General features: G+C 33.9%; 2 protein-coding genes and 2 long non-coding RNA genes across 4 annotated transcripts; all 4 read right to left on the bottom strand.

Annotated features, from left to right (window-relative positions):
* Positions 1 to 4,109: 4,109 nt before the first annotated feature.
* Positions 4,110 to 6,120, bottom strand: LOC136270060 (uncharacterized). Its single transcript, XR_010707701.1, has 2 exons — positions 5,569 to 6,120; positions 4,110 to 5,429 (listed from the first exon to the last, which is right to left on the bottom strand). It is a non-coding gene; the product is annotated as an uncharacterized lncRNA (long non-coding RNA).
* A 17,423-nt stretch (positions 6,121 to 23,543) lies between these two features.
* LOC105323967 (uncharacterized) lies at positions 23,544 to 27,714 on the bottom strand. The gene is made up of 2 exons (XM_066066374.1): positions 25,765 to 27,714; positions 23,544 to 25,563 (listed from the first exon to the last, which is right to left on the bottom strand). Exons 1-2 carry the CDS (start codon positions 26,062 to 26,064, stop codon positions 24,811 to 24,813), a joined length of 1,053 nt encoding a protein of 350 aa, XP_065922446.1. The 5' UTR covers positions 26,065 to 27,714; the 3' UTR covers positions 23,544 to 24,810.
* Positions 27,715 to 27,799: 85 nt separating this feature from the next.
* Positions 27,800 to 31,608, bottom strand: LOC105324258 (uncharacterized). Its single transcript, XR_010707698.1, has 6 exons — positions 30,873 to 31,608; positions 30,325 to 30,402; positions 29,859 to 29,921; positions 29,430 to 29,525; positions 29,111 to 29,174; positions 27,800 to 28,179 (listed from the first exon to the last, which is right to left on the bottom strand). It is a non-coding gene; the product is annotated as an uncharacterized lncRNA (long non-coding RNA).
* On the bottom strand, positions 31,414 to 65,136 carry LOC136275849 (uncharacterized). Its single transcript, XM_066085952.1, has 4 exons — positions 64,320 to 65,136; positions 62,157 to 62,345; positions 57,409 to 61,541; positions 31,414 to 31,470 (listed from the first exon to the last, which is right to left on the bottom strand). Exons 1-4 carry the CDS (start codon positions 65,134 to 65,136, stop codon positions 31,414 to 31,416), a joined length of 5,196 nt encoding a protein of 1,731 aa, XP_065942024.1.
* Positions 65,137 to 72,089: the final 6,953 nt, after the last annotated feature.

Genomic DNA, 72,089 nt, shown 5'->3' with positions numbered 1-72,089 from the left:
TGAATAGACAAGTTATATTAATGTATAGATGTTGTGTTGCTCGCAGAAGACTACCAATTGCCTTAGGTACCACTATTGATGTTAAGTTTCTCTCAGTGACATTATCAATAGACAAAAAATACTAATATGTTTTATTTCACTCAATAGACCGATTTATGGGTAAGTGTACTGAATAATACCAGGTAAATAGGTGCTAAGTTGTTGGGTTGCTCTCAGTAGAAAGTTTGAATTGTGTCGGGTACGAATGTATGACTGTTTTGTTGTTCTTAGTAGACCGTACCATTAGCATTGGAACTTGGTATCAACAGCATCATCATTTGCCTTGAGTACTGTTATAAAACTGGATTGTACAACTGTTCTGTTGCTTTTAGTATAGCTACCAATTGGTTTGGTTCTTTAGAATAATGTGTTGCTCTCAGTTGACCATATCGATGGCTTAGGGTACTGATGTATTACTATTATGTTGCTCTCAAAGGACAGTGTGAATCGTATTGTGTAACATATGTGTATCTTACGTGTTGCTCTGATTAGACGGTATCAATTGCCTGAGTTACTATTGTACAATTCGTAGCTCTTCCAATGACATTTGATCAAAAGGCTAGATTACTTATTGAAAACTGTTGTGTTAATCCTAGTGAACTGTATCATTGCCTAAGATGTTATTATGAAATGCCATGTTGGTCTCATTGGATGATAGGAATTTGTTCTTAGTGATTCACATCAATAGCCTAGTGTACTATTGTACAATTATTATGTTTCTCTCAGAGGACCTTATCAATAAGCTAGGGTATCATGCATAACATAATATGGTTTTCTTAGGTGAACATATGTTTTGCCTATTGTACTAAGGTGCAGTGGTTATGTTCTTACCAGAAGGTTTATGAATAGACAAGTTATATTAATGTATAGATGTTGTGTTGCTCGCAGAAGACTACCAATTGCCTTAGGTACCACTATTGATGTTAAGTTTCTCTCAGTGACATTATCAATAGACAAAAAATACTAATATGTTTTATTTCACTCAATAGACCGATTTATGGGTAAGTGTACTGAATAATACCAGGTAAATAGGTGCTAAGTTGTTGGGTTGCTCTCAGTAGAAAGTTTGAATTGTGTCGGGTACGAATGTATGACTGTTTTGTTATTCTTAGTAGACCGTACCATTAGCATTGGAACTTGGTATCAACAGCATCATCATTTGCCTTGAGTACTGTTATAAAACTGGATTGTACAACTGTTCAGTTGCTTTCAGTATAGCTACCAATTGGTTTGGTTCTTTAGAATAATGTGTTGCTCTCAGTTGACCATATCGATGGCTTAGGGTACTGATGTATTACTATTATGTTGCTCTCAAAGGACAGTGTGAATCGTATTGTGTATCATATGTGTATCTTACGTGTTGCTCTGATTAGGCGGTATCAATTGCCTGAGTTACTATTGTACAATTGGTAGCTCTTCCAATGACATTTGATCAAAAGGCTAGATTACTTATTGAAAACTGTTGTGTTAATCCTAGTGAACTGTATCATTGCCTAAGATGTTATTATGAAATGCCATGTTGGTCTCATTGGATGATTGGAATTTGTTCTTAGTGATTCACATCAATAGCCTAGTGTACTATTGTACAATTATTATGTTTCTCTCAGAGGACCTTATCAATAAGCTAGGGTATCATGCATAACATAATATTGTTTTCTTAGGTGAACATATGTTTAGCCTATTGTACTAAGGTGCAATGGTTATGTTCTTACCAGAAGGTTTATGAATAGACAAGTTATATTAATGTATAGATGTTGTGTTGCTCGCAGAAGACTACCAATTGCCTTAGGTACCACTATTGATGTTAAGTTTCTCTCAGTGACATTATCAATAGACAAAAAATACTAATGTGTAGCTGTTTTATTTCACTCAATAGACCGTATTCATAGGTCAGTGTTCTGATTAATACCAGGTAAATAGGTGCTAAGTTGTTGGGTTGCTCTCAGTAGAATGTTTGAATTGTGTCGGGTACGAATGTATGACTGTTTTGTTGTTCTTAGTAGACCGTACCAATAGCATTGGATACTTGGTATCAACTGCATCATCATTTGCCTTGAGAACTGTTATGAAACTGGATTGTACAACTGTTCAGTTGCTTTCAGTATACATGTTGCTACTAATTGGTTTGGTTCTTTAGAATAATGTTGTGTTGCTCTCAGTTGACCATATCGATGGCTTAGGGTTCTGATGTATTACTATTATGTTGCTCTCAAAGGACAGTGTGAATCGTATTGTGTAACATATGTGTAACTTACGTGTTGCTCTGATTAGATGGTATCAATTGCCTGAGGTACTGTTGTACAATTGGTAGCTCTTCCAATGACATTTGATCAAAAGGCTAGATTACTTATTGAAAACTGTTGTGTTAATTCTAGTGAACTGTATCATTGCCTAAGATGTTATTATGAGATGCCATGTTGGTCTCATTGGATGATAGGAATTTGTTCTTAGTGATTCACACCAATAGCCTAGTGTACTATTGTACAATTATTAAGTTTCTCTCAGAAGACCTTATCAATAAGCTAGGGTATTATGCATAACATAATATGGTTTTCTTAGGTGAACATATGTATAGCCCACTGTACTAAGGTGCAATTGTTATGTTCTTACCAGAAGTTTATGAATAGACAAGTTATATTAATGTGTAGATGTTGTGTTGCTCTCAGAAGACTACCAATTGCCTTAGGTACCACTATTGATTTTAAGTTTCTCTCAGTGACATTATCAATAGACAAAAAATACTAATGTGTAGCTGTTTTATTTCACTCAATAGACCGTATTCATAGCTCAGGGTACTCATTAATACCAGGTAAATAGGTGCTAAGTTGTTGGGTTGCTCTCATACGATATTGACGTATAATATGATATTGGTTTATATGATATATTATCATATCGCATAAAATTGTATTATATTTAATTGTGATATATATTATTGTATCATGATACAATATGTATAATATATATTGTATTATATAACTTTTTACTTTTTCACATGACATTGTATCATTTGATATGATATAATGTTGTATTGAATTTTATTGGTTCATATGATATAATATGATATTATCAAATATGATACAGTGTCATACAATACAATATTTTACTAAAAGATACAATATAATATTATGTGATTCACTGTTATGATGTATTATGTAATATGATATTGTATTATGTGATCAAATACAATAATGTATAACAGAATACAATTTCATATCATATGTTGCAATATCATATCTCATTGTTTATTACGGTATTTTATTGTAGTATATGATATTGTTTGTAAGTATGATAGGATGCAATATTTAATTTGATATTATTGTATTGATTAACATAATTTTATGAACATATGATTAATATCATACAATTTTTTGAACAGATGATATACGATATTGTGTCCAACAGAATCCAGGAATATCCAAGATCATAAAGTATGATTTTCATATGATATGATAAAGGTGGTCTCATAAAAGTGATGCCTCATTAGGGTGATGCCTCGTCTTAGTGAGCTTTGTAATCTGTGGTTATCTATGTTTATTAATCCTAGTGAACTATAGATATTATAATGAAATGCCATGTTGGTCCCATTGGATGATATGAGTGTTTCTGTATACTAAAGAAATAATATTGTTCTTAGTGATTCATATCAATAACTTTGTTTAATTATTATGTTTTTCTTAGAGGACCATATCATTTAGCTAGGGTGTCGTGCATAACATAATATGGTGTTCTTTGGTGAACATATGATTAGCTTACTGTTCTAAGGTACAATGGTTATGTATCGTGCATATAAGCATTGAATGCTTTTTTTTTTTGGATTTGTCGGTCCTATGACACACCAATGCGAGCAAACAAATTATATTTATATTGATTTTATTTTTTATTTTATTAATGGTCGTAGTTTTAAAATTTGCGCCTTTACTAGCAGGTGTTGGTAATTGATGGAAGAGCCAAAAAATCAGCTGTTGTGACATGGGAAATATAGTGCTCAAAAATATTATGAAGAAAGATTTTTTTTTTTGAGAAATGCTATATTTAATCGCAAAAGTTTGAATTCAATAACAATACATGAGTATTTTCCAACAAGATGATTTATTCATAAAGAATAAACATTATCAACACGTAACAATACAGTAAGCACAACTGAGTAAAACGAAATGTGCTCTCCCTGAAGTTTGCATTATTGAAAAACCCAGCTGTTGGATTAATGTTTTGCATGTTCATGTTAACTGTTTTCAATGTTGCTGGCATGGAGGACGATGTTGTGGCTGTGGAATTTGACGATATGAGAGTTGTGGTCTCATGTGCAGATGGTGACGGTAAGTTTTCAAGTTGAGCCTGATTTTCATGGGTTCGTGGTGGCAAGTTCGAGAACCTGGTCGACAGCGGTGGAAGAGCTACGATCGTAAAAGGGGATGAAGATGCAGACGCCATCGCAGAATGCTTTTTTTTTTTGCTTAGAGGAGAGCGATCTGTTATATGACCTCATTGAACTCTCATTCCTTTGGTTCGACATGAACATGATGTGTCGTGCTTCAAATCCCTGATCATTAAGGTAAGTGTTTGCAGTGGCCCGTAAACAGTGGGATGTGTATTTATGCTCCACACCAGCAGCAAAGCAAATCTCCCCAAGAGACTTGTTGAAAGTGCGCTTTGGCAGGGGTTTTGCTGAATACCAAATATCAGAATGAACTCTCTCTTATATGTATTGGTTGAAAAGATTTGTAGCATTTGAATCTGTTTTTGACATCAGTAACTTTAAGAGATAAACATGACAGCAGTTTTCATTATCAGTTGCGTACAGTATCTTGTCTGTATGGCTGTCATCGGCATCTACACCACCTTGATGATTATTTTGTAATGTTTTGTGTTGTAATGCAGCATATTGGCAAGTTTCATCTGTGCAGAAGACAAAGCTGTTATGATTAAACTTATGGTGGAACTCTAAACCTATGGTAATAAAATTGATGGACAGAAAGTACCATACAGCATGGCGCAAAACCACTGGTGATGATGTGGCACCTTGGAGGTATTTATAAATCTTCTGCAGATCATGTATCTCGATAATATCTTTGTGTGATGTTGGTTTTGACAGATCAAGTCAGGTTCGCTCTTTAAAGAAACCATCCAAGATTCCATTGGCTGTTCTGAACTCCTTGTCATGGACTATATTTACATCTCTCTGAATGTCAGCAAGATGGCGATTTATTGCTCCTTTGATATTGATCAAAGTATTTTTGTGGTACAAAGGCTAAACATCATCATCAACTTTTTCTTTGGGGCTGGCTTCACAATAAAATCACGAGAGATGACTGGCAAGAGTTGACACATTTGCTGTTTGCAGGTCTAATGTTGCACCATTAGTACAGAACCATAGATCTCCATGTTCCAATCTAAAAGGAGTGAGTTGTGTTTTAGAGACTGACATTGTGTAACGTTTGGGGGTCTTGTGTTTGGTTGTGTAAATTCTGCAACAAATCTTGACCCTTAAAGATTTTTATACAAATGTCAAATTGCTGCAAACACATTTACCTTGAAAAATCCCCATGCTGTATTTCTTTTTGTTGATTTTACTTGCCTGGAGTCGAAAAATTTCTCTATTTCCTCATTTGTAACAGTTTTGAATCTCTGTGGAAAATGTGGTTTGTTTTCATTACTTCAGTTTTGATTTATAGCTCACCTGAGCTGAAAGCTCAAGTGAGCTATTCTGATCACATTTTGTCCATTGTCCGTCTGTTCGTCTTTTAACTTTTAACATTTTGAACTTCTTTTGTAAAACCGCTTCGCCAATTTCAACCAAAATTGGCACAAACCATCCTTATGGGAAGGCAAGTATAAATTGCAGAAATGAAAGACCGATCTTTATTCAAAGGGGAGAAACCTCAAAACTGTAGAAAAAGAGAGTGCATTTTTAAAAATTTTGAAATAATATTGTTCTTAGTGAATCATATCAATAGCCTAGTGCACTATTTTACAATTATTATGTTTCTCTCAGTGGACCATATCAATAAGCTAGGTCGTCATGGTGAACATAGGAAAAGCTAAGTTTACTATGGTACAATGGTTATGTTCTTACCAGAAAGCGGATATAAAGAGGTAAGTTATACTTATGTACAGCTGCTGTGTTGCTTTCAAGAGACTACTACCAATAACCTAGGGTACTAATTTTGATGTTAAGTTGCTCTCAGTGACAGTATCAGTAGCCAAAAATACTAATTTGTAGCTGTTATTTTTCACCCAATAGAGCTATCCATAGCCTAGGGTACAGATTAATACCAGGTATATACCTGTTAAGTTCCTTTCAGTGGACTAAAGCAATAACCCAGTGTACTTATTAATATTTGGAATGATGCTTCTATATAGACAGTTTCAATCGCCTGAGGTTCTGGTGCATAGCTGTTGAGTGGCTTTCTGTGAAAAGCATGAATTGTGTCGGGTACTAATGTATAACTGGATTTTTAGCTCACTTGAGCTGAAAGCTCATGTGAGCTATTCTGATCACATTTTGTCTGTTGCTTGTCTGTTTGTAAACTTCTCATATTTTCAACATCTTCTCCAGAAGCACTGGGCCAATTTCAACGAAACTGGGCACAGAGCATTATTAGGCAAAGGGGATACAAAGTTGTGAAAACTAAGGACCACCTTTTTTTTCAAGAGGAGATAATTAGGAATTATTGAAAAAAAATTAAGAACTTTTCAAAAATCTTCTTCTCAAGAACCAATTGGCCAGGAAAGCTAAAACTTGTGTGGAAGCATACTAAGGTAGTATAGATTGTGAAAATCATGACCTTTTAAAGATAGGGTGGGGCCACAATGGTGGGTCGAATTTTTTCATAGGAATATATTGAGTAAATCTTTAAAAATCTTCCTCTCAGAAACTAACCAGTCAGGAAAATTTGTGTGGAAGCATCCTAAGGTAGCAAGGGATAGTTTCGGATAAAGTACCCGTCAATATTTTTGTAAAATTGAAAGTTGCTGTACTTGAAGGCTTATGAGTGTTGCTAAAATTCATGAAATGATTTTTAATGATTATCATTAGTTAGAGGGGTGTCTCTTGTTGAAATTGATATGCAATATGTAGGCCCCATATGTTAGGTACATGAGAATCAGAAGTAAAATGCGAAAACCTGCGGCTATGACTGTTGTGTTGACTTTACACAGTGAAATTGCAAGTTACAGATGGGAGGTAAAATAACACGAAAAGTAGATGGATTGGACATTGTCAACTTTACACCGGTAAGTTTCTGACGTGTGATGGTGCAACATGCACGCGGTACGGAATGTCAACCCTTTGCAGGGAATTAGTTGGGGGAGGTCTAAAAAGCTGAAAAATTAGCAAAATATGAAAGGGTTAAAATCTAATAAAAACCAATATGTAGAGAATTTTACAGGTTTTGACTAGTAATTTTCTTCAGAAATTGGTGATTGGCCTTATAAAGAGTGAATTAAAGGTATTTGACCTGAATGGGAACTGAGGAAATTCTAGTTACAGAGTTCCGAAGACACGCATCCCCTGGCTACAATGAATTGTATAAAAAAAAAACTGTCCTGTGCCACCTTCAAGACAACATGGTATTTTCAGATTTTTCATTTCAGTGTAATTTTGAGTGGATTTTGTACCATAAGTAATATATTTTGTGAAAATGGATGAATTTTTTGGCTGTAGATGTCATTACATGATTTATTACCAAAAATATTCAAGGGGAGTAACTCCCTCTTGAATGTGTAGAATGACCACCACTAGAGTAAATTGGATTAGAGAGTAGGTATTTCATACCCTGGTGCGATTTAATAATAGGCTACAGTTAATTAATGAGATAAGAATAAATACTTTAAAACAGTTTTGATCAATTGAATCATTAAATTTATGAATTTGCAGCCATTTCACTGTCTGATTTTATGAAATAACATTAAGCCACCTGACTTATATGACCGAATTTTTTTAAAACAGCATATTTTTATTTCAACTGAACTTTACATGTAGACAGATGCAGTTATCAAATTATACAATATGTCAAAAAAATCAAGTTTTTGCTCCTTCCTATCCATAAATGATATTTTAGATGTATTTATACAGAATTGAAAAAGCCACCCCCTCTTTCCAGTTGACTCCATTACCATTACATGTAGGATATGTAAATGTACATTTGACCTTGAAATAACATCTGTATGATAATTACTCTTGAAATGAACAAAAAACAACATATTTGTACCGTTTCATTGTATATATGCATCAAAAATGTAGAAAAATTTGAACCTTTTTCATGGAATTCTCATCCGTCCCCAGGTACCCAGGTGTGGTTGAATTTCATTTTAATTAAAAGCAGAAATCACACATGTAGGTCTTACTATTTTAGCAAAGTTAAAAGGAGAAACCAGACTATATAAGATATCCACTAAATATGATTTTAGGCTTAGTTTTTCATGAAAACAAGAAATCAGATGTAGGGCGGCATGTCTTTTTGTGAATAAAAATGCTACAAATCATCCATTTTCCAAAAGAGATCAATTTTAGATATCAGTGATGGTTGTTTTCTATTATGTGTGAAAATGACTCAAGGAAATTGCCACAAGTTTCAGAAAATTAGGTAAAAGTGTTCAAACTAATGCTTCTTGTGAAAATCAAAAGATAGGGGGAGGGTATACATGTAATGGTATTTTTAAGTGATGTGATGCTTTTATCATGATAATATCAAGTAGATGTTTGTAGTATTAAATAAGGTTTATTTTTTAAGGAGGTTGAACAACAATTGACCTCTAAAAGATTAGATAAAGATGCTTTATTTATGGGGAGCCCTATGAATCTCTGTTAAATAGAGGAAAGTGGAAATGGTGGGTTCACTTAAATGGCCATATTTTTCTTAAACCTCAATGGAATTGGCAAAATGTGGTGTCCCTTTTCTCAGAACAGGATAAGCTTTTCAATTTTAAGACAAGATGACTTTTCAGAGAATGTTAGTGTAAGTTAAAGGAAGCAAGGGACAGTTTCGGATAAAGTACCCGTCAATATTTTTGTAAAATTGAAAGTTGCTGTACTTGAAGGCTTATGAGTGTTGCTAAAATTCATGAAATGATTTTTAATGATTATCATTAGTTAGAGGGGTGTCACTTGTTGAAATTGATATGCAATATGTAGGCCCCATATGTTAGGTACATGAGAATCAGAAGTAAAATGCGAAAACCTGCGGCTATGACTGTTGTGTTGACTTTACACAGTAAAATTGCAAGTTACAGATGGGAGGTAAAATAACATGAAAAGTAGGTGGATTGAACATTGTCAACTATACACCAGTAAGTTTCTGACATGTGATGGTGCAACATGCACGCGGTACAGAAGGTCAACCCTTTGCAGGGAATTAGTCACTTTCTTTAAATTAGAAACCTGCGAAATATATATATATATATATATGTATATATTTTACTTAATTTAAGCGTTTTATGTCACAATATGGAGGTATCCCATGCCAGTGATTCAACCTAATATAACAAACAAGTGAATATTTAACATTTTTGTTTTATTTCAGTTCCACTTGGAATGTGAATGAGGTATAAAGAACAAACCCCTTCAACGCCACTGTATCTTCTGCTTGAAGATTCGTCCAGTCTGGCGAACGGAAATGGAAGATGCATTCTCCATCGAATTCTGCTAAGATGTTGAAGTTGTCACACTCAAGACATGAACTCTACCAAGAAGTTTAAGGACAACTTTTACTCAATTGTGTGTCCATACAGCCAGGGCACCATGCCGTCGTAAACCACTTGTCTAGAACACCAAGTTGCGACATTCTCTGCTTACCTACCGCAGCAATTTGCCATGTAGAAAGGTCCAAATGGCCTGTGTTTGAGAAGAGCTAAAACAGGCAGCATCATTCACGATGGCACGAGCCATCAAGTCTGTTGCTATCTGTGTGCAAAGAGGCTGAAGATGCGGAAATGAAAATGTCCTGTATTTCATGAGAAGATTAAAGATGTTAAACGAAACTATAAGCTGTAATTTTCATTATACTGTATTGATCATAGACGTCACTACAGTAACGTTTTAATTATCGTACTTAATCATGTCACATGCATATCATAACATCGCAAATGATTTATGTAAATCCCATTGGGGCAAGTGGCAATTGACATTTAATCAAAACTTTTTTAGCTCACTGACACGAGGTTGACTGGAGCTTATGTTATACCGTTGGCGTCTGGACGTGGTAAAAGTTTGTGGTGCAGGTCTTGTATCTAAATTATTAATTAACTTACCTTCATCAAACTTGCATGGATGGTGCATCTGGACAAACTAATGAACTTTTAAGACTTGGATGCTGAATCTGGAACTTGAATTCTGGATGTTGGCTTTAAAAATGTTAAGAGCAGAGCAAAGTTTTTGGAGCAGGTGCCATTTGATGACTATATCTTACTTACTACTGGTCCTAACTCCACCATACTTGCATGACAGGTGTGTCTGATGATAGATATGCAGTTGACAGGATCAAATGCTTAATCTGAGCCAAAGGTTTCAGATGCTGAATGATGATACATTTAAGGTTTTTGGAGTTGGTTAATTTTTTTTGGAGCAGATGCCCTTTGATGGACACATCTTAGTTTTTGGTTTAGTGTTTATCAACTTTGTATAAATGATGCAGGTTTTGATACTGATGCACTCAACATGTATGGATGCTAAATCTGAACCATATTTTCCGGATTCCGGAGGTTATTATAATGGAGCACGTGTAGATTTTTTGAGTAGTCGAATGTAGGTTTGATATCTGGAGAACAGCTGTCCTGACAAACTTATATGGATCATATAACTTTGAATTTGATACATACGGCTTGCTTCAGAAACAGAGAATGATCTCTTCATTATCAAGGATGCTAAAACAATTGTCCTAAGTACCTCAATCAAACGTGTTTGAAAGATGAGTTTGTTGTTATATAAAATGATTCCTATATTATTGTATTGGATGATATGATACAGTATTGTGTTATATGATACAATTTTGAATAATATAACGTAGTATTGTAAAATAATATAATATTTAAGAAATAAACAGCAATTGAAATTTTTTATCGGACCTGGTTTGTCACGTGATCATATCCTGTGAAGCCCAAAGGGCTTCTCGGAAGACTTGATTACGTACCAACTGAGTTCATATCCCGGTGAACATTTTATTTAACGTTATATAATAAGTGCCCGAGAAAACCATTGTCAACCGACGCGAAGCGGGGGTAAACAATGGTTTTCGAGGGGTTTGTCAACAGTTACCCTCCCAAATGGGCGCTATTTATTGTATTATAATGAATGTCTTAATTTTAAAGAAAATTTTACTCCTTTTAAATAGAAATGAAGTGAATTCTATGGCAATCGGTATATGCGCATAATTTACGCGCATGTAGCAATCCGTAGCCAAATATTCTATTTAATATGAGACATTCTGTCATCCTCCAACTTCTGACATTGATTCAGTTGCAATACTTTTTGAAAAGAGGGCCATATTTCAAAATATTGATAAAATATAGCACAAAGCTTCCAATGGGCTTTTATATATTCCCCCCAAAAAGAGTCTGTTCCATGAACAAGGGCAGATATATTGGAAAATAAGATCAAAAGAAAGGGTCACAAAAAATCTTTTCAAGAACTTTGAGATAGACTTTTACAAAACGAGCACTGAATGATAAGTATCTGTTCTGGATAAAACAAAATATTTTTGACCTTGAGTCTAGCACTATGAGTGTAAAGTTATGATAAAAGAACGCATGCCCTCTGTATGTCAAAAGATCCAGACCTTATTGTACACTAAGTAAATTGAACATTCAAAGACCGACGTATTCATGTATATCTTTCATGTCGATATTAGTGATATGTTTATCAAGAGGTGTCGACCTTTTACAGTGTTGTTTTTATATAATTATGTAATAGTGAGTAAAAAGCATCAGACCCGAAAGAATTGGAGGCCCTTACTTTGTGGACGCAATTCTCATGGCACCTACTAGTGGTGGTCAATTTTCATTGTAAAACTTATGTTGAGGGTTACAAGTCTAGTTCAAAAGATCCAGGCCTGATGGTTAGGGTTACAAGTCTAGTTCAAAAGATCCAGGCCTTTTTGTAATTCATCTACAAAAATAATTGGATTTGTAAACATCGGAATCGGAAACATTAAAATCCCGTACCCTGAGGTCTTAAGTATTCAGGATCATTTACTAGTTGTTAAGCACTACCATATAAAAATTACAGCGAAGATACCATCTACAGTCCTTGCTATAATATCTCAATATATTTCTAATATTAAATAGCAATTGAAACATGGGGCTCAGAAACACCGAGACACTGTCAAAGTATTGTGTTGGTACATCTTCTACATTAAAAGATATATAGGCTCTCCTTCAATATACATAATTAACGTAATAAGAGTTACAAATATCGGGATTGGAAACATTGAAGGTCTGTTCTGTGGAGACTAAAATTCTCAGTGTTACTAACAAAGTCTAGCACTATCAGTGTAAACTTATGATAAAAGAATATGTACCCCATGTAGTTTAAAAGAGACAGACCCTACTGTACACCAAGTGAACTGAAAATGTAAACACCAACTCTTTCATGTCGACATAAGTGCTGTGTTTATCAAGCGGTGTCGACCTTCTACAGTATGTCAAAAAGTGTAAATAAAAAACACTGGAGGCCCTTACCACGTGGGCTAAAGTTCTCATACTACCTACCAGTAGTGGTAAGCTACCATTGTAAAATTATTGTTAGGATTACATGTCTAGTTCAAAAGATCCGGGCCCTTTTGTAACCTATCTACATACGATGATGGAATTTTAAAACATCAGAACAGGAATCATGGAACCCCCTACCATGAGGCCTGCAATAATCAGGGTCGTCTACTGGTTGTTAACATTACCACATTAAATTACATAATGATACAATCTCTAGTTTAAAAAATCCAGTCCTTACTGTAATTTTTCAATTGATAAATAATACTAAAAGATAATTAAAACATCAGACACTGAAACATCGAAACTTCTCTACCCCGGAGCTGAAATTGCAAGTGGTCTGACACTGTCAACATATTGTGCTAATACAACTTCCTTTAACAGAAATAGACCCTCCTGTGATACATATATTTAACAAAATTAGAATTATACACATCGGGCTTTGAAACATTGAATGTCCGTCCTATGGGTTCTGAATTTTCAGTGTTACCAACCAAAAAGCTTGCACTATCACTGTTAACAGAATCAGACCCTATTGTACACCAAGGGAATTCAAAATAAAATAAACCGACGTATTTCGAGTCGACATTATTGCTGTGTTTATTAAGCGTTTTCGACTTTTTACAGTGTTGTTTTCATGTATGTATAAAAAAGAGTAAATGAACATTTGACTAAAAAAAAATAAAGAAAAAAACATCGCAGGCTCTTACCCCGTGGGCTGAAGTTTTCATGGCACCTTCTAGTGGTGGGCAGCTGTCATTGTAAAATTTATGGTTAGGGGAAAAGACAATAAAACACCAGGCTCCGAAACATCGAAACACCCTACCCTGGAGCTGAAATTGTTAGGATCACCTGCAAGTGGTCTTACACGGTCCAAATATTGCGTTGATACATTTTTTTAAAAGAGATATAGGTCCTCCTGTAATACATCTATTTAACACAATTCTTACCAAAATCAATAGCATTGAAACGTACGACTTTTCAACACTTTATACAACCATTCCCCATGAGAAATTAAAATCTAGGTTTTTTGATATTATAGATTGTTGTTTCTTTTATAAAAATGGAAGTCATGAAAATGCTTACCTGTCATTGGAAATCTAAAAAAATATTTTGTTAAAAACCATTCTGATTGCACACACAAGTACTCTGAAGTTGACACTAAAAAGATGCTTGAGTTTCTGATAGGCAACATCTTGTATGTAGTTTTTGGAAATCAAGTCTTCAAACAATCTGTTGGAATTCCCATGGGTACCAATGTGCCCCATTGTTACCAGACCTTTTTTTGTATTCTTATGAAGCAGAATTTATTAAAAAAAAAACTTGAACGTGAAAAAATAAATCACTCGTTGTGGCCTTCAATTCAACATTCAGGTATATCTACGACGTATTATCAATTAACAATTGTTATTTCCTTACTGACGTCGACTCAATATATCCCAGTGAACTTGAAATAAAAGATACCACAGCGTCTGCGTCATCTATTTCATATTTGGATATTTTACTGGAAATGGACATTGAAGGTAACCTAACAACAAAACTTTATGATAAACGCGTTGACTTCAATTTTTTTATAGTCAGCCTTCCTTACTTATGTAGCAATATACCTTCATAAACTGAATATGGTGTTTTTGTCTCTCAGTTAATTCGATATACAAGGGCATACGTATGAACAGTTTCTAAGGCGAGGCAAGCTACTGACAAACAAGTTGATTAACGGGACAATCCACAGTCTCGTTTGAAGTCATCTTTTCGTAAGTTCTTTGGTCGATACAAAGACCTTGTGGGCAAATAAAATCTTCCACTGGATTGCATTCTTACTGAAGTTTTTCATACAAATTGTTAGACCATAATTAACACCCAATTGTCTACGGACTTTTCCGTTTTGTCCAGATTACGACAAAGACCACACGGCGGGTGTGACCGGTCAGCAGAGAATGCTAACTCCTCCTAAGCACCTGATGCTACCTTCAATGTAATGGCTCAAGGTTTGTATTTTGACCATCCCAAACAAACCAAAAAATCAACGTTTCGTTTTTTTTCCTATTGTGACATTTTCCCGATTTTGACATTTACATCGATTATGACATGCCAAATTATCTCAAGGAGCACACGGCGGGTACGACCGGTCAGCAGAGGATGCTCACTCCTCCTAGGCCTCTGATTCTTTTTGGAGTTCCATGTTGTTCTCCTATAAATTTGTATTTTGTTTTATGGATTTTTGAGATGGTTGAGTTTGTTTTTGTCATTTTTTTTTTCATTGAACACAAAGAGAATTATAGATATTGCGTTCGAAAATATTGAATTTCCGTTCTATGGGGACTGAAATTTTCAGTGTTACTAAGCATTTAGATAGCACTTCCACTGTAAAGTTCACCAAAAAGTACATGTACCCTCCGTATCTTGTTTAACAGAATCAGACCATACTGTACACCAAGGGAATTAAAAATGAATACACCGACATATACATCTTTCATGTCGACATTAGTGCTGTGTTTATCAAGCAGTGTCGACAGAATCAGACTTTTCTGTACACCGAGGGAATTAAAAATGAAATACACCGACGTATACATCTCTCGTGTCGATATTAGTGCTGTGTTTATCAAGCGGTGTCGACCTTTTATAATGTTATTTTTATATATGTTAAAAAAGGGTTAAAGAACAATGTACTCGAAAACAATGAAGGCTCTTACTCCGTGGGCTGAAGTTTTAATGGCACCTATTAGTTGTGAACAGCTACCATTGTAAGACTTATTGTTTGGGAAAAAAAACCAATAAAAGTATCTGGCTCCAAAACTTCAAAACACCCTACCTAGGAGATAAAATTATTAGGTTTACCTGCAAGTGGTCGTGTCAACATATTGTGTTGATACAACTTATTTTTAAAAGATTTAGGCCCTCTAGCAAATAAAACAATAATGAACATCGGGCTCCAAAAACATTGAATGCCCGGTCTGTGGGACTGAAATTCCCAGTGTAAGTAACCTTTGGTCTTACACTATCACAGTTAAGTTAATCTAAAAGTATATGTGCCATATTAAGTTTAACAGAATCAGACCCTACTGTACACCAAGGGAATTAAAAATGAAAAAAACACCATCTTATTTACCTTTCTTGTTGACATTAGTGCTTTGTTTATCAAGCGGTGTCGACTTTTTAAAGTGATATTTTTATATAATGTTAAAAAAAGGTCAAAGAACATTGTACTCGGAAACAACAAAGGCTCTTACCTTGTGGGCTGAAGTTTTCATGCCACTTACTAGTGGTGGACAGGTCCCAGTGTAGAAATTATAGTTGGGGAAAATAACAATAAAAACATTGGGTTCCGAAACATCAAAACACCCTCCCCTAGAGATGATATTATTAGGTTCACTTGCAGTTGGTTATGACACTGTAAATATATTGTGTTGATGCAATTTCATTTTTAAAAGATATAACCTCTCCTTTATTACATCTATTTAATCTAAATCGAATTAAAAAAATCGGACTCGGAAACACTGAATGTCCGTTCTATGAAGACCAAAATTTTCAGTGTTTATAACCTATAGTCTAACATTATGACTGTCAAGCTAACCTGAAAGTAAATGTACCCTATCTAGTTTAACAGAATCAGACCTTTGTGTACACCAAGGAAATTAAAAATGAAATACACCGACATCTCTCGTGTCGACATTAGTGCTGTAATTATCAAGCGGTGTCGACCTTTGAAAGTGTTATTTTATTCCGTAGGCTGAAGTTTTTATGGCACCTATTAGTTGTGGACAGATACTATTGTAAAACTTACGGTTTTAGAAAAAAACCATAAAAACATCGGGCTCCAAAACATCGAAACAGCCTACCCCGGAGCTGAAATTATTAGATTCACCCGCAAGTGGTCTGACACTGTCAACATATTGTGCTGATACAATGCTTTTTTTAGAAGACATAGACCCTCCTGTAATTCACAAATATAACATAAATACAATTATGAAAATCGGGCTCGAAAACATTGAATGTCCGTTCGGTGGGGACTGAAGTTTTTAGTGTTAGTAACCTATTTTCTAACATTATCACTGTTAAGATAACCGAAAAGGACATGTACCATATTAAGTTTAACAGAATCAGACCATACTGTACACCAAGGGAAATAAAAATGGAATAAACCGACGTATATACCTTTCGTGTCGATATTAGTGCTGTGTTTATCAAGAGGTGTCAACCTTTTACATTGTTATTTTTATATATGTTATAAAAAGGTAAAAAACCATTGTACTCCGAAACAAGAAAGCCTCTTACCTCGTGGGAAGATATTTCCATTACACGTACTAGTGGTGGACAGCTACCATTGTAAAAATTATAGTTAGGGAAAAAACCAATTAAAACTTCGGGCTTCAAATCATCGAAACACCCTACCCAAGAGACATATTGTTTGTTTCACCCGCAAGTGGTCTGATACTGTCAACATATTGTGTTGATACAACTTCTTTTTTAAAAGATATAGGCCCTCCTGTAATACATCTATTTAACCTATATTGAATTATAAACATCTGGCTCGAAAACTTTAAATGTCCTTTCTATGGGGACAGAAATTTTCAGTGTTATTAACATATAGCCAAACACTATCACTATAAGGTTAACCTGAAAGTACATGTACCCAATCTATTTTATGAGAATCAGACCCTACTGTGCACCAAAGGAATTAAAAATGAAATCCACCGACGTATATATCTTTTGTGTCGACATTAATGTTGTGTTTATCAAGCGGTGTCGACCTTTTACATTGTTAAATTTATACATGTTGAAAAAAGATCAGAGAGCATTGTACTCGAAAACAAAGCAGACTTTTACTCCGTTGGCTGAAGTTTCAATTTACGCGTTGTGGACAGCTACTATCGTAAAAATTATAGTTAAGAAAAAGACGGTAAAACATCAGGCTCCAAAACATCGATACAACATACCCATGAGATGAAATTGTTAGTTTCACCCGCAAGTGGTCTGGCACTGTCAACATATTGTGTTGATACAACTTCTATTTTAAAAGATATAGACCCTCCTGTAATACATTTATCTAACATAAATACGATTATGAACATCGGGCTCGAAAAACATTGAATGTCTAGTCTGTTGGACTGAAATTTTCAGTGTTAGTAACCTATGGTCTTACACTATCACTGTTAAGTTAATTTAAAAGTACATGTGCCATATTAAGTTTAACAGAATCAGACCCAACTGTACACCAAGGAAATTAAAAATGAAATACTCCATCGTATTTACCTTTCTCGTCGACATTAGTGCTGTGTTTATCAAGAGATGTCAACCTTTTACATTGGTTTTTTTATATATGTTATAAAAAGGTAAGAAACCATTGTACTCCGAAACAAGAAAGCCTCTTACCTCGGGGGCAGATGTTCTCATCACACCTACTAGTGATGGACAGCTACCATTGTAAAAATTATAGTTAGGGAAAAAACCAATTAAAACGTCAGGCATCAAAATATCCATGTAATATATCTATTTAACCTATATTGAATTACAAACATCTGGCTCGAAAACATTGAATGTCCGGTCTATGGGGAGTGAAGTTTTTAATGTTATTAACATATAACCTACCACTTTCACTATTAAGTGAACCTGAAAGTAAATATTCCCTATCTAGTTTAACAGAATGAGACCTTTAAGTACACCGAGGCAATTAAAAATTAAATTCACCGACGTATATATCTTTCGTGTCGACATTAGTGCTGTGTTTATCAAGCGGTGTCGACCTTTTACAGTGTTATTTTTATGTCTGTTAAAAAAGGGTTAAAGAACAATGTACTCGAAAACAACGGAGACTCTTACTCCGTGCGCTGAAGTTTTTATGGCACCTATTAGTTTTCGACAGCTACCATTGTAAAACTTACGGTTTGGGAAAAAAATAAGGTTCCGAAACATCGAAACGCCCTTCCCTGAAGATGAAATTGTTAGTTTCACCCGCCCTCATGTAATGCATCTATATAAAATAAATACAATTATGAACATCGGGCTCCAAAACATTAAATTACCTACAATTATGAAGATCGGGCTTTGAAAAGAATGAATGTCCGTTCTCTTGGTACTGAATTTTTTTAGGGTTTGTAACCAGAAGTCTAGCACTATCACTCTTAAGTGAAGCCGTAAGTACATGTACCCTATGTAGTTTAACAGAATCAAACCATACTTTACACCAAGGGAATTAAAAATAAAATACACCGACATATATATCTTTCCTGTAGACATTAGTGATGTGTTTATCAAGTGGTGTCGACTTTTAGCATTGTTAATTTTATATATGTTAAAAAAAACGTTAAAAACATAGTATCCGGAAACAATGGAGGCTCTTACTCTGTGGGCTGAAGTTTTCATGGAACCTACTAGTGTTGGACAGCTTCCATTATAAAAATTATGGTTTGGGAAAAAACAATAAAAAAAATTAGGTTCCGAAACATCGAAACACCCTCCCCTGAAGATGATATTGTAAGTTTCACCTGCCGTCCTGTAATGCATCTATATAAAATAAATACGATTATGAACATCGGGCTCCGAAACATTAAATTTCCCTCCTGTGGGGACTGAAATTTTCAGTGTTAGTAACCAACTGTCTAAAACTATCACTGGTAGGTAAACTTAAAAGTACATGTATCATATTTAGTTTAACAGAATCAGATCCTACTGTACTCCAGGGGAATTAAAATTGAAATTCACCGACGTACATATCTTTCGTATCGACATTAGTGCTGTGTTTATCAAGCGGTGTTGACATTTTACAAAATGAACATCTGACTCGAAAACATCGGAGACTCTTTCACCGTGTGCTGAAGTTCTCTAAGTGTAATACACAGTTGCATTTACTATACTGTTCCATTTTATATAATATTTATATTATGAAAGAATAACTTTACATAACTATTTTGTATTGATAGATGTATCGGTTTATGAACATTTAAATCCGCTGATATTTTCGTACTTAGCCTTAACAGTGCTGCGTATCACTGTTAAGGTAACTGGAAGTACATGTAGCCTTTCTAGTTTAACAGAATCAAACTCTACTGTACACCAAGGCAATTTAAAATGAAATAAACCGATGTGTATATATATATTTCGTGTCGACATTAGTACTGTGTTTATCAAGTGGCATCAACATTTTACAATGTTGTGTTTATATATGTTAAAATAAGGTAAAAGAACATTTTACTCTAAAACATTGGAGGCTCTTATCTCGTGTGCTTGGGTTTTTATGGCAACTACCAGTGGTGGACAGCTACCATTGTAAAAATTAAAGTTAGGAAAAAAACAATAAAACCATCGGTTTTTGAAACATCAAAACACCATACCTCAGAAAAGATATTGTTATGTTCATCCGGAACTGGTATGACACTGTCAACATATTGTGTTGATACAACTTCTTTTAAAAAGAAATGTAAGCTTTCCTGTAATACATCCATTTAACATAAATACAATTATGAAGATCGGGCTTCGAAAAGAATGAATGTCCGTTCTCTTGGTACTGAATTTTTTTAGTGTTTGTAACCAGAAGTCTAGCACTATCACTGTTACGTGAAGCTGTAAGTACATGTACCCTATGTAGTTTAACAGAATCAAACCATACTGTACACCAAGGGAATTAAAAAAATAAAATACACCGACATATATATATTTCGTGTCGACATTAGTGATGTGTTTATCAAGTGGTGTCGACTTTTAACATTGTTAATTTTATATATGTTTAAAAAAAGTTAAAGAACGTATAACCCGGAAACAAAGGAGGCTCTTACTCTGAGGGCTGAAGTTTTCATGGAACCTACTAGTGTTGGAAAGCTACCATTATAAAAATTATGGTTTGGGAAAAAACAATAACAAAATTAGGTTCCGAAACATCGAAACACCCTCCCCTGAATATGATATTGTTTGTTTCACCCGCAAGTATTAAGACAGTGTCAACATATTGTGTTAATAAAACTTCTTTTTAAAAAGATAATGGCCCTCCTGTAATACATCTATATAAAATAAATACAATTATGAACATCGGGCTCCGAAACATTACATTTCCCTTCTGTGGGGACTGAAATTTTCAGTGTTAGTAACCAACTGTCTAAAACTATCACTGGTAGGTAAACTTAAAAGTACATGTATCATATTTAGTTTAACAGAATCAGATCCTACTGTACTCCAGGGGAATTAAAATTGAAATTCACCGACGTACATATCTTTTGTATCGACATTAAGGCTGTGTTTATCAAGCGATGTCGACATTTTACAAAATGAACATCTGACCCGAAAACATCGGAGACTCTTTCACTATGGGCTGAAGTTCTCTAAATGTAATACACAGTTGCATTTACTATACTGTTCCATTTTATATCACATTTATATCATGAGAGAATAACTTTACATAAATATTTTGTATTGATAGATGTATCGGTTTATGAACATTTAAATCCGCTGATATTTTCGTACTTAGCCTTAACAGTGCTGCGTATCACTGTTAAGGTAACTGAAAGTACATGTAGCCTATCTATTTTAACAGAATCAAACTCTACTGTACACCAAGGCAATTAAAAATGAAATAAACCGATGTGTATATATATTTCGTGTCGACATTAGTGTTGTGTTTATCAAGTGGCATCAACATTTTACAATGTTGTGTTTATATATGTTAAAACAAGGTAAAAGAACATTTGCCCCGAAAACATTGGAGGCTCTTATCTCGTGTGCTTGGGTTTTTATGGCAACTACCAGTGGTGGACAGCTACCATTGTAAAAATTAAAGTTAGGAAAAAAACAATAAAACCATCGGTTTTTGAAACATCAAAACACCATACCTCAGAAAAGATATTGTTATGTTCATCCGGAACTGGTATGACACTGTCAACATATTGTGTTGATACAACTTCTTTTTAAAAAAAATGTAAGCTTTCCTGTAATACATCCATTTAACATAAATACAATTATGAAGATCGGGCTTCGAAAAGAATGAATGTCCGTTCTCTTGGTACTGAATTTTTTTAGTGTTTGTAACCAGAAGTCTAGCACTATCACTGTTACGTGAAGCTGTAAGTACATGTACCCTATGTAGTTTAACAGAATCAAACCATACTGTACACCAAGGGAATTAAAAAAATAAAATACACCGACATATATATATTTCGTGTCGACATTAGTGATGTGTTTATCAAGTGGTGTCGACTTTTAACATTGTTAATTTTATATATGTTTAAAAAAAGTTAAAGAACGTATAACCCGGAAACAAAGGAGGCTCTTACTCTGAGGGCTGAAGTTTTCATGGAACCTACTAGTGTTGGAAAGCTACCATTATAAAAATTATGGTTTGGGAAAAAACAATAACAAAATTAGGTTCCGAAACATCGAAACACCCTCCCCTGAATATGATATTGTTTGTTTCACCCGCAAGTATTAAGACAGTGTCAACATATTGTGTTAATAAAACTTCTTTTTAAAAAGATAATGGCCCTCCTGTAATACATCTATATAAAATAAATACAATTATGAACATCGGGCTCCGAAACATTACATTTCCCTTCTGTGGGGACTGAAATTTTCAGTGTTAGTAACCAACTGTCTAAAACTATCACTGGTAGGTAAACTTAAAAGTACATGTATCATATTTAGTTTAACAGAATCAGATCCTACTGTACTCCAAGGGAATTAAAATTGAAATTCACCGACGTACATATCTTTTGTATCGACATTAAGGCTGTGTTTATCAAGCGATGTCGACATTTTACAAAATGAACATCTGACCCGAAAACATCGGAGACTCTTTCACTATGGGCTGAAGTTCTCTAAATGTAATACACAGTTGCATTTACTATACTGTTCCATTTTATATCACATTTATATCATGAGAGAATAACTTTACATAAATATTTTGTATTGATAGATGTATCGGTTTATGAACATTTAAATCCGCTGATATTTTCGTACTTAGCCTTAACAGTGCTGCGTATCACTGTTAAGGTAACTGAAAGTACATGTAGCCTATCTATTTTAACAGAATCAAACTCTACTGTACACCAAGGCAATTAAAAATGAAATAAACCGATGTGTATATATATTTCGTGTCGACATTAGTGTTGTGTTTATCAAGTGGCATCAACATTTTACAATGTTGTGTTTATATATGTTAAAACAAGGTAAAAGAACATTTGCCCCGAAAACATTGGAGGCTCTTATCTCGTGTGCTTGGGTTTTTATGGCAACTACCAGTGGTGGACAGCTACCATTGTAAAAATTATAGTTAGGAAAAAACAAGAGAACCATCGTGTTTTGAAACATCAAAACACCATACCTCGGAAAAGATATTGTTAGGTTCATCCGAAAGTGCATGGTATGACACTGTAAACATATTGTGTTGATACAACTTTTTCTTAAAAAATTATAAGCTTTACTGTAATACATCTGTTTAACATAAATACAATTATGAAGATCGGGCTTCGAAAAGAATGAATGTCCGTTCTCTTGGTACTGAATTTTTTAGAGTTTGTAACCAGAAGTCTAGCACTATCACTCTTAAGTGAAGCCATAAGTACAAGTACTCAAACCATACTGTACACCAAGGGAATTAAAAATAAAATACACCGACATATATATCTTTCATGTAGACATTAGTGATGTGTTTATCAAGTGGTGTCGACTTTTAGCATTGTTAATGTTATTTATGTTTAAAAAAACATTAAAAAACATAGTTTCCGGAAATAAAGGAGGCTCTTACGTGAGCATCTCAGAGAAAGTCATGCAAAAGAGTCCACAAGCATGGTTGGTGTATCGATATCAATTTTGGTGTGCAACATAGTATCAATATGCCATAAAATTTGCAACATATGTTTTTGTCATGGTTGGCATAGTTCATGAGTAAAACGCATGTTACTAAAAATAGAACAAGGGGTCAAAAATGGGAACAAAAATCATGAAATCTACACATATTTCAGGACCTCTCAACTAACAGTGATAATACATGCATAGAAACTAGTTATAGGGGGTAAAAGCATGTTGTCTAGCATATCATCTGGGGAGGTACATTTATATAGAACTTATCTAGTTGAAGTACAAAAAGGTCATAAACTTTTCAAATTGCTACGTTTAATGAAATGTTCAAATTTTACCAACTTACAAAGCATTAATTTGGGGTCTGTAAACGCTTCAATTTCTTTTATTGCAATTACACCTATAAGTACAGACCATGAATAGTACAATATAAAAAATTTGACTTTGGACTCTATAATATATGTCAGATATGAGGTCACCAATAAGACTGGTATTTTCATTTTTACAAAAAAAACGTTAAAATGGCTAACTTTCAATTCATTTAAATCTATACCAGAAATGTTCTGAAATATCACAGCATTATTTTGACAATTTATACAGCAAAAAATAATAAAAATTAACTTTGAATATTTCAAAACAGGAAATACAAGTTGTCATTAATAGCGCCATCATATAAGTACATTACGTATATTACTGTTATTCATAAAAACTTCAAACTGCATGTTGTTTTTCCTCATTTTGGACTTTTATCACTTTCTTTGAAGAAGGTAAAAAAAATTCTTATGCTTTATGGTTTTAACAGAGAATACTAAATTAAATGTTATTACTCTAAAATAAGCTTTGCAAATATTAATTCCAATATTTTCAAATACTAGAATAAAATTGGTTACTAAAATGAAAAAACTTGTTTCCAAGGAAATACAATCATTTGCATTTGTTTAATTTCCAGAGAAAACCTAAATATATTACTGACAGTGCATTGAACCTTCAGAGTGTTAACTTTTGGTGGTGTCTATTTAGAACTGATAATAATCATTTATATAGAACTTATCTATAAATGAAATGAATCATTGGACTAACGTAACCTGTAAGTTGCCATGCTCACACAATCATAAAAGATAAATACCAAATGTAATAAGAAATACATTCATGCTAAAATACAGATACTGAGTGTACTTTTTTTAAAACCTGGAATTTTTCACCTTTACAAATATCTTAAAGTATAAAACATTGATAATTTCCATGTAAATGCATGTTATACAGGTTGCCACAGAGATATCCAAAGGTAAATTAAGTATTTGCTGCATAAAACACATTTTCATACATGTCAGATACAGTCTGCTGACGTTCTTCTGCCTTAAGATTCATGACAATTTCTTGAAGATGTTCATCTGTTTCTGGAACTTCCACTAAAAGAATCTGTCTATCCCTATAATTTTTCTTCTTGTTGTTAATATATGATACAAACAAGTTTCTCAGTTGATTTGCTGTTAGCCTTTCAAATGGTCTAAAAAGGCGCTGTCCATTTTCATCACAAGCTTTTTGAAGTTCTCCACTTAGAGCTGCATAATTCGGCCGTTTTCCTGTCTTTTCACAGCTTTCAAAAATCTTCTTTACATACTCCTTAACATTTAAGGAGAACCTATTGCATTTAGCAACAGATTTCAATGCCCATCCTCCTGAACTTTGGGAAAAGATACCTGTATCACAACTCTGAGACAACACTGTCTCACAAATGTGAGCATATTTCTCTCGGATGGCAGAACACTTCTCAACCCAGATTTTGATGCCACAATCAATTCCGGTCTCTTCAGCTTTCCTGTAAAGGTGATTGCATAATGCTAGATGTTTCTCAAGGTTAGCAGACCTCACATACTGTTTCTGGCAATAGGGATCTGGACATGCATACAAATCATTATTCAGGGGCCCCTGGTCCTGATCCTGGTCCTGTTCCTCCTCCATTTCATTTTGAATGTTTGGGTTCCTCATTCTAACACAGACTTGCCCAACATCAACTGCATGAGATGGAAATTCTTCTAACACCTATAAAGCAATAAAATCCAAATTATATTTGTAATTTTTAGACTATATAGCACATACATTTGTAATTATACTACAGAAACTATATAGTAAATGCATTTGTAATTTATATAACACAGACAAAATAGCTAGTATGTCTTCTTTATGATATTGAATCGAACATTATACAAGTAATGATTATTAATTTTTATAAATAACATTTACCTCAAAACCATTCATTTCTCCAACATTAAGATGCTGATCCTTTAAAGTATTAGTCTCAATAAGGCGTCCACAACCAATCTGATATGCCCTTTTTGCAATAACTGAATCCACATCAAATCTGAAATTGTTCAGAAGGCTAATCTGAGAAATTTTGGATTTTATCTTTGGCTCCTCTGCATTGTCAATGGAGATAACACAGGTCTTTGTTCCTTTCAATCCATTATTACTTTCTAAGGCTCTCTTCAAGTCTGAGGCAGAAAGAATATCATTTCCCTCATTCAGAAATCTAGCCACATGCATTCGACAGGAACCAGTTTTACTGTCACAAAGATCTTTTTCAGACTGTGCTTTACTGAAGTTGAACTCCTTGATGGTAATAGGAAAATGACTGTGATTCGATCTGACTGATAAAGGAGATTAGTGGTGTACAGTGATAGCAACCAGCATTGTTTGTCTTCATGTAGATCTCTTTCAGGTTTGGAAACTGCACTGATAGAGTCAAAAGAAGGTGTCTAATAATATGAGCAACGGAAAACCAACCTTGAGTACCATTCTCAAGGATATGGATATAGGTGTTCAAGTCAAGATGGTCTGACAAGATGCTAGCTCTTGGTTCAGGGTCACTCTTCTTGGTAATTAAACATGAAATATGCCAGCTAATGCCCTTTTTTCCAAAGAAGTCTGACTGTGTTTCCCTGTACTGGAGGGGTAGAAACTTCATGGCCCAATCCATTATAAGAAATCCCTGGTTTGATTCAAGGTGTTGTAGGATATCTGATCTTGCAAAGTCTTGGTGCACGGTTCTAAGAAGATGAGCCTTCCAGTCCTTGATGGCTTTTGTTGCCATGGTAATTTCATGCTGCAATTCCTCCATCAAATCCTCAGATGGTATTCTGACTGTTTTAGTGGCTTCAGTGATGCCCTCTGTAAGTTTGTGTGTCAAAACACAATTTGAGCAAATGTCTGAATGGTCATGATCACAGTTACTAGAAAAGCATGTGTCTGTTGGATCACTCAGGGCAAACATTGTACAATGATTACTGCATGAGGAACTTCTGCTGAAATGGCTTTTCACATCAAATTTCAAGTGCTGATTACAGATGTTGATCATATCAATCAGAGTGTCTTTTTTCTCCATATCCAATCCATATTCCCCAAGTCTTGTTACAACCTTCTGTAATGACTCCATGGCATTCATTCCAAGTGCTGTAGTATTGTCAAGTCCACGGATGCATTGCTTTCCTTTTTGATGCTCGACAGGCTTTCAGGATTCTGTACAAAGATGCACGGCTGAAAGTTTGGAACTCTGTTTCCTTGCAATACTCTAGGTAATTTGCAATGATTCTAGCACTCACGGCATTTCTAATAACTTTTGGAATTTGTATTTTTTCTCCACTTGACAAATGAAGTTGCATGGTACCAAAACCAAGAACCTGGGAAATAGAGGGCATAGATACATATTCCAGAAAGTGTAGCAATTTTGGTCTGGTCAGACGTATTCTGTATATCTTTGGTGGATTTAGTATCTGTCCTGGTCCCATCACTGAAGCATGTTTTCTGGCGGCATCAATTTTGGATTGTGTCAGTGATGGTACAAGTTGAAGAAGCTTTTCCTTTGTAAAGTTGTTTGCAAATAATGACAAGATCTGCAGCTGGGTTTTTTTGTCTGCTGTGACATGATATGCCTCTATCAACTGTTGTGTAGCTTTGTCTGTTGCATCACTTTCATTTGTAGAGGATGGACTGACTTTTGAGAGAATGGTGTCCTCTTGTCCTGGGGCTATGATGGACAGGACTATCATAACAGCTTCTTTGGCCTTGCTGATGTAGTAATACTTTGCTGACTTTGCTAATTCAGACCAAGGTCTTGTAAGTTGAGACTTCAGAGGTTGAAACTTGTTATCTATAAACAAAGTTGTTATTTTTATGATATAATTTTACAAATGATATGACGTACCAGAAAGGACCAGCAAATGTTTAGAAATTCACAAATTTGTTAAATGAAGTAATGTACTCTGCAAAATAATTTACTTTTTAAGTTGCTTTCTCTCACTAAAATATTATCAATCTTCAAAACTAAGAATAAGCAAAGAGCCCTAATGCCACATCACTCACTGTGTAACAGGTCTTAGTGCGTGCTTGCATCCCTTACTATATTTCTTATATATATATACATGTATTACTAGTTACAATCAAGCATATCCCGAATGCTGTTTTTTTAAAACAAACAAGACGTTTTGATTCATCAGCATATTTGAAAGCAATTGTCTAACAAGTTTCTTGAAAATTACTGCATAAATTGATTTCAGTTAAATTACCTGAAAGTCTCGGTAATGCTTCATTTAGTTTTTCTTTTGGTGTTCTGCTCATACCAGTCTTGGGATGATGGTAAGGAAGGGTAACAAGAACTTGTGGCTGGAAAGCAATACAGTGTGCTTCATTACTAGAAATCTACCGGTAACTAGAAAATGTGAATTCATGTATAAATGCTATGTGTATGATCTTCTCAGGTAGTATGATTTGCATAGTCAATGTCTATGATTTGTCTCAGTATATTGGTTTACCATGATCTATTTATTAATTGATCAAACTTTGATATATTTAGATACACTTATGAGTTATTAAATGAATATGCAGCTCTAATAATGGAAACAAGATATCTGCAAGTGACCAATGCTCACTAGTAATACCCTCGCTCTGATGTGAATATATGTACAAATCTACATTTAACAGGAAGTTGATGTACACATGGTACAGAAATAAAACCCACTATATGGCATGCCTATCCAAAGTGTGTGTTAAAATTTGAAGCATCTGTGATGAACAGCCAGTTGCTGAGAAAACTGTGACAGAAATTTTTGTTACAGATAGACAGACACACAAGGGTAAAACAGTATACCCCCTTCTCCTTCGGAGCGGAATACTAATAATTCATTATAGATACTAAAAAACTGACATAGTCTCAAGATACACAATCCTCCTTATATGGTCTACTTGTGACATATTGTGTCACACAATTGTGTTAATGGACAGACAGACAGTTGGACAGAATGATATTTCTCTTAGAGTTCCAAGAATTTTTACCGAGTCATAATTACTTTTGACATTGGTTTGCATACTGCACTGCATACATTTTTATTTTTTAAACTTTTTTTTATACACAATGCACATTAAACATTTACAGTACACATATGCATTTTACACCTAAGAAGAATATTTGTCAAATTTATAGGAAATAAGATAATATTAACACCAAAAAAGACATCAGTTGAGGCTAATATAGCTTGTAAATATGCTTTACATGTAATTGATTTGTGGCTTAATTTATCTGCATGCATACACTTACAGAGAATTTCAAACTCCATGTCTGTACCCACTGTGTCTGTGTCTTGTGAACTTAATTGGTACACCTGTATTTAGGGAAGACACACATATCAATTAAAACAAAGCAATATTGCTAAAGACCTTTAGATATATATACACTCTTTTATTATTTATCTGTTTCTGATAAGAATTGGGAAAGGTTATTGGTTTATCTTTACATATATAGTTACACATATACCTGTACTTGCATCTAGATCGAGTTAAAAAACCACCAACAATGATGCTGATGTAGCTGTTTCACAAGCAATACATGTTTCTGTTCAATTGAACTGTGTACTTACTGTGTACATCAATATCAAATGCTGTTTCTTTGTTTTCAACTATAGCTGGTACATGTAGCACTTGTATGTCAATCAAGTGGGACTGTAGATGTTCACCTATATAGGTATAATGCAAATCTCTGTTCAGATTGATTTTATGCTAAACATTTGTTGTATATTTCTGAATTTTGTATAAAAATTTGGTTTAACTAACAGACAGATGAAATTACAGATAAATGAATAGATTGATTTATAATTTGTCCCTAAAAATGATTCTTTCATCCCATTTATGTGGGTAATGTAGCTTTGGAATTTAATGTAAACTTGCATTTTTATGCGCATACATGAGAATATCCAAAATCAAGTCATTAACTCAGAAAGAATATCTGGTATAATTCATTTACATATGGAAAATGCACTAAATTTCATCGAAAAAAATGTGTCTGATACCATGACTCTTTGATTTTGTGCTGTTGTCTGTGTGAAGAATTCTACAAATCTGTCTACACCACTCTGAAAGTAAAACAATAAGGTCTTCTTAACAATTACTTTAAAAATAATACCCATATGAGAAGCTAAAATGTATCATTGACAACCCCAAGTTGCATATATATATCTATAATTAACAAACCTGGTATTGCACAATATATCACAATACATGCAGTTTTAAATTTTTCAAAATTTCTTAAGCTTCAAATCCATTGTTCATGCATGCATATCTACATGTTCATGTATGTTCTTAACATTTGACTTATGAAAATAATCCTTAAAATGTTTATGATGATATCATTTGACATGTTACAATGCTTTCAATAATTAGAATATATTCCTTTACAATTTCTAATTGTATACATGCATGTTCGTCAGTTTATTACATTTATGTATATAACTAAATAATATACAGCAAAATTATTACCTAGTTCTTCTACATACTCTACATTGTATGATGGGGACACATTCTTCTTATGATCCATTGAGCACCTTTTGCAAATTGCTACAAGTAAATACTGCACATAAGATCAAAGTTCAATTACTACACTGTGCATTGTAACACAATTTGACACATGTTTTGATTGTGACAAGTTATTTCCATTTAGTTTATTTTTCATATGTTTGTAAAATTGAATTAGTTTTTAAAGCAAAACACACTGTAGTGATCTAAAGTACTTATACACAATAAGAACTCCCCTTCCCCCTCCCCCAGAAAACAAAACTATCTTTCATTGGATTCCCCCCCCCCCCCCTTTTGGAAAAAATTTCTGGATCCGTGCATGTACAGTTAAGGTCAATTGTTAAAGTAATTTTTAATCTTTACAGACCCTCATATCTATATTGCATCTATATTTAGATAAAGAGGTCCTCCTAGATATCCCCTGTTTATAAAATACACTTATTTTCTCATAACATTTTATATTACATACTCTTTCAACGTCCTGAATTAAGAAGACTGTAAAAATAACTTACCTGATCCTACTGGAATAATCTGCCTTGTTTTTAACCAGAGTTCTTTACACATTGTTGGACTGGCCCCTCTGTCAGCTTTCATATTACCCCGATGACCAGGATAAGAACAAGTTCTCTTTGATCTTTTCCACCGTGCTCCCAACTCTTCGCGGTGCTTCAGGCATAGTTTCATAGAAAGCACTGCCTTATCGATGATGAAATACCCACTTCGATACAACATTACTATGTACTCAGGACATATGTGAGCATTAGACACACACCTGTCTAGAATTTGTGCACTTTGTAAACTGTATAAGTGATTCATAATATCCCTGTCACACTCATAAACAGAACAAATGTTTGCAAGATCACATTTAGATCCTCCGGATCCATTATAAAAGTTACATATAGCAGGAAATTCAGCTGCTAAACCTAGTGCGTTTTCATCCATTTTCATGAACAAATAGGTCAAGCTAGATTAAAATAATCTCATGGTTCCTTCTGATGGAAAATGATAAGGTCATAATGATCAAATAACTTGTATTCACCCCATTGTCATAAATTATGTTTTCAATGTGACCTCCATTTGGCGTCTCTTCACTTTTTTAACCTCCTCTGCCTAGAGATTGCATCAAAGGGGAGGTAAATCTTACAAATCATATTTCACAGCCAAAAATTAATTTACAGGTTTGGGGAGCGATAATATCAATATAACAAAAATATATGACAAGAAAATATCAATTTTGAATTAATTTATTCTTTCAAAATCCATTTAATAACTTATTTTTTGAAATATAAAAATATTTAATAATATGCTAGAATATGCTTATTTTGATGGAATGTATCAGTCAATAAACTATCATTGCGTGTTATTCTTTGAGAGTCCGAAAGTGGATTTTTGAGAAATTTACACTTATGCCTTCTCCTTAAAAAATCATGATAAATTTTGAAGATGCAGGCGTTTACAGGTATATTTATACCTCTATCAAAGTTGTTTATTTTTACACATCTAGCAATATTGGCAAACTGCCAGTTTTCAAAATCTCTTTTTCATGGTTCTGTGGGCAGTTTTTAATAATTTAAATTGTTATTATGAAAAATGAAGTTTTAGGTAACATTTATATAAATAAAACAATTGTGAGAAATTTTCTATTATTTTCTTTTTTTAGTGCTCAATTTGCATTGTTTTCCATAATTTTTCTTGGTTTTTAATCCATATTTGGGCCATTATTCAAATTAGGTCACAGCTAAAAATAGAACGACACAAGCAAGCAATTGAATTCAAAATTTGGACTTTTATGGGATAATCTTTCAGTTTTAAACACTTTTTAAAATATCTAAGATGTACGCTTGTGGACGATTTTGGTAATATTGCATGACTTTCTCTGAGACGCTCACTTACTCTGTGGGCTGAAGTTTTCATGGAACCTACTAGTGTTGGACAGCTTCCATTGTAAAAATTATGGTTTGGGAAAAAACAATAAAAAAATTAGGTTCCGAAACATCGAAACACCCTCCCCTGAAGATGATATTGTTTGTTTCACCCGCAAGTATTAAGACAGTGTCAACATATTGTGTTGATACAACTTCTTTTTAAAGAGATATTGGCCCTCCTGTAATTCATCTACATAAAATAAATACAAATATGAACATCGGGATCCAAAACATTAAATTTCCCTTCTGTGGGGACTGAAATTTTCAGTGTTAGTAACCAATTGTCTAAAACTATCACTGGTAGGTAAACTTAAAAGTACATGTATCATATTTAGTTTAAGAGAATCAGATCCTACTGTACTCCAAGGGAATTAAAATTGAAATTCACCGACGTACATATCTTTTGTATCGACATTAAGGCTGTGTTTATCAAGCGATGTCGACATTTTACAAAATGAACATCTGACTCGAAAACATCGGATACTCTTTCAATATGGACTAAAGTTCTCTAAGTGTAATACACAGTTGCATTTACTATAATGTTTTTTTTTATATAATATTTATATTATGAAAGAATAACTTTACATAAATATTTCGTATTGATAGATGCATCGGTTTATGAACATTTAAATCCGCTGATATTTTCGTACTAAGCCTTAACAGTGCTGCGTATCACTGTTAAGGTACCTGAAAGTACATGTATCCTATCTAGTTTAACATAATCAGACTCTACAGTACACCAAGGCAATGCAATCAAAAACGAAATAAACCGATGTGTATATATATTTCGTGTCGACATTAGTGCTGTGTTTATCAAGTGGCATCAACATTTTACAATGTTGTGTTTATATATGTTAAAATAAGGTAAAAGAACATTTTACTCTAAAACATTGGAGGCTCTTATCTCGTGTGCTTGAGTTTTTATGGCAACTACCAGTGGTGGACAGCTACCATTGTAAAAATTATAGTTAGGAAAAAAAACAATAAAACCATCGGGTTTTTGAAACATCAAAACACCATACCTCAAAAAAGATATTGTTAGGTTCATCCGGAACTGGTATGACACTGTCAACATATTGTGTTGATACAACTTTTTAAAAATATAAGCTTTCCTGTAATACATCTGTTTAACATAAATACAATTATGAAGATCGGGCTTCGAAAAGAATGAATGTCCGTTCTCTTGGTACTGATTTTTTTTAGAGTTTGTAACCAGAAGTCTAGCACTGTCACTGTTAAGTTAAGCTGTAAGTACATATACCCTATGTAGTTTAACAGAATCAAACCATACTTTACACCAAGGGAATTAAAAATAAAATACACCGACATCTAAATCTTTTGTGCCGACATTAGTGATGTGTTTATCAAGTGATGTCGACTTTTAACATTGTTAATTTCATATATGTTTAAAAAAGGTTAAAGAACATAAAACCCGGAAACAATGGAGGCTCTTACTCTGTGGGCTGAAGTTTTCATGGAACCTACTAGTGTTGGAAAGCTACCATTGTAAAAATTATGGTTTGGGAAAAAACAATAACAAAATTAGGTTCCGAAACATCGAAACACCCTCCCCTGAATATGATATTGTTAGTTTCATCCGCAAGTATTATGACACTGTCAACATATTGTGTTGATACAACTTCTTTTTAAAAAGACATAGGCCCTCCTGTAATACATCTATATATAATAAATACAATTATGAAGGCATGGCTTCGAAAAGAATGAATGTCCGTTCTCTTGGGACTGAATTTTTCAGTGTTTGTAACCAGAAGTCTAGCACTATCACTGTTAAGTTCAGCTGAAAGTACAAATACTTTATATAGCTTAACAGAATCAGACACTACTGTACACCAATTAAGGGAATTAAAAATGAAAAAAAAACTATCTTTAGTGTCGACATTAGTGCTGTGTTTATCAAGTGGTGTCGGTCGACATATTGCCGTGTTGTTTTTATATAAGTTAAAAAAAAGTTAGAGAACATTGTACTTGGAAACAACGGAGGCTCTTACCCCGTTGGCTGAAGTTTTCATGCCTCCTTCTATTGTAAAAATTATTGTTAGGGAAAAAACCCACACAAAAAACCCATAGAGATCCGGAGCATCAATTCACTCTACTCCAGTGCTGAAATTATTAGGTTCACCCGCAAGTGGTTTGACCCTGTCAATATATTGTGTTGATTCAATCTTTTTTAAAAAGATATTGGCCCTCTTTTAATACATCTATTTAAGGTAGTCCATCTATAACTAAGGTGAATTTAACAATTTTGATTGATCTATACTACATCAGATACATATTTTGAAGCTATTATGAGACTGACATAAACCAAACTTGGGTGTATGTATGAAGTCAATTAAATAAACGTTTTGCACTTAAAACTTTTTAAGAGTTGTCTGCCCTTTAGGAAAATTTAAAAAAAATCATTTTCTGAAAAAAATATGGTAAACTATGAATTATTTTAGCATATTCGAAGACGGAGAAAGCTTTTGCAACTTTTTACCAAGAGAAATGTGAGAAAATGACTTGTACTAAAGAAATATATTTAAAAATGCATTTTTCCCATAGACTTCAATGTTAACTTCAACATATGATAAATTTATCAAAATTAAATTTTTTGAAAGATTTCAAAGATGAGACTTTATTATTTAACAAACTCGTTAAAATCACACTAAGATTTTAGTGATCAAACTTGCAATCTATTAGATATGAAATATGATAGTTTTGGATGGACAACCTAAGCTAAATCGAATTATAAACATCAGGCTTGGAAACATCGAACCATTATCCGTAAAATGTTATCTTTGGACTTAAATGTTTAGTGTTATAACCAAAAGACTAGCACTCTCACTGGTACGTTAAGTTGAAAATACATGTACTTTTTACAGTTTAACAGTGTCAGACCCTACTGTACACCAAGGGAATTAAAAATGAAATAAACCGACGTATATATCTTTTGTGTCGACATTAGTGCTGTGTTTATCAAGCGGTGTCGACCTTGTGCCTTATTGTTTTATATATGTTAAAATAAGGTTAAAGAACATTGTACTCGGAAACAACGGTGGATTTTACCTCGTGGACTGAAATTTTCATGCCACTTATTAGTGGTGGACAGCTACTATTGTAAAAATTATAATTGGGGAAAAAACAATAAAAACATTGGGCTACTACACATCGAAACACCCTACCCCGGAGCTGATATTATTCAGTTCGGCCCCAAGTAGTCTGACACTGTAGACATATCATGTTGATGCAATTTCTTTTTTCAAAAATATTGGCCCTCCTGTAACACATCTCTTTAACATAAATACAATTATGAATATCGTGCTCGGACACATTGAATGGCCGTTCTGTGAGGACTGAAACTGAAACTTTTAGTTTTAGTAAACAATTGTCTAACACTATCACTGTTAGGTTAACCTAACAGTACATGTACCACATTTAGTTAAACAGAATAAGACCCTACTGTACACCAAGGGAATTAATAGTGAAATACACCGACGTATATATTTTTCGTGTCAACATTAGTGCTGTGTTTATCAAGTGGTGTCGACGTTGTACAATGTTGTTTTTATATATGTTAAAAAAGTTAAGAGGACATTGTACTCCAAAACAACAGAGGCTTTTACCCCGTGGGCTGAAGTTTTCGTTTACTAGTGGTGGACAGCTACCATTGTAAAAAACTATAGCAAGGGAAAAAAAACAATAAAAACATCGGGCTCCGAAACATCAAAACACCATACCCAGGAGATGAAATCGTTAGGTTCACCCCCAAGTGGTCTGACACTGTCAACATATAGTGTTGATACAACTTCTTTTTTAAAAGATATAGGCCCTCCAGTAATACATCTATTTAACCTAAATCGAATTATAAACATTGGGTTCGGAAACATTGAATGTCTGTCCTTTAGGGACCGAATTTTTCAGTGTTACTTTCCTATAGTGTAGCACAATCACTGTTTAGTTAAGCTGAAAGTACATACACCATTTCTAGTTTAACGGAATTAGACCCTACTGTACACCAAGGAAATTAAAATGAAAAACACCAACGTATATATCTTTCTTGTCAACATTAGTGCTGTGTTTATCAAACGGTGTCGACCTTGTACAGTCTTATTTATATATATGTTAAAAAAAGGTAAGAGGACATTATACTCGAAAACAACAGATGCTTTTACCCCGTTAGCTGAAGTGTTCATTTACTAGTGGTGGAGAGTTACTATTGTAAAAATAATAGTAAATGAAAAAAACCCCAATAAAAACATCGGGCTCCGAAACATCGAAACACAATACCCAGGAAATGATTTTGTTAGGTTCTCCCGCAACTGCTCTAACATTGTCAACATATTGTGTTGATACAACTTCTTAAAAGATGAAAGAAGACTTGACTCAAAAACATCGGAGGCTCTTACTCCGTGGGCTGATGTTCTCATGGCACCTACTAGTTGTGGACAGCTACCATGGTAAAAACTTTGTGTAGGGAAAAAGACAATTAAAACATCGGGCTCTGAAACATCGAAACACCTTACGCTGGAGCTGAAATTGTTAGAGTCATCCGCAATTGGTCTTACACTGTCGATATATTGTGTTTATACAACATCTTCTTTAAAACATTTAGGTCTTTCTATACATGTAATACATCTCATAAACATAAATATAACTATAAACATCGGGCTCTGAAACATTGAATGTCTGGTTTTTGGGACTGAACTTTTCAGTGTTAATTACCAATAGACTAGCACTACCACTGTTAAGTTCAGCTGAAAGTACATGTACCCTCACTAGTTAAGCAGAATCAGACCCTACAGTACACAAAGGGAATTAAAATTGAAATAAACCAACGTGCATAAATATTTCGTGTGGACATTACTGTTGTGAATTTATCAAGCGGTCCCGACCTTTAACAGTGTTTTTATATATGTTAAAAAATGTAAAAGAACATTGGCTCGAAAACATCTGAGGCACTATTTCTGTGGGCTGAAATTCTCATGGCACCTACTAGTGATGCACAACCACCATTGTATAAACTACAGTTAGGAAAAAAAAGGTGAAAAAATAGGTTCTCTTATACTTGTAATACATCCATTTAACTTAAATAGAGTGATAAACATCGGGCTCGGAAACAATAAATGTCTGTTCTGAAAATTTTCAGAGTTACTTACCAATAGTCTACCACTATCATTGTTAAGTTAAGCTGAATGTACATGTACCCTATTTAGTTTAACAGAAACCCTTGATGATAACCTAACAAAAAACTATATGATGAACGCGGTGAATTTAATTTTTTCTATAGTAATTTTTCCTTACTTATGTAGCAATATACCTTCCTCACTTGCACGGAGACCTCTTGGAGTCCTTTGGGATCTCACTGCGTCTTTATTGCACTATCATTACGCACTCACAGCGTTTGAACGAGTTGTTTTTTTGTTTTGCTGCGTTCACACAGCGACCCCCGAGAGCTGTTGCTGCGATCATCGCGCTCTCTTGGTTCTCTGTGTTTATTAGCGTTTGTACCGCGCTTTCACGGCGTTTCTAGTACGTTGTCAGCCAGCCAGGTGTGACAGGGGTTTAAAACAACACAGCCACGTCCGTATATGTATAGGGACATAAAGGATATAAGTGTACATTAAACCGTGTTGAACAATTTGAAGTTCCAGTAAAAAAACAGTTCAAAACTCAGTTGAACAAGCTCAAACTTAAATGTGTTAAGGTCATCAGAGTTCAGAAAACTATTTTCAAGCTTTTGAAAAATGACCCCGGGTATAAATATCACGACTTTTGGTCTCAATTTTCAACGTTGAAAAAGTACTCCGGATCAATATATGGTGAGGGTAGAATCTCTAGTTGTCAAACTTTCATAATTTTCACATAAAGACTTTTCGGACATAGGCCCCATTTAATTAATGATAAATCAAAATAACTGATAGGAAAAGTCGAATAGTATAAAATATTGATATATAACGTAATAGTTTTAGATTATAATAAAAAAAAATGCCAATGTTACATAGAATTTATAACGTTACATTAATTTTGTCAAAATTGCAAATCAAAAGTGTTATATATTCAACATGTAATTTGAAAATCATTTATGTTAAGAAAAAGGAGTCATACACTGATTTGAGACTTATAAATTGGAGAGAACAGGGGGAATGGGTATAAAACATATACAACCCAATAAACAAATCATCCTGTGAGTCGTTACAAAGCAAAATATATAGCAATTAAGTCAATAGTTTATCATAGTGATATGTGTACATGTATATAATTAATTACAAAATTCATTTTACAGATATAATGTCAATACACCCGGCCAATGGACTTATAAGTCGCTTTAAAACTGTTACAGAGTGAATAAAATTTGCATGTTTTAGGAGTTAGTTGGCTTTTTCAAATGTTTCTGTTGTATAATTAATAGATAAAATGAGCAATTCGGCGGAGATATTTACATATTAGATTAGTGAACAGAGTACTATAATTGGTAATATTTTAAATGGACAATATCACTAAGCAAACTTTTCATTTTCAATTTCATTTAAGTCACACAAGTTACATATTCTTTCCTGTACCGGTTCTCCTCTGTATTGCGACCTGTTTCAATCCTTAGAGGAAGTACACCACAGCTAAACATTGCCAAGGATCTGATGAGTTTAGCAAGATCTAGCGTAACGTATATTCTTCAACGGAATAGCTTGATTTAAATAGGATATATGTTCGAAGTTTTGGCACATCTTGAATATTTTTGAAACATTCGGTTTCGAAGTTATTACGTTAATTTTCCTCTGCATAGTTCAAATTACAAGGTATAAAATTGGTATAAGCACTTCCCATGTTTAGAGATTCCAGGATATTTTTAACTTGAGAGCTCCAGTGAGAAGAATTGTTTTGCGCACCGTGCCAACTTGGTAATGCGTTCATTTTCCATATATACTAGTCGATTCAACAGACGCAAAATGTTCATTTCGTGGTGGATTTTAGAACTTTACCACCCGCTTTACCTAGCAACGGAGTAATCCGATGAACACCAAGAAAATATCGGAGGGCTCGATTTTGTACAATTTCAATACAATGATGCTTCTTGTATCCCCTACCCCAATGCTGATAAAGGACGGATATAACAAAATTATTAAATAATTTTTCGAAGGTTCGGAATCGAACCAATTTATTTGCGTTGATTTTTTAGAAGACGGATCCCAGGGTACTCACTTTCAAATCACTTTAAAATCACGTATTTTCGTTGAAAAATCATCCCTAAACATTTGTATGATGCCTTGAAGTTCAGATTATTTCCCCTAGATGAAAGTTAAAGTTACTTAATTTTGATATCTTTTCCTGAAAGTGAACAGTCTTAAATTTTTGCAACTTAATTCGTAATCGCAATTTTTTGCACAAGGCGTCGAAGGTATATAAGATGTGTTGAATGTCATGTCATGATATATCTGCATCCATATGTATATTAACTTATAATTAAGACATAACAAAACATGTAAATATATATGAAGACGCTCTCAAAAAGAATAAGACGCGACCAGAGAAGTACTCTTACCGGAAGGGGGTTGGGGACGCACGCTGTTTATTCCAACAACCTTATATTCTCAACAAAGAGAAGAATTCTCGGGAAAAGGGTTTTATTAAAATGAGGCTTGGAATATTTTAGGTGTGGTAAATTAAAGAATTTATTTTAAACATTGTGTGTGATTTAATGGATAAGAACATTAGGCTTGTACTTTTTCATATGGTGTGAATAACAAGAGAAAACACCCTAATAATATAAGTTTTGAAATAGTATATACATGCATTTAATGTGACAATATATTATTATAAAATATTTGGCTTGTACTTATTCTTTCCGGAGCGAGGAACAGGTGTATATATAGATATAAACGAACGCTATTTTTTTAAAAATCTTATTTTCTCCAAAAAGGGTAACATTTCCGGGAAAATTGGTTTTAGGGGGGAGAGTATATATATAAAATGTCGACACTCGATATACATAGCATTAATGTCGACACGTAGGGGAATTGAATTTATAAGCGTTTTCCCGTTGTAATTTAATAAGAAATGACTTAGATGATGTTTATATGCCTTATCCAAAACATATCTAAATGTTTTATTTAATAAACTTTACGAAAACATGAGATGTAAGAATCGAGTCGACTTTCGCAGTATGTATGTATTTTCCCTAAAAAAGAGTTCAAGAATTAGTATACACCGGTGGATACAATTATAAAACTATTTCTTTTTATCTTTCAAACGAAAATTACAATCTAGAAACAAGAAATACCGCGAGAAATAAAGAATTCATAATGTAAATATACGCGAGTAAGTTGAAAAACGAAAGTAGACGGGACTTTCCACATCACTGTCATGTGGGACAACTCTTTGTCTATTTTTAGAAAAACTGAGATAATACATCGATTTATTGAAAGATTTGCAAATTCCGCTCAAAAACTAAATGCAGTTGACGACATAAAAAGAAAACACTGAATATGTGTAGCGTTTCGATAAATAAAATCTCCATGTATGTTAAAACTATTTTTCTTTTCAAAACACGAAATAAGACGTGAACAGTAATTCCCCTTTCAAACACATATACATTTTTTCGTGTTGACATTCTGCAGAAAAACATAATGTCGACGCGTATATATTGCGAAAGTCGACACGATTCTGAGATCTCTTGTTTTCTTAGATTTTATTTTATAAAACGATGAGATATGTATTAATTACGGCAAAACAATTTTATCAAAGTCCATCCTTGTCAAATTACAACTAGAAATCGCTTATAAACTCAATTTTCCTAAGTGTCGACATTGATGCTATGTATATCGAGCGTCGACATTGACCCTGATTCTCGAGTATATATATATATATATATATATATATATATATATTAATAAAAACGTCTGTGTGCTGTATTATGTATTTGCTGTCTGATTAGGACTATTTTTCCCAAAAAAGAAGCGCTCGGCAATCGCGTAATTTTTTAAACGTTCTGTAAAGTACAACACCTGATTGGAGTACATGCTTATATATGGTTTTTTTAAAATGTTATCGTTTAACTAAGCGAAATTGTAGATGCCATGTATGGAAGGGAAATTCTATGTATCTTGCTTTTATTCTTATTATGCTTACTTCTTTATTCTTCATTACATTTACACTTGCATGTCACTTTGTTGTTTTCATATTCTTATCCAATTTCACTTTGATTCTCTTTGATCCTTCATTGTTTGCTTAATTCTATGTTGCAACATTCTCTTCTTATTCGTGTTAATTCTTTCTTCTATCTCTGTTACAAACGTGAATTCAAAAACGCAAACCATAAAGCACTTTCAATAAAGACGAATACAAGTTGCATGAATTTAATGCTGCATTATGACGCCAGGCGGCAGTGTGCGCGCTACAATTGCTGCTCCCCGAAAAAAAACCCCAAAGTAGCTATCTAAATGTGGGATGTTTCGCACCATGACATTTCGCTCCAATGTTTATATGTTCAGATCAAGAAATGGAGGGGAGGTTAATGTACTAAAGGATAATTTATAATTTTGTTTGCCGGGGAGGGGGTGGGGTGGGGTAGGTCGAGTTCTATTTTCAGTAGGTTTACTATGTGAATTTAAACAAGAGGCCCAGGGGCCACATCGCTCACCTGAGCAACAATTGCCTTAATTCTGATCAAATTAGCATTACAGTATCAAAATATCTTGACAACTGAGTACAGTAGATCTTGCTAAAAAAAAATTTGAAAATCTGCCAATTTTTATCCACCTCTTATTTTTTAGTAAAGCCCCTTTTGTTGTTGTACCTGTAAGAAGATTTTTCTCTATTCCTATAACCCCCCCCCCTCCCCATTTCGTGGCCCCACTATTCTCTAGGGAATCATGGTTTCATCAAACTTAAATCTACCTTTAATCTCATAACCTGTGCTTTCACACTAAGTACTGAGTTTTGGACCGAAAACTTTCCCAAGAATATTTTTAAGGACTGTAAAACTTGATCCCACAATTGTGGCCTCACCCTACCCCCGGGGACCATGATTTGAACAAACTTGAATGAACACTTCCTGAGGATGCTTCCATTTTAATTTGAGTTTTTCTGGCCAAATAGGTTTTGAGAAGAAAATTTTTAAAGATTTTCTCTATATATTCCTATGTAAAACTTGATCCCACAATTGTGGCCTCACCCTACCCCCGGGGAGCATGATTTGAACAAACTTGAATGAACACTTCCTGAGGATGCTTCCATTTTAATTTGAGTTTTTCTGGCCAAATAGGTTTTGAGAAGAAAATTTTTAAAGATTTTCTCTATATATTCCTATGTAAAACTTGATCCCCCAATTGTGGCCCAACCCTACCCCCGGGGACCATGATTTGAACAAACTTGAATTTACACTACATGAGGATGCTCCCATTTTAATTTGAATCTTTCTGGCCCGATAGTTTTTGAGAAGAAAATTTTTAAAGATTTTCTCTATATATTCCTATGTAAAACTTGATCCCCCAATTGTGGCCCCACCCTACCCCCGGGGACCATGATTTGAACAAACTTGAATCTACACTACCTGATGATGCCTCCACACAAGTTTAAGCTTTACCGGCCAAATAGGTTTTGAGAAGAAAATTTTTAAAGATTTTCTTTATATATTCCTATGTAAAACTTGATCCCACAATTGTGGCCTCACCCTACCCCCGGGGACCATGATTTGAACAAACTTGAATGAACACTTCCTGAGGATGCTTCCATTTTAATTTGAGTTTTTCTGGCCAAATAGGTTTTGAGAAGAAAATTTTTAAAGATTTTCTCTATATATTCCTATGTAAAACTTGATACCCCAATTGTGGCCCAACCCTACCCCCGGGGACCATGATTTGAACAAACTTGAATCTACACTACATGAGGATGCTCCCATTTTAATTTGAATCTTTCTGGCCCGATAGTTTTTGAGAAGAAAATTTTTAAAGATTTTCTCTATATATTCCTATGTAAAACTTGATCCCCCAATTGTGGCCCCACCCTACCCCCGGGGACCATGATTTGAACAAACTTGAATCTACACTACCTGATGATGCCTCCACACAAGTTTAAGCTTTACCGGCCTTATAGTTTTTGAGAAGAAGATTTTTAAAGATTTTCTCTATATATTCCTATGTAAAACTTGATCCCCCAATTGTGGCCCCACCCTACCCCCGGGGACCATGATTTGAACAAACTTGTATCTACACTACATGAGGATGCTTCCACTCAAATTTGAGCTTTTCTTGCCTAATAGTTTTTGAGAAGAAAATTTTTAAAGATTTTCTCTATATATTCCTATGTAAAACTTGATCCCCCAATTAAGGCCCCACCCTACCCCCGGGGACCATGTTTTGAACAAACTTGATTCAACACTTCCTGAGGATGCTTCCATTTTAATTTGAGCTTTTCTGGCCTAATAGTTTTTAAAAGAAATTTTTAAAAAGATTTTCTCTATATATTCCTATGTAAAACTTGATCCCCCAATTGTGGCCCCACCCTACCCCCGGGGACCATGATTTGAACAAACTTGAATCTACACTACATGAGGATGCTCCCATTTTAATTTGAATCTTTCTGGCCCGATAGTTTTTGAGAAGAAAATTTTTAAAGATTTTCTCTATATATTCCTATGTAAAACTTGATCCCCCAATTGTGGCCCCACCCTACCCCCGGGGACCATGATTTGAACAAACTTGAATTTACACTACCTGATGATTCCTCCACACAAGTTTAAGCTTTACCGGCCTAATAGTTTTTGAGAAGAAGATTTTTGAAAAATACCAACAAATTTTCAATAATTCTCAATTATCTCCCCTTTAAAAGGGCCGTGGCCCTTCATTTGAACAAACTTGAATCCCCTTTACCTAGTGGTGCTTTGTGCCAAATTTGGTTGAAATCTGCCTAGTGGTTCTTGAGAATAAGATGAAAATGTGAAAAGTTTACAACGACGACGACAACGACAACGCCAACGACGACAGACAACGGACAAATTGTGATCAGAAAAGCTCACTTGAGCCTTTGGCTCAGGTGAGCTAAAAAGTTTGAATTTTCAAGGGTGGTGGGGTGACTGGACCCCCCTCCTAAAATAAAATAAAATTCTAAGTCTGCGCATCAGTTATTTATATGAGACGATATAATCTTATAGTTCTCATATAGCTTGATATGGAAGTCGGTCAATTCAAATATTCATTTAATCAAGACGACATGTATGAGGTTCATGTCTCTAAGTTACATGTATCATAGCTTAAACACCTTCAAATCTAAACATGGACATTCAGTTACATGTACATGATTTATATTAAAATAAAGAAACCTACATGCAATAAGCATGGCTGTGAGTGATACATACACATTTTTATCACTTCAAAAATCTTTGTAAATAAGAAGCATACATTATTAATGTATTGTATTTTGGAAGAAAAAAATATTTTATTTAGAACTTTATATAAGAATTTTTATTAAGATTTGATTTAGATTTTAAACCAAAACGTATAAACAGTCATATCGATATCACATACCGTATTTTAATCTCTTTGCCTGGTTTGTTTTCGTTTACCCATTGTGTAATTAATTCACTGATAATTTAGATTCGTTAATTTTACCGCGTTTACTTCTGCGACTCCACCGTTCTGTGCCGAATCGCAAGAAATCGCGTGCACCAAACGTAGTTTTCATATCACAAGTTAAAAACTTTTAGAAATATAAGTGAGATTTTAAAACCTACAGTTTTAATCAGGGATACACAGTACTGTAGCCTAACGAGAGGTACATAGTGATTCATGCAAGTGATAATTTTCACACGTACTAGAGTACAAGAAAATCTGCTTCTAAGTATTTCGTACTTTCGTATTTCCTTTTATTGTTTTTCAAAAACATCTTTAAATTTGGTTTAAATTTATTTCTATTTCATCTACATGTTTCACGGGTACCTGTAGACAGAACCGTGCATCACCCCACCTCTTTTCACCTCAAATGAAAATAAAGTCCTGCATGTCGACAAGTTACGTACTTTTGCTATACTTTCATGTTAAATACTGAAATCTGATTGGTTAAAACGCAGTTCATAATCCTTTCTATTACCCTCTGCGTTAGCAACGCACTTAGCAACGGGTAACATTAAAAAATGTTACATGCGCGAAAATTATGCGCGTACGGTTCGCTGTAGAATTCACGTTATTCCTATATAAAAGCAGTAAAGTTTTCTTAAAAATAAAGACATTCAGTATAACAAAATAAATAGTGCCTGTTTGGGAGGATAACAGTTGAAATTGACACCCCGAGAAAACCATTGTCAACCGACGCGAAGCGGAGGTTGACAATGGTTTTCTCGGGGTGTCAATTTCAACTGTTACCCTCCCAAACAGGCACTATTTATATAATGACATGTTCCTCTTCTAAAAATTAAGCGTTCCTGCAAATAATTTGCAAATAATTTGTTACTGCATATATATACGGTACATCATTGTATTGCGGATCTAGAATGAGATCAGATCCACCCCAATGGAAAATTCACACTTATTTAATCAACCAATAAAAAAATTAATACAAAATTATCTCTCAGACCCCCCCCCCCCCTCTCTGGTTTTTGTAGAACCGCGCGGAGGCATTTTACATGTACACAAAAAAATCCGTATCTTTTTAAGTCTGCGTATATCGTGGCTTGTTATAAGTTAATTATATTACCCGGTAACATGTATTTCATATTCCTATACTAAGCCCTTAATTTGAGATGTTTTCACGAATTTGTTAAATTTATGCCATTTGTTAGTTTCGTTTTAATAAATCTTCGGGAGCAGCAATTGTAGCGCACACACTGCCGCCTGGCGTCATAATGCAGCATTAAATTCATGCAACTTGTATTCGTCTTAATTGAAAGTGTTTTATGGTTTGCGTAAATTTTTGAATTCACGTTTGTAACAGAGATAGAAAAAAGAATTAACACGAATAAGAAAAGAATGTTGCAACATAGAATTAAGCAAACAATAAAGGATCAAAGAGAATCAAAGTGAAATTGGATAAGCATGAATATGAAAACAATAAAGTGACATGCAAGTGTAAATGTAATGAAGAATAAAGAAGTAAGCATAATAAGAATAAAAGCAAGATACATAGAATTTTGGCGGTAATTCCCTTCCATAGCCATGGAGTCAATAGGCAAATCAAATTCGCCAATCAGGCAATAGCAGTTATCTAATGCCTATGATTAATAATTTTACACGGTAAATTAATACATGTCAATATGAATTTTAAAGCACTCCCTGCTCCCCTGTTAAAAGCTCCCGTTACCTGCAGTCTTTTATTTACGATTTTTGTGCACACAGTTATTCGGAAATGGCTGAAATTTTGTTACACGGGCCCGATAAAAAGATGAAAGGATGACCCCTAAAATTTCTTTCCCAAATATTTCAAGAACGGTCTCAAATTTCTAACACTGGTTGAATAACATATAACTTATTTTGTACAAATTTATGTGCATGAATGACAATGTTCCTGTAACTTAACAAAAAATGACACTTTTTGAAATCTATAAGTTTCTGAATTCATCATTAAAATTAATAATGTTAGACGGCCCATGCAGCAAGTTTTTCTAGTCGAGTCTTTCGTTCAACAGCGAATCGATTGTGAACATTTCAGCGGGGTTTACAACAAGACGGTGAAACGACCACGAATTTTTACAGGTTTGGCTAAAAAGAGTTTAAAAGAGATGGATACAAAACACAGGTGCGATTATATCTTGTAGGAGATAAAAAATGCTTAATCTATGTTTGCCAAAAATACAATTTTTTATCATAAGAATACTTTAACATTTATATCCGCCGAATATTTCCATTCCACTTTATTGTTTGGTGCCTGATTTGAAATAACGTTTCGAGGTATAAAATGTTGAGAAATTTCTTTAAGCTGCATGTTCCGATTTGTCGGCCATTTCAGTATCAAATAATTTTCCTTGCAAACCAAATGAATGATCTTACAAAGTTATAGATGTATTTACACGGAATTGCTCTCCCTTCAACGTTAGAAATATTCAAAGTAAATAAAAATAACTTTTGGGCATACAAAAAACCCCTCAAAATACATCATTGGAATGTTTAAAAAAGGAAACCGTTGGGTTTCATCCTTCAAATGATTGGGTTTATTCATCCTGCATGTTTTGCAATGATTATAAACAACGTAAACATAAAACCTATTAATGAACAAACGTACACTGCTTTATTTTTGTTTAAATAGTAATGCTGTATATTTCATATGTTATAATAGATTATATAAAAAAGACAGATGTCAAAGTCGTAATACAATCATACTAGCTTCGACGTAAGGGGCAAGTTTAAACACGAGGCGAAATAACGCAAAACCCTTTTATGTCGATTATTTTGTGGATATACACCAAAAATTGTCTAATCCGGCGGAGGGTGGTTCTGAAAAAAAAAAATGGCCGGATTAGGCAACATCCGGTTTAGAGGACATTGTTTCAAATTAATTTTAGTATTTAATGCAGTAGGTCCTGGTCGTGTATTCTTGTAAAATTTTCAATTGTTCTGAAATATATTAGATTTCATCGATCTTATCTATACGGTACCAATTTTCATTTTAAATTTTTTTTTGAAACAATAAATCCATAACGGAATACATACGATGGAAAAAATACTTTTTGAATCAAATCATCGTTATTGATAATTTTTCAAACATCCGATCTACCTGTAAAGTGCATGCTTAACTGTAAATTGTTAAACAAAACATTAACAGGTAATGGTGAGAACTGTTATGATACAGGGAAACAATGGATGAATATTAATATAATGAGAATTTTATTAAAAAAAAATAGCATTTTGACAGATCTAGAATAATATGCAACTCTGTACGTGTAGCCATACAACGGGGATAACAAACAATATCGGCAGTCTTACTCTCACAGTATCCTGAATCACGGCCTGAAAAAATGGGGTGAACTATAATCTAATTATCTAATTTTTGCAATTCATAACAAGACTTTACGGTATTAACTGAAATGAGTTGCTAGTTTGGATCTATATTTACAGTTATTTAAATCAATAGCAACGACAGTAAAATTGGTCGATAATTGAGCATTTAAAATTTCTCGCAGAAGGCCGACCGATCGATAAGTAGACGGACGACGGGAGATAACTCTCACTAATTATAAGCAGTATGTTTTTTCATTTCGCCGGTTTACAGAATAGACAGGATCCGGATTGCACAATTTTTTTAAAACAAAAATGATGGGGAAATGTCAAGGGGCTGAATAATGTCGCCGGATTGGACAGCATGCCGTAATACACATCTGGATTCAACGAGTTTCAACATGTACATAATTTTTTTCATTTCAATATGGCTTAATTGACCGGGAAAACTACTGCAACGTATATTATTGCACACATACTTAGCATAACCATCGTTTAAAGGGGCATGGTCACGATTTTGGTCGAATTTTATTTTTCTGTTTTTATTATTTGCAATGCTTAAGGAATGCATTTCTTATGATCAAATGAAATTTGGGTGCCAGTCGTTGAGTTTTAAGCAATATACAGGGCAAACAATTCTTCGTCATGTAAACAAGGCTCGTGCCCTGTTTTTGTTTACATAGGTTCAATATACCAGTAAAAACTCTTTTTAAAGCTGGTTTGTCTATCTTACTATTCATTTAAAGCATAAATAAACAGTTCCTAACGATTTACACAAATGTTTTAGGTCTAAAATTGGAATTTTCACTTCAACATTCGAAATGTAAACAAACGCTTTGTTTACAAAGCGAAGAATTGTAAGCTCTGTAACTCGCTTATAACTCATCAAATGACACTCAAATTTTGGTGGCCTATTAAGAATGCCTTACTAAAGCATAGTAAATATTAAAATCGAAAAAATAATTTTTGACCAAAATTGTGACCATGCCCCTTTAAAAGCATACAATTATTTTATTGAAAATTGGACCAAGCAGCTTTTACATTAAGATTTACATGTGTAAGACACTTTATTTGTCATGTGCATTAATTATGTTCAATACCCGCTTATTCTCCAAAATGATCTACAATCCCATTCACAACTATGGTCATTCAAAATCACATGAATTCATCAAAATTTTAAATTTTGTGTCGATCTCAACTGTTATGTATCCAAGAAATCTATTGATTTTATCATGTGTTACGTAATTAGGTATTAACGTTTTTTAGGGGGTCAAACTTCATTCAGAAATTACTATTTTTCCTTCGTAAACATTCACAGGATCAAAAACAGATTTCCTACGGAGATTTATAATTGGGAATGTTTACATCTTTTCTCAATTCGGAAGTCTCACGGAATATCTAGCACAATTTTTCAACGTTTTCATCCGGGCTTTATAATGGCTGATGCAATGCAAAATCCCCGTAGACATTCTTTTTTTTAGCCGTGTATTGAAACCTGATAAGCTAGAGGGGACGTTACGAAAGGGAAATCTTGGGATTTTTTTATACTATCGAATGAACATCGTCTGAATCAAGAGATATTTACAAATATCGAATAATTTGAGAAAATGTGTGGCAAAAATATCTTGGGACAGACTTTATGTATAATACGTTTATATATCCCAACAATATAATGATTTTCTCATGCGTTACCTAACTAGAGATATTAGGGGCCAGAGGTAAAATAGTTTAATCTTTTCTATTTCAATTGGAAAAACTTTTTCTATTTAAAAAAGCAACGTAAAAAGCATTACAGGAAAGCATTAGTTCTTCACCCCTTTTTCGATATCATGTTTTGTTGTCGATAATTAAAGTCGATGACGTCATTTCACCTTTTAAAAATCGGACGGAAGACCTCCTCGTTGCTCGCAACGAGATCGTGTCTAGTTATTTTTCTTCTTCTTTTTCTTCTAGACGTTTCTTTAAACTGTAATATCTCGCTTGTTTGTCATTAGATTTTATTCAAATTTTCAGGGTTTATTGTAAATGACAATAGCTTACTATAGCAAAAAATATGGTGAAATCGCTACTTCCGGTTTTGAGTTATTCCCCTTTGAATATTTTTTTAGTGGGTCTCGTGTACCTGCAAAGGCTCCGAGTAGATCCGTAGCAAGTAGTTTTAATTTACAAATCTTTAATGTAGACATCTTGAACGTTGTCCTCCTAGTTTTACATGTTTGATTAACACACGTATACTGTTTAAAAAATTATATCGAAATTTATGTTTCAAAAAATGTTAAATTTTGCTTATATCTTTGCTCAATAACTTTTTAGTTGTAAATTTTTTCTAGACACATATAGAATAAAAGTTGTGCAGAATATCAAAAGCTTTCATTTGATACCATAACAAAGGGGCTAGCCCCTACAATGAGGGGTCTAGATCCCTTAAAAGTCTTTGCTTCATAACTCTAAAACGGTAAATTTTTCGATATGGGCGTCGCTGCAAAAAATGTTGTTTGTGACTTTATTGATCTCATAAAACTGTTTTTGTGTTCGGGTAGTGCATAATATTCGGGTAAAAAGTAATACGTGTTGACCAGTACTCGCGGCATTTGGCCAAGTTAACGAAACTCTCCCTCGCCCGCGGCCAAGAAAATCGGTCACCATGGTCGCGGCTGGGTTACCTAGCGGTCAGCGGTTATCTAATACACGAGAGTTGCGTCTCTCACAAATGAGTTTATTTAGTCGCGAACTCAAAAATTGTTGTAGTTTTGATTACACATAAAAGTTTATGGACTAAACGATTGGGTGTCAATGAAGAAATCGTTCAGTTAATTAATAAAAGCAATGTCATTCTCAATCTAAAGCAATATCAGACATAGATCAATTGTGGGTTTTAAGTTTAAAATAAAGAACGTCTATTTGATAGAACATGGTCGTTATACGGCAAACTTTTCAAATCTTCCTGGGTTCTGAGATGTGCGTGTCTGTGCGTTGTACCTTTACGTAATCTATCCTTCGTCCACGGCCGATCAGCCACGGCTGCACTACTAGCGGTAAGCGGTTATCTAATACACAGGATTCGCACACCGCGACGCACACTTAGATGAAGATAAACGTGTTTGAGTTTATATAGCCGTAAATACAAGAACTGTTTTAATTTTATATTATCAAAGTTTGTCCATCTTGTATTTATTTAATTAAACATTTGAGTGTAACTGAATATTAATGAAAGATATTACTCCAAATCGGAAACATAGTCAGACATAAATTAATGGTTGGTTTGTATATCTAAAAAAATTTAACCCCCCCCCCCCCCTAAAATATTAAATGATGATTATCCCTCGCACATGGCCGAGGAGATCCAGCGCGAGTGGACAAGTGATCTGCGGTCGGCTCGTGTTCTTCTATATGTACCTTATCACGCGTTCATGTTTCATATTTTGCACGGACAGAAGTATATTTTATTATGTTTTCAACTATTATATAGATTTAAGACGAAAATAAATAAATTTATTTTACTTGTACAGTTGATTAAGCATTGATTTAATTATACGATAGCGTACAAGGTAGTTTAAAAATCAAATCAAATTATAATCAAAGTTCCATGTTACATGTACATGTTTGCGGTAGGTGCTAGCACGATAAAAGAATGTCCTGAATTGTCCTGAATTGAGGCATTTGATGATTATTTAAAAGAATATTCACATGAGTTTTAAACAACTGAAGATTAATAGATTATATCAGTCACATATTAATCACTCTGTAGTTTTTCTACATGGTTGTTCGTTTCAGTGTGGAAGCGAACTCAGTGCTGTGTCCCCCCTCCTCCCGCCCCTCTGACAAGTGCTCGCGCTGGATTTTTTTAAATTGGCGAAAAGATATCCAGATCTGTCGAAAATCATTTTTGGTGACTTCTTCTCATGTGTAACATTTTCTCCTCAACGTGTTTAACTTTCCCACCCGTGTGTTTATTCGGTCAGTCTGTGTTAATTCAATCGCCACGTGCGACCGAAGATCTTGTGTCGCTTCAGCGCACACAACTCAGAACATATGTAATTGAGTAACAACTGGAAGGGTGCTTTTATAAACAATAAGACTATTATTCTAAGTCAATCATCTTCACATTAAAGATGTGAAATCGTAACCTAAGAATGTGGCTAATAAATTAACCTGTTAATCACGCTAAACTTTTATAGTTATGAACATAATAATTCATGATATATTATAATTAAAAGTTTGAAGACAAAGACAATTTTTTTTCTTGGGAAATACGACTACATTATGCAATGCAGTCGTTCGCCATAGAAATCATCAAAGTACTGCAACTGTTGACGGATTTCTTATTTCTTTGAAAGACCATGATAATTCACTTGACTTGCAGGCTATAATATAGCGATATATCTGCCTCCCAAAAATATATGCGCTTCTCAAAGTTACACTTAAGTGAGATAGATGTGCGTTATTGGGAATTTTATTTATTGCTAATTGTATGGAAATTGATTAAAAAAAAAACAACTTTAATTGAAGTTGTGTATTATGAGGTTGTAATGCAACTTAATTTACTTACAAGGTTAGCTACAGCCAGTGGAATATAGGTGGCTTTTATGTGAACAATGAATACCCAATATATTAAATACAAGATAAATAGTTTCCAGAATTATAATACTAATATGCTTGTGTATATGAAGGTTGCACCCTCTTTGTATGGCTGTTGGTGAGGAGGTATAGGTGTATCGATGTACATACAATGTATGACTGCACATACGGATTCCGGACCATGGCTACAGACGATACCAATGATAGTCTTTTAATACACCAATGCACAGCTTGATCTAGAAACTGACCAGTTTCATAACTTCTTCGAATTTCTCTAACACGGACTGTCTAATTCCTTCCCAGAATTCCAATTTACGCAAGCGCAATTGAAGTTGTTTTTTTTAATTTAATTAGTCAACCCACTGACATAAAAATAAGGATTTTGCATATTATTACATCGTCGAGAGAAGTAAAATTCATTTCTGTATATAAGGTTATTAAACTCACATTACATAGCGGTGTCTCTATGAAACAGCATCATCTGGTGTAAAAGTTAGATGCTCGCCTTTGCATAAATTCTCCCGCTCATCTTTTTTATTAGCTGATTATATATTATTTTGAATGTCCAAATCTACTCGTATCATTAAATAATATCAGACGACACACATTTCCCTGAAGAAAATCTCAAAGATGCCATCAATTTTGACTAATTACTAAATTTTGTCAGCACGTAACAATTTTAAACTTGCAAATAGTCTTCAAAAATTTAGAAAGATTTAAATAAACAAGTTATCTTAGAGAAAAGGTTACGTGTTTTGTAGGCGGGTTAGGTTTTTAAAAAAAACTGCAATTCCTGACATGAATCATGAGTACATACTGTTTATAACAATGCTTGCTACCCTTTTAAAATTTAACTCGCCATTAAACATCTCACATTTTATAGAATTTTTGAAACGATTACACAGACTGTGTTCGACAAATAGTTTTCCTAAAACATTTTCTTCCTGTCTTGTTCAAAACACATTTTATATACAGGCTTTCAATCACAACACGTTTTTATAGCAAAAGCAGAACTGAAAGTTTAGTCATTATAATCGTTTGACACCATATTACATATATTTTTAACCCGCAACAACAACGGAAGACCTACTCGTGGCTTTGCTACGAGCTTTGCTCTAGTTTACATCGATAACTCTTACTGATAACTCTTACTGAGACCATTCGGCTGTTTACAAACAGCACACATAACCTCGGACATCGGGTGAGACCTGCACCTGGCTGAACCTGTCAATCAAACTCTGTGTATTTGTTTTCATTGGATGGTCAGGCGTCTCTCTTTTGTCAAAAGCCAATGGAAAATTAATGACTTCAAGGTAATCGGAATCAGTATTTGATGAAGCACACAATTTAAATGATAGAAAATTTATTAATTATTTGAACAAAATTAAATGTAAACATAGAAAGGAAATAAAAAAAACTAGAGCAAAGCTCGTTGCAAAGCAACGAGTGGGTCTTCCGTTAATGTCGGAAGTAAAGCTGGAAGTTCCTGTAAGAAGCAGAGCTCTTAAACCAATAACAAGAGTAACTAAAATAAAAAGATGAAAAAAATCGAATTATTCCTGGTACGACTTAACAAAATCCGAATGATTTTAAGTACGACTTAACAAAAACCTATCTGATTTCAAGAACGACTTAACAAAAAAAATCCGAATGTGTCCATGTACGACTTAACAATTATTTTTGGTACGAGTTAATATTACTTTGAACATTACGCTATTTTTTAAACCAAGGACGCAGAATCAAAATTTCCGGAAAAATCAATTTTTAAACCCCGATATCTCTGTAATGCATCGTCTGATTTTAAAACGGTTTTCAGTGTTAGATTCAGCTAAATAAGCTCTACAAAACACATATACATTTTTGATTAAATCAGAAAATTCATTTTTTCGAAAAATTTGTTTCACTTCCGGTTTCGACCGGAAGTGATAGATTTTCATTTCCAGCCTTATTACAGAGGTAAATCGATCAAATCATAACCATTCAAAATTTCAAGCCTCTATCTTAAAGCGTTTTTGAGAAAAGTCCGGGACAAAATGACTTTTTTAAATTTTTAAAAATGACGTCACGTCAAAACGGAGGTGACGTTCTCTTTAAAACTTTTACATTTTTGAGGGACGCCAACTTGCAAAGATCTCTGAAGATTTCATCAAAATCGGTTAAAAACCTTTCGAGTTATGAGGCAAAAAAGGAGTCAGAAGAAAAGAAAAAGAATAATAATAATAACTAGAGCAAAGCTCGTTGCAAAGCAACGAGTGGGTCTTCCGTTAATGTCGAAAGTAAAGCTTGAAGTTCCTGTAAGAAGCAGAGCTCTTAAACCAATAACAAGAGTAACAAAAATAAAAAGATGAAAAAAATCGAATTATTCCTGGTACGACTTGACAAAATACGAATGATTTTAAGTTCGACTTAACAAAAACCTTTCCGATTTTAAGAACGACTGAACAAATAAAATCCGAATGTGTTCAGGTACGACTTAGCAATTATTTTTGGTACGAGTTAATTTTACTTTGAACATTACACTATTTTTTAAACCCAGGACGCGGAATCAAAATTTCCGGACTTGCCTGCTTTTCCGTTATTAGAATATTTTTTTTTAAAAATCAGAATACAACGTATATTCGGACGAAAGATTTTACAGAGAATATGACAAAATGTTTGAAAAACATGAACTGTTTTCATTAAAATTTGTGATATACAAAATGTACAGAATTTGCGTAACATTATGCATACCTTGTTTCTTCGATTGCGAAAAACCTTGGTTATAATCTTTTCAATAATAATCGTTGTTCAGTTTTTTTAGCTAAATCTTATTGTACAGTCTCAGCTTTGAAATATTAAAAGATACTACGTCTTTAATTTCGTATTTAGCTAGATATGTTGTACAAATATTTCTTATTTATTTGGAAAATCTACATTGACTTTTTCTTTAATATTGGTTATAAAACCGGTGTTTTACAGAGGTCATAAAATATATTACATTAATCAAAACCGCATTTTTAGGACATATTGATTTATAGACTGTGTTTTTTCAAAGCGTCTTGTTTGAATTGGTTGTACCTTATTTGAATAATAAGAAATGGTAATTACTAGTATATAAACATTCACGAAACTTGAGCTTAATATTGCTGTACTGGCTACCATCAATGAAGAGGTAACTTGTTGCTAATGCACATCTTTAATCAGTCTTTGAAAAACTAGTATGATGATTTGTGACAATGGCATGATGATGTGACTTGATGGGACAACACGTGATGTGACTAGATGTGATTAACTGGAAAAACAAAGAAAAGTTTTGATGCTATGAATAAACAAACAAAACACACTCAACATATGACAAATATCACTCTAGTAAATATATATGCCCCGTGTTCTTGAAATGAATACTTTCACTTATGCTCTAGCAAATTAGCAAATATAACGAAACTCGTACTACTAGCAAATTACACAATTCAAAATGAATGACTATATATGTACGCCTATTGTAGAGTGCACAAAACATTGCATGCAAACAATGAAACCTTAAATTCCGATATATCATATAATAAAAACATGCTATGATACTTTAGCTTTAAATCTATATACACATTCTAGATATATCCCTTGTGCCAACATTCGAACATGTTATTTAAAATGCATCTTCACAGTTGAACACTTTTGTTTACACATTTATACCTATCGTTTATACATAACTTTTTGCACAACACTATACACAAGCAGATTCATGTAAAACTTACCAACTTAGAAGTTTTATCTCGTAGAAACAAACATAGTAAACATTGTAAATCTAAATGGTATTGAGCACAGGAACTAGGGAGAATCTAAACTGCTCGTGTCCCGCGAGAAATCTTAATAACAAAACAGAATCCATAAATCCGGAATATTCTAAAATTCAAACTCAATCCGGAAAAATATGTATAATGTTAATGCTATAACAATTGCCTTGACAAAAATTGAAAATTGTCCAAATTTGACAAGAATCTTAAGAATATGGTAAAAGTTTGTAAAATCGTGTTTTTAATAAAGTATTCTACTGTAATCATGCCAACTCATGCCAGTATGGATTTTCAAAGAAATAGAAATACACCCTCATGATAACTGTAAAAGGTAGAAAATCTTCTTGTGTGCGCTTCAATTGAATCAGAGATATAAACATGGTCTAAAGTTGTTCCACCCTCTGTTGTGAAAAAATTCACTATCTGCTTAAACCCGTTGTGCTCCATAAAAGTTTGTATAGGGCCAGATAACTTTGTATCTTCGTTGAAATCTCCTACGAAAATGCACATTTTGCATTGTAATCTTACGGTGTCTATTAAAGATTTCAGAGATTGCAAAAATATGGTAACGTTCAATGTAGGTGGCCGATAAACATTCACTATGGCTATGTTTTTTTTCAACAACTTGACAGCAATGCCTTCAATGTTTTCGATTGAATGATGAATTATCTGACTCTCATTGTTTTCTTTGATATAGAAAGCGACCCCACCTCCTTTTGAATTACGTAATGACCTCGTGTGTTCATCGTTGTTGCTATAAGCTTCTATTCTTGCAAGATGGCGAAATTGAAACCCATTCAAATGTAGATGAGCAGTTTCTTGATCAGATCTTAACCATGTTTCAGTTAAACAAACAATGTCCGCATTTGTGAATCTCCTGTCACATTTCATGTGGTTAAAGTTTTTATTCAGGCTTTGAATGTTATGAAGTGCAACTATGGTGCTGTTGGAGTGAACTTCAAATGGTCTGTCAAGTTCCAGTTTTTTCATGTCTTTCATGGCTGATTTCACATCTGGATCAGCGTACAACTTTTTGGCTAACTTTGCTCTGTCGTTTGTTTCTATGAATAATCCATCTTTTGAAGTTACTCTCGTTAATGCAACATAGGCTTGGCCAGGAGCAAATGTTTTGTCAAGGTTGACAACAACTTTTTCAACAGTCATCCCTTGAACCTTGTGAGCTGTACAGGCCCATGATAGCTTTAATGGAAACTGCTGTCTAACAATAGCATTTGATTTCCTTACAAGAATTTCTTCTTGAATTCTTTCAATCAATACCATGTTTCCATTTTTAGTTCGCTTTCCCGTTTTTATACCGACGTTTTGACTGTCAAATATAACAGCTATAGCTGTAACGTTTGTTTTTTCTGCATCTCCGTATTGAAAGTGTGAAATGTATCCCATAACTCCATTGACTAAACCATCTTTGACATCGCAATTTCTCGTCAACATGACACGAGCATTAACTGCGAAGAGTAACGAGCTTGATAAACTGTCAGTTTTGGTTATGCACGGTTTATCTCTAAGGCAGAGTTTTCCTGAGGTTTTATCTTTTTGATAATCTTTTGCATCAATCTGTTTGAAGTCTTTGCATTTCTTTTCTAGCATATTCAAATTGTAATTGTTTACCTCATCGTTAGTGGAGTATACGTGAAGAACATCTTCCGGACCATCTCTGATACAATCATTCACTGTGTCAAGTGTTTCATTTGCTAAAGGATCTTCTAAGGTTCTTGTGCGCAGCAAATTCAAAGCTCTTGCAAATGGAACATCATTGCGTTGACGCATTATTTCAGTCAATTCAACTTCTTGAAATAAATCTTGCCAATGGTCAATTGGATATGATGCATTGTCTTTATATAGTCTCTCATCTTTTCTTTGTTTTACTGGTGGTAGTTGGAAGAAATCACCGACTGCAAGCACACTAACGCCTCCAAATGGGTCTTTGCATTTTTTGATTTGCACTAGTCTTTCATGGATGTAGTATAAAAGTCTTTTGTACACCATCGATACTTCATCTATTACAAGAATTTGCAAGTCTGAGAGCTTCATTCTGATTTCACTTAAAGTTTGTTCTTTTAATGGTTCATATGGCAGTGGCAAGAACTTTGTCAAAGAAAAAACACTGTGAATTGTACTGCCACCAATGTTAAATGCAGCTGTGCCGGTAAAAGCTGTCAGCAACACTGATAAAGCCTCTGGTGACGACAATCTTTTAGAGAAAAGGCGTGATGCTTCGAAATTGATAGCTTTCACAATTTGGCTTTTTCCTGTTCCTGCACCTCCTGTTAAAAATATATGGAACGGAGCTGGGTTTTCATTTACTATTTTTCTGACACACCAGTCTCGCACAAAGTAGAACACGTTTTGTTGGATTTGATTCAAGTTTTGTACAATATTCAACATTTCTTCATTAGAGACGCATAGTTGTTGTACTTGATATAACACATCAGCTTTGTTGAAATCACTGTCAATATCTGGTATATTTTCTACAAGATCTTCGGGGGTTTTCTGTGTTGACTTCATCATGGCACATTCATCTCTATTTTTTTCTGTCTCGGGGCATAGATTTGCCCATGCATCTTCCGGTTCTCCTATGTTTTCATACAACTCTTGAGCTTCATCTATAACACTTTCATTCTGAGCAAAGCGAGCATGATTTGTTTCCACAATTATTTTTACTGCTGTTACAGATCTCGAGCCATGTAACTTCACAAATCCTTTTTCATAAAATGTTTCGTACAAATCAAAAGTTTCCGGTTTTAATTGTGTTGCATGCCGATAGGGAAGAAACAGCTGTAGTCGAGATTGATAAAATTTCTCAGATGTTTTTTCAGCGCTAAATCTTGGATACCTAACAACTGCCTGTTTTGTTCTCGTTCTCTTTTGAACATATCCCTTAGAATTTTGAAGTTCAAAGACATTTTCATTAACCCCTTTTGGAACTTGGGATTTGGCAAGGACGCGATAATCAGAGCAGAACTCGGCTAGACATATGTTGTTAAATATCTTGTTGTCTGGTCGGTTTTCGTACCTTTCGACAATGTTTGTCATGAAAATTTCGTCATCCTCGTCATTTTCGTCGTGTAAATCATCGTTAGCATCCTTTTGTTTTCGCTTCATTTGTGAAAGGGGTTTTGTCATTCGAGTAGGGTTTTCTCCAACTGGTATGAAGATCACTTTCCTTGAAGCTTCTTTCATTCTTAGATTGCAAACTCTGTAGACGGCTTCTTGCGCAGTAACTTCTCTGTGCGTCAAATATGCAGATCCTATTTTTTTTAATGTTTGTTTGGCATCCAGATTTCCTTCTTGGGCTTCAACGTTTGTTTGTTTTAATAACATTCCCATTTCCCTTTCAGATTTAGAGATGTACGAGACGATGTATACGATGCAACTAAAAGGATCCAAAACATATTGTATATCCATATTTGCATCCCAACATTTAAGAAGACATGGGTTGTACTGATTTGTCCACAATTCATTTGGATGCCTTTTGAGGACAACTGTCAATTTTTCTGACAAAACATTCATTGCATTTTGGTATGTGTCTTGATTCAGAGAAAGATCCTCGAAAATATCTTCTGTTGTCTCATACCCATCACAATCAGTTTGAATCTTATTCCAAACACTCAATAAAATTTCTTTTGCTTGAGACTTGGTAAGATTTGAAGTAGAATTACGTTGGTGCACATCTTGAATTTCTGCAGTTTCATCTTCATCGTCATCATCATGCTTTTCTGTTATGAATGTACGCTGTGAGGGAGGTCTCGGGAAGTTAAATCTACATTCTTTTCCATTTTTCTTGCACGACTTTGAGTGCTTCTTACTGTGTTGTTGAACATCCAGCACAATTTTTCTTAGTTCAGAGTCTTCATTTTCAGTTGGCACAGCACATGTCACGTATCTGTCGATAAATTCTGCCACAGCTTCCTTACCATCAACATCTATTTTTGGTGCGTTTTCCACCCAAAATAAACAATGCATGTGTGGCGAACCTCTTTGTTGAAATTCAACTCTTTGAAAGAAATCGGCTATTTTCCCAATAGGTTCTGACGGTGAATGAATAACATCCCGCTGAAAGATACGAAATCTATGTTCAAACATTCTAGCCACTGTAACGGGATTGCTCCGCAAAATTTCATTTTTTTCTGTCCAGTCTAACAAATCCGGATTTCTTTCATCATTGAGTTGTTTGAGTAAAGAACTTATGGCATCATTCCATCTATATTCTGCTGAAGAAAACGAGCAAAACCATGTTGGAATTCCAAGCTGTCTAAGCATAGCAAATAGATCTTTCTGAGTTGCTGACCAGTATGCTGGTGTACCTCTTATCGGTTGCATAAATCTAATTGCTTCATCGTTCCTCAACAGTTTTGACAGAGTTTCTGGATTTCTAAGCATATCTGAATTGATAACGCTCCCCTTTTCATTTTTGGTGACCGTCTTCCGAACAGAAATCTGCGTTTTTTCAATTACTTGATTTAGTTCTGACATATACTGACTAAAGAAGATGTAGTTTGTATCTTTTGCAAATCTGTTATCTGCATTCATCAGCCTGTTATTGAAATATCGAGCAAGTGTCAATCTTTTATCTCTTTGTTGATCAAATGAGAATTGTCCTGATGGAAAATGGCAAGGGAATGTCTTTGCTTCGTTTCCTTGTTCTTGAAGCATCCGTACTGGATTATTTCCTTCTGCAGGGGCAATATTGAAGACATCATCAAAATAATGGTCCAAAACTTCTTGTGCAATATCTACAGGTTGGAGACAGCTGTCTACAGCTATTTGTATCTGTTCGGAATCTTCATTCGGTGTTTCTCCTTGAACTTGTTCAGTATCTTCATTTGATGTTTGAATTTCATCTCGTTCAGAATTTTCATTTGAAGTTTGAACTTCATCTTGTTCAGAACCTTCTACATTTTCATTACTCTCAATGTCTCTATTGATAGAGATTCCAGCATACCATTTGTTGTTTTGTTTTAAGTAGTCTAGTGCAGTGAGAACATGAGTTGGGTTTATGAATTGATATTCATAATAACTTTTGTAGCTCAGTTTCCTCTTTAATTTTACTCGAAGCAAAAGGTTTTCATCCTCTTTTAGAGGTAAAAATGTTGCTTTCTTCAAATTAGATGGTACACAAACAACAGGACCATGAATATTCTTCTGCCCACCCTTTGGAAGAGCCATGACTTTCATGAAAGGTATATGTAAGGAAATCAAATGCTGTTCCAAATTGTTTAAGCGAGAAAGTTCCTCAGGGACTGGCTCAAGGAACATGTTATTAGCTGATGCTTCTGGAGGGATTTCACCACTCATTATCTTTCGGTGACATGTATAACATATCCACATTGATGAGTTCGCACAATTTTCTGAGCACGACGTTTTACATTGATGCAAAAACGTATCTTTGATACAAGCACCAGCCACTTCTCTCGATTTTTCACTCTTGGAATACACGTCTCTATTGCACATTTGTACTTGATTTTGGAACAACAATCGATGACAACAACAGCATGCAAAATCTGGACCCCGAGCAGTATTTTTTTTGAACAGATTTATAACTTCTTCAAAGTTTTCAAGTTTGATTTTTTTGTTCAACCTACTTTGCTTGGACTTTTGTATCTTCTTTTTCTGAATACCTGGACTAGAGTGGTAATAACGCTTGCTGTTTTCTAGGGACTTCGATCTGAAAGTTTCATCCGTTTCGTATTTCAATGAACTACTGCGAAGGAGTTTCTCTCTGAATTTTTCATCGCATCTATATTTCTGAATACTCGCTTTTTTAACCCTCTCTATGTGAGCATCATCCAAACGATACTTATTGATACTTCTTTGTTTCACATTTTCTTTGTGTTTTTCATTCAATTCATACTTTTTTGAGCTTCTCATTTTCATTTGTTGTCTATGTTTATCATCGGTATTGTATTTCTGAGTACTTCTAGTTTTGACGTTTTGTCTATGTTCGTCATCAGTTTTGTACTTCAGCCTACTTTTTGTTTTGACTTTCAGTCGATGTACGTCATTGGTTTTGTATTTTAATGTACTTTTTCTTTTGACATTCTGCCTATGAACACTGTCAATTTTGTACTTTTGCTTGCTCTTCTCCACACAGGTAGATCTATATACACTATCTTTCTTGTACTTTAAAACCGCCTTTTGCTTAATTTTCTCTCTGTATGTCGGATCAGTTCGATAGTTAGAGTTTGCTTTGTTCAATACCTTTTTTCTGTGATCAGGGTCATTGTATTGTGCTCGACTTTTGTTCTTACTCATGAGCCTAGCTTTGTCCCGAAATGTCTTATCATTCTGATATTTTGTTTTATTGCTTTCTTTTAATGAGATTCTGAATTTTTCATTCTCTTTGTACTTCAGTGAGGCTTTCCAAAGCTTTTGATTTTTGAAGTCTAAATTTTCGTTGTACTTTTTTCGATACAGTTCCCTTTTGTATTGATTTTTTTTATTTCCTTTTTCAATTCTTGATTTTCGACAACTTTTATCTACGTACATGGAGTCGAGTTTGCTTTCGCTTATAACATCAACCATTAACTCACCAACATCAAGGACAACTTCATAATGGTTTTGATTTTGGTGGTTTAAATATAAACCATTTCGTTTTGTTCTGAGAGATGCACAGACATTTTGTCCTGAGAACTTGAGCCAATTGCCATTTGAAAATGTGAAAATATCGACCGATAGCATATGAGCTAATGCAAAAATTTCGATTTCCGTTGCCCAATTCCCTTCTTTCTCCATTGAAGACACGTGGTTTTTGACTGACGCTTCATTAGATCTCAAAAATGATTGAAATTTGTTTTCATTCTTTAGAATGTGATTGCATATTGCGCTGCGAACAACATGATGGTGATTTTCTGTACTCGTTAGACAATATGAGACTGCTCTGAAAAAACAGTTTCCATCTCCAGTGATAGGTATGGTTAAATTAGGGATTCCTAATTCTTTATTTGGTGTTTCAACTGAGGTAACTTCTATCTGAGCATATTGTATTCCTAGCTCAATGCAGAACTCTTCCTTTAAAGCATTTGATAGGGGACAAAATCGAAATCGGTTTTCTTCATTACGAATAAATACAATTGCATCATCATCACTATCACCATCGCAATCTGTTGTATTCTCACATTCATTTTCACCACTTTGCTCTGTAGAAGTACAACAAACTTTCTTTTCTTCTTCCAACTTTTTTGCACGGCATATTGCCCCTGTTATATTGCATTCAACAATGCTCGAAAACCCCATGGAAATGGCAAGCTTCTGAATATGTTCTAATAATTGCTCTACATTTTGGAACAAAAGTCTTGTACTTTTCCCACTACAACTAAATAAGCCTTGTGGTGATCTTGAATGGGAGTCAAATGTAAAATAAAATCCATTTGTTTTTCCAATAAGAAATGTATTTCCCCCAAAGCACACAAAACACCCATTTGATTCTAGCAAAGCAATTTGTAACGCCTCATATAAATGGTATGCATTGAAGTCAGCATAGCATGGTTCATGACCCGACAAATTTATAATACTTGCTAACGTTGAATTCGTTGTGAATTCAAATGCCCTGTTGAAACACTCAAAGTACTGGGGTAATTCATCTACCAATAAATATCTACTATGCATCGAAGAACTTCTCTGCAAAAATGTGTACAACTCATCACCTGTTGCTAGTATCTTGTTCATATCCTGTGTAGTCCAAAGTTTGCTGCTTTTAAATTGTTCAAAAGCTAGACCAGCTAAACTGTTTGCAACACATTGAGTACCTGCATTGTCACCAAACATGGGATGTGCCTGATGGAATGAACCTTGAACAGATGTCTGAAAATTTGTGTCATTTACATTACAGTCAATTTCATGCATTTGAGTACATTCACTATTTTGAACAAAGTATCTCTGATGATTGTCAACATTCTCATATACAGTTTCATGTGCATGTCTCATAACGTTTTCATTCATGTAACTATTTTCAGCTATGTCAATCTCATTCTCATTCAAAATTTCATCTGCATGTTTTACTTCCTTTTTTTCCATGTCACAAGACAAGTTTACATTGACCAAGTCAGTACTATTTTTACGTTCAGAAGCCGTTTTTAACACTGTCTTTATTTCCTCATCTTTTGATATACTGCTAGACCCTCTTAGCACAGAAGAGTCCAGCTGCGCCTGACCTGCTGGGCAAGGCTTAAAGCCTTCATCATGCCCAGGTACCCTCGTTGGAGTACAAACCCACGCTGGGGAGTCAGTGGACGGTGCCTTTGTCACGTTTTTGACAAACAGACGACTTCCCCGAGGAGATGGCAACCTCGGGGCAGGTGGATGCATTTTCACTCGAGGCGAGGCCTGCATCCTGGCCAGGGGTTTTTCCTCTTTAGGTGGAAACCCCATCAAACCAAACCCTGGAAGATTACCAGGGGGAGCTGACACAGCTCCGTCCATTGACCCGCAAGGGACAACAGACTCTGTGGTCTCATTTGGTGGTGTGACGGCAGAGGAGCAAGCATTCTGTTGTCTTTTCAGTCTCTTTCTCAGCTTGTCTTTCTGGCGACTACGCTTATCATCAATCCTTGCTCTCTTTGGCATCTAAAATTATATTTAAAAAAAATCAAAATTTCTATTGTTGTCTCCCCTTATGAGATGATTGGAAAATGGAATAAATTTAATTAAAGCTAGAGCAATTACCATAGGAAAATATCTCAACATTTGGGATTGCCATTTGTTTCATATTGAAATACAGTTAAACCTCATTATCTTGACCTAGATAGGATTGGTTAATATCTTCGAGATATCTGAGTATTCGAGATATTAAGGGTAAAATACTTAAAGTTTAAGTGTTTGGGACTAAAACATCACTTCGAAATATCCATTGTATTGGAGATATTGGTGTTCGAGATACCGAAGTTCGACTTAATGCCTTGTACATAATGTCCACAGGTTTTTGCTTTTTTCTTCTTTCTCATGTACTTAACATATAGGGCCTACATATGAATATCAATTTCAACAAGAGACATCACTTGATAATCATTAAAAACAAGATATGTGTGAGCAAATGCTCACTAGTGATAACCCCACTCTGATGTGAATATGCAAAATAAGCAAAGTTGACATTTAACAGTGGTTGTCATCCGATTTGTACTTAAATACCGATATATCCTATGATATAAACAAATGGTGTGCTAAAATTTATCTTAAACATAAACAATAAATAGTTGCTGAGAAAGCTTTGATGAAAAAATACATCTCACAATATGGCATGCCTAAACAAATAGTGTGTTAAAATTTCAAACTCCTGCAATAAATAATAGCCGAGATATCTTTGATAAAAATTTACCCGGTAGACTAAAATTAACAGTGGTTATTTAACAGGATGTTGACGTCCAATTGCAACAAATATATATCCCACCGTATGGCATGCCTAAACAAATAGTGTATTCAAATTTCAAGCATCTGCGATAATTGCTGAGAAAAATGCGACATAAATTTTTGTTACGGATGGACAGACAGACAGACAGAAACAGAAGGGTATAACAGTATACCCTCTTCTCTGTTGGAGAGAGGGTATAATTATATCATGAATTTTAACAATAACAACCTTCAAGTACAGCAACTCTCAATTTTACAAAAATATTGACAGGTACTTTATCTCAAACTGCCCCTTGCTACCTTTATATTACAGTAACATTCTCTGAAAAGTCATCTTGTCTTAAATTTAAAAAGCTTATGCTATTCGGAGACAAAGTGTACCCCATTTTGCCTATTCCATTGATATTTAAGAAAAATATGGTTATTTATGTGAACCCACTATTTCCACTTCCCTCAATTTAACACAGATAAGATTCATAGGACTCTCCATAAATAAAGCATCTTTATCCAATCTTTCAGCAGTCAATTGTTGTTCAACCTCCTTAAATAGGAAATCTTATTTCAATACTACATACATGTACATGATATTATCATGATAAAAGCATCACATCACTTTGAAATAACCTTACAATTTTACCCACCTCCATCTTTTGATTTTCATAAGCATTAGTTTGAACACTTAAATCTAATTAAGGTAGCTCCATACTCGTAAAATTCTCTGAGGAAAGTTGAAAAACTGAACTGATTTCGACTTAATAGACTTAAATGTCATCAATTGTTAGAAAAAATTTACATGTCATCACACTTTTTGAGATGCCACATAAACATAAACTAATAAAAGCATATTTTAGCATCAGAAAACTGTAAATTTTTTTGTCAAAAGTAAAATCTTGTAGGCAGAAATTTGTTTTTCTTGTTTAATTTTAATGTCAACGTTATCAGAAAACAAAAATTACAAAAATATTTTAAAATTAATCATTGGAATAAGAAAAACTATAGCATTTAGACATACAACTGAGAGAAAAGTCAGAAAAAGAGTTATTTCCCCTTTGCATAGATAAAATATATAAAATTGGAAATTTAGTATAAAATTAAGTGCGAAAATATCTTGAACCTACCAATAATTCTAATTACATCCATGTGATTATATTCACATAAAATAAATAAAACTATCTTGCACAATATTTAAAGAATTCAAAGTTTTACAAAAAAGTGTGACATCACAGAACACTGGATCTACTTTAATATAATGAAACTAGCGTTGCAATTTCCTTGAGTCATGTCTCATATATATTTGAAAACAACCATCACTGATATTGAAAATTGATCTTTTTTGGTAAATGGATAATTTGTTGCATTTTTATTTACAAAAAAACATGCTGCCCTACATGCGATTTCTTGTTTTCATGAAAAAGTAAGCTTATGATCATATTTAGTGGATATCTTATCTATTTTGGTTTCTAGTTTGCTTTTAACTTTGCTAAAATAGAAAGACCTACAAGTGTGACACCAAAACTCCTGTCCCAGTGGCCATGAAATTCATAATTTTGGAGAGGGCTTTAGTGAAAAGATAATTTTAGATAATAAGTGTGCATGACCAGATACATTGAAAAACTAGAAGACTCTTATGATACAAAACAAAATATTTGTGAGCCAATGCTCACTAGTAATACCTGTGCTTTGATGTAATTATACAAATAAGCAAAGAAGACATTTTTAAAACAGGAAGTTAATCAATTTGTTGAATCCCACCATATGGCATGCCTAAACAAACTAGATGTGTCAAAACTCCACAAATGCCACCGTAAACAACCAAAATTTCAACTGCCAAATTTAGTATAACGTTTGATTACAGAAAAACTAAAAAAATCCCTTAAAATTACTCATTCTGTTTTAAGTTCACTAAGCATAAATCTTTCATAAATCATTGGACTGAAAGTAAATTAGAACTAGACCTGTAATTTCTATAAAAAAAAAAATTAACCTTTAACATATAAATATCAACTTTAAAAGTTGCATCACTTCAAAAGTTAGAGAGCACACACTAAGAATATTCCATATACCGGTAGTTCAAGAGGCATAAATCTATCAAAAATCAACGGACCAAAACAAAATCTACTCCAGCTGTTTTTTTGCCAATCATAAATCTACATATATATATATATTAACTTTACATGTGCATTCCTTCAAAAGTTGGAGAGCGGAAACTGGGAATTTCTCTTTTTTTTCAAAGAGGCACAACTCTGTTTAAAAATCATCCAAGCACCCAAATTTGAACTGAACCTGTAAATTCAATCACATATTAAAAATTTCAATTATTCACGATGTGTAATAGAACAGGTGGCATGAGCTGGCTCCAACCTAGGACCTTTCAATTTTAAAACCGACATTCCAGCAACTGAGCTAAAGGGTTAACCCACTAGCTAATAATAGTAGTGAGCCTATTATATATACCTAATTTAATTTTAAACACTTTAACATTCTTCCCCCTTTTCTTAATAAAAATCTATCATTTAGAAATGTCACACAAGAAACTCTCAACAACTCTACATCAGTTTTTTTGTTGAGTGCTACAAATGTAATAGAAAAAAAGGCTCGAAACCAGAATTCTTCAGTTTAAAAACCAATGTAGCAGAAGGCTAAACCTCTAGCTCAAGTGCTAATAGGAGTGTAGAAGTTCTGAGCCAATTATATGAAAATATACAGACTAATACAGATGAATTAATGCTAAGAAATTTATCTAAGAATTATTTTTTGGGGGGTAAATTTAGGTGTATAATAATATAAAACAAAAGAAAAGGTGTCAATGTGACAGGAAACCTTCCTTTTGTGTGATCAATATCCATTATAATCAATTAGTCAACCCTTAATTAATTAACACCACAGAACCCACAATTTTATTTATTACAATTCAATCCTTTCCCTTTGTGTATTATTCCTTTTGTATTGTGCGAGTACGCTGTTCTATCTCTGCCTCAGAGCTATCCAATTGAGTGTTAATCCTATCAGGTTTATCATTCTATTTATCAGATTTTTCCATTTATCCTATCGTGTTTATTGTATCATGCCTTTTCATTGAATATAATTTTATTTTGAAGTTACAAGAGACTCATTGTGCTGTATAGTATAATTTATAGAACACATAATGTACATTTCGATCACAGTTTTATTCAAATCTATACACCATAATCTAAAAAAAAAATTACATGTAAATCATATCTATAAGCAATGTAAATGACAATGAATGTAAACTATTGTATTCTTAGGGACAAGTATTTACCTGAATGTTGAATGTATTAAATCGTACATCGAGTGTACTGCTTAAGGTATTCGATGTATAACGACCACATTTTGTACCTAATAAATGAATGGTCCGATATTCTTAATCATGATATCATTTTGAAGGTGTTATCAAATATAAATACTCCACCAAAGGAATTTTCAAAATTTTTATTATGGCCCAACAAATTACACCTTGAATTCTGCATTGAAGTCTATAGGCAATGTATGTTTTATTAAGATATTGTAAAAAGTAACTTAAAATTAGTAAAATTCTTTTGGTTAATACATGCATAAACTTTCTATTTATTTAAATATGAAATAAAATGAATCATTTACCGCAGATATTTTGACGAAACAAAATTTTTCTTTTTTTCGTCAAAGGGAAATAACTCTTTAAAAAAATTCAAAGTGCAAAATGACCGGCTCCTTATATGTTGTCTGTCATGTGAATTTGGTTCATTTCACTTTCATAGTTATCAAGCAACACATATCTAACTAGTTTAAAATGCTTCAAAATTGTTTAATATTCCTTCATTATACATTGAATACCTTAAGCATTAACTTGCATGTAATTCAAATTGTTAATTTATGAATTTGTTTTTGATAGAAAGAAATTTACTTAAGCCAAATAAAAAAATATCACTCGACCGTCCCTATTTTTCTGTTAGAAAGTGAAGTCTCCTTAAAACAGACAAAATGGTCATTGAAAACAGGCACGTTGAGTGCACAGGACCTAAAAACACTGGTTGCTGTCCACCTTAGAAAGGTGGCCTCTTAATTGAATTAAAAATATTCATTATAGTGAAAAACGAAACGAACAACATTGAAACTTCCCAATTATGGGCAGTGGCTGCTGATTAAAGGTGGCTGTAACAGCAAGTGCCACTGATGTAGAACATTAGAACAAATGCATTGAAAAAAATGAATTTCTTTAATTTCTCTACCCAGTAAGGGTGCAACAATAAACCGTGAGAGGGTATATCACTGTAAAAGTATGTCATGATACAGTAGGCTATACCGCGGTTCTGTAATTCGATCCGGAATATATTTATCCGTCCGATTCGGTTTGAAAATTATATTTTAAAAATGATTTCGGTGTTGAAAAACGTGCTTCGCATTATTTAATTTTGCCCCCAGCTACAGTGCATCCCATAAATCTTTGATATAGTGACATTTAGGGTTTTGTAGAATAAACGAAATTGGTTAACGAAGTTCCCAAATTGAGTGTTTCTACATGCAAGTACTATTTTGCAGACCTTTTCCTAAAAACAAACGACATGTGTATTGCACCTCGTATAAAACGGCAATTATCCATGCATTTGTCTGTTGTCGCAAGAAATTAATGCCACATTCCTAGATGTGCAAAAATGTAATCAAAATTAAAGGTTACCATAGTCATTAAATATTTTGCCTTCAGAAAATTCATTACAACTATAATAAGAGCATATATAAGTAATTTAATTGTTGTCAGTGTTAAAATAATGGTATTGATGCCAACATTACATTTTTACCTTATGCAAATCATGTTTACATTCTAATATTTACATAGCTGATTAAGAAAAATATGTGGAAAAAATTATGTAACAAAGAGTTGGAGATTAAACAATATGCGTAATTGTTCAAATGTTGATTTGTTATTCTTAAAAGCACATCAAAAGTATCAGAATATGTATCATGTCACATTGTCTGTATCGTGATATGTATCGTAACGTGAGGCAAGTGTATCATTGCACCTGTACTACCCAGTCATAAATTTATTTAATTAACAAACAATAATTTAAAATAACAACTAAAACCTCAAGCAATGATAAAGGTTTGGCTATTCCAGTGTATTCATATCAAATAGTATTAGGGTTGGTCGGGAAATACCAGTGCTGGGTAAATACCGGTATTTCCCGTTCTGGTAAATACTACTGATTTTCACTAAACTGGGGAATACTGAGAAATACAAATTTGTATTCCTTATTTCTTTAATTTGCTCAATGTCAATTGTATGTTTGAGATATAAGATATTAACTATCAATAAGCATCAAAACACAATTTAGCATACTTTGCCATTTCACTGTCAGTTTATGAATCTTAAATTCACCAGATCACCTATTCCCAAAGACTTCAATAGTTGCTAGAGTACAAATTTTAGTCCAGCTTTTTGAACCCCTAGTTTAGTGATTTACATATTAATAATTCAAAGCACAAAATAAACTGTTATAATTACTGCAGGTGTTAAAAGAAACAATTTAATAATCACACATGTTGTTTTAATAAATAACTGACTCTTGACAGTTTTGAGCTCCTGTTTTGGGGAGATATATACTATGAGTGGGGTTAATTGGCTTCTCAAATGTGTTGCATACTAAGGTAGATTTGCAAATGTTTCCTTATATGAACCTATAGAATATACAGTGAAAACATTTAATTCTGAGTAAAAATGATTACCCACAGGCTCATCATTAAAAGTTGCATCAATATTGTAAACATAAAAGCATGGTTATATTTATAATTTTGAACAATTTAACCATTCTTAGCTGTAAATATAAGTAACAAACAGCAATGTTAAAAAGTTCACCAAGACATGAAATTGGTTGGTAAATGAAAAAATGTTCTGACAGGATGTAGTCAGGTGACCAATGAAGTTCAGACAAGTGATATTTGTAATGTGTTGTTTATCTTTTGTTTTCAAAGAATCTATGTTTTAAGAAAAACCAGGTCATTACAACCAGATCCGATCACCCGGGACAAAATCCAAATTTCCGTAATAGTTGCGTGTCTGTGTTATCCCACATGGATATTTATTTTCTGTTTTATGAAATGGTATCATCAGAAATGTGCATGTGTAACAAATTCAAGTGACATTTTCCTATTCAACTTTCATTATATATATAATATATCAG

Source organism: Magallana gigas, chromosome 1 (genome assembly GCF_963853765.1).
Source record: "Magallana gigas chromosome 1, xbMagGiga1.1, whole genome shotgun sequence".
NCBI lineage: Eukaryota > Metazoa > Mollusca > Bivalvia > Ostreida > Ostreidae > Magallana > Magallana gigas.
Note: the sequence above shows the minus strand (reverse complement) of the source record. Positions and strands in the feature narration are given on the sequence as shown.

Bases quoted from the DNA above. Each gene is read 5' to 3' on its own strand.
- LOC105323967 (XM_066066374.1), bottom strand. From the start codon at position 26,064: ATGCATGTGGCTAGATTTCTGAATGAGGGAAATGATATTCTTTCTGCC. The intron at 25,564-25,764 runs GTAAATGTTATT...ATTGCTTTATAG, and splicing joins GAGAAATGAATGGTTTTGAG to GTGTTAGAAGAATTTCCATC.
- LOC136275849 (XM_066085952.1), bottom strand. From the start codon at position 65,136: ATGCCAAAGAGAGCAAGGATTGATGATAAGCGTAGTCGCCAGAAAGAC. The intron at 62,346-64,319 runs GTACTCAATGTG...ATGCTCACATAG, and splicing joins CATGTTTGGTGACAATGCAG to AGAGGGTTAAAAAAGCGAGT. The intron at 61,542-62,156 runs GTAGGTTGAACA...TCACTGCACTAG, and splicing joins GATACAAAAGTCCAAGCAAA to ACTACTTAAAACAAAACAAC.